Here is a 72089-nt window from a genome sequence, read left to right as displayed (position 1 = left end):
AGACTCATGGTACACAAGAGCAGAGCTGCCCTTCATCAGAGCCTCACCCTCCCAACAGGGTGCAAACCCCATGGAAAGCTTTGCCTGTGGCTGCCCTAAGCCAGGACCACACATGTTCCAGGGCTCCTCTGATACCTCATATGGAGTCACATCGTGGCCTGGTACAAACTGTAGCCCACCACTTACTGCCCTGAGCCCCAACTTGGCTAAACTCACATCAGGAATGAGTCCCTGCCACAACAAGGAACTGTTCCACTATGAGGATTTATAGATGACCTTGCCATCCAAATTGTTCCTGCTTTTACCAGCAAGACAGTGGCTAGAGACCAAACACCACTTTGGTACTGCTAGAGAGAGATTTCCCAGCAGGACGACCAGTTTATTCCATCAGGACACACAGCAGTAAGTGACAATTCAACTTTCAGACTATTGACATTTCCCGTTATAAACTCCTGCCCCCCATTACAGTAGAAATGTCACTCAGTGTGTGCTGGGATGACTATTGCACTTCTAAATGACACTGAGATGACACTTGTGGTTGATCTAGTCAGTATTCCATGATGAATCCTCGAGTAACTGTCAGGAAGACAAGTGTTACTAGATGGATTTCCCTCCCTGCACTGCACAGGACAGTATCCACCCTGATGGGCTCGCTCTGCTTCCATACAAGGAGGTGCTTTTCACTGCCAACAGCTAATTCCTAAGCAAATTCTTTTCAAATGTTAATTACAGTAGAACATCGTTGAATTTTACTGACCCCATCAAATCTGACAGGCAACTTCTCATCTTACCCAGAGTCACTTAAAAGGAAAAGAAAGTTGATTATATCTTCAGGCTAAAATATTTGTTAGTCTAAAAACCTGTAAGCTTCAACCATAACCTTGCAATTTCCCCTGTATGTATTTATGTTGATAACAGGTTCAGGACAGTAATTACTGGGCTTGTAAATACAAGCAAATATCAGGTCTCAGGGCCAAAGGCCAAAACAAGAGTGTGTCTGGTGTTCAGGAAGACTGGTAACTTTCTGTTACTCAATGACACATAGACAAAAGAGATTTTATTCCCAGATCAAGGCAAAGTACAAGACAAGTTGCTTGAAGATCAGGCAGTCATATTTAAGGGTGGGCTCTTAGAGTCGATCCCTCCTCTCTGCTCCTTTAGGAACAGGAGACCTGCAGGTTCTTCCTACCAGATAGCAGCAAGGACCTGTGATATTTATTCTTCCTGACCAGGTTCTTCGAAGCCTTGCCCATCCTGGTGTACCTCCCGCTGTTTGGGCATACAAGAAGGCCACCTTCCCCTTGAGGCACATTTCTTCTTCACGGATGATGGGCTGACCACAGCATGTGCCCAGGGCGTAGAAGGAACAAGTGATCACATGACTGACCCGCAGCAAGCACCAGACAGAGCATACTTTTGGTTTGTATTTTTGATGCAAACTTGCCCTCATCACCTGCCCATTTATCACCACCATCCCACTGGGCTGTGATACCTCAATGTGGTAAATCCTGCAAGAAACATGAGTGGGATAACTGGGAAGCAAATGCACTGGCTGAGAGATGGGTTGTGCAACTCTTCCGCATGGAAGTGCTGCTACAATGATTCACAGGGTCTCGCCACAGCTGAGACTTACAGAAGAGGCGAGATGGAGAAGTTCACTGCCACGAGGATGAAAGGGACATAACATCCCTTTTCTGGACACAGACATCACCTTCCTAATGAGCTCAAGAAGCTCCAATGCTTTTCCAATGTGTTACTTCAAAATGGGAAACTGCTGAGAGTCTCATGCCTTTGTCAGTCCATATTCAGCATAGGCATCCCACCACCACAGGGATGGGGTTTACCATATCCCCACCAGTAAGACCAGCCCAAAGCCAGTCACCCCAGGGACACCCTGGGGAAATGGGAGAGCAATTGTGGACACATCTAATGGCTTTTCCTGCCATTATGCCAGGGAAGCAGGAAAGTACTTTCCAGGAAGACCCAGAGAACAGGCAGTTTTTAGGCAGGACCCTATTAGCCAGACCCATATCTCCATCACCTCTAGAAGAAGCCAAATATTACTGCTCCATCCTGCATGCTGAGGACACACCAGCCCTCAGCCTTGTGGCTGTATGGTTCTCTCCTAACAGTTTCCCAGTCAAACCAGGGCAAATTCCTTGTGTTCTGAGCACTGAGGGAAAGCCCTCACCCCCCACTTGCATCCACGGCTCTGGAATCAGCACAGTGACACTATTTCCTCAACACATTTGTTCAGCTTCACATGTGGAACAAATTAGTGGCCACATCCACCACACACATGCTCTTTGCTCCTCTGGGTGTTCTCCACAAGCTCCTGATGGTTAGCAGCGGCTGGATGCAACTATTGTTCCCTCCGCTGTTATGCTACAAAACCTGAGCTACCCTTCAAATAAAGACAAGCAGGGATGCGCATTTCTATGTCCTTTTGTTGGCGTTAATGAGGATTTTCTCCCCAGGCTTCCTTTGATCCAAGTTGGGATCCAATCCCTCCAGCCGCAGCACACTGGTCCCGCAGTTTCTTTTTAGACAGTGACAAAGATCCAAACCTCAAACCCTGCATCAGCGCAGCACCCATCCCCTGAGTAAAGGATGAGCTCTGCTATGGGTCACGTCAACATACCCACCAGACCAAGGGGGAGAAAGCTGTCATGGTGAGGAAGCAAAGCTCCAAACCCATGGTTATGCCTCTGCCTACGGCCAGTTTATCCCTGGGTGTCATTTGGCATTTTGTATTAGCACAGAGGAAATAATGAACAACATAGAAAGGCAGGACTGAGGGAGAGCAATTAATGCAGCTTCCTGCACAAGTTAATCGAAGTCATAACTCCTCTTCTGTTTTGCATGCACAACAACTTTTCTTACTTCTCCCTTTTTGGCTGGGATTTAAGTTTTTGTCTTTACTATGCTTCAATTTCTTCTCATTTACCAGACCCTTGTATTAGCCTTTCCTCAGCTTTGGCTTCTCCCTTTGCTTCCCTAACTCTACGTTTCCATTTTTTGCCCCTTTTTATCCTTTGGAGTTTGTCATCTTTCCCATCTCTGCTGATGCACTTTCCCTCCTTGCCACAAGCTCTTTGAAGTGTCTTGTTCTTTCCCTGAAGCAGGAGAAATCTCACTCAGATTCCACACATTTCCACCTCCAGACAGAGCAAACTTGGGTAACACACTCCCACATCTATTTAAACCTCAGGGCTGGAGCAGTTCTGATGGCCATGCACAGCCCTGGGGGCTCCCAGATGCTTCAAGCCTTGACTGAGACAACCCTCCTTCTAGCCCTCAAAAATCAGGAGATGCGTTTGAAGTCTCAGCTTCCTGTAGAGAAGTAAACTCATTCTTGGTGGTATTAAAGAGCACAGAGCATCAAAGACAAATGCTCTCCAGGTATAACTATACCTTGGACAGAAAGGTCTGGCTCTCCTACTCCACAAGACACAGTTTTGGCCACACAGGGTACATTTTCAGCTTAATTCAATCTCTAGCCCAAGGCTACTGGAAACAAACCGGCAATAAGTGGTTTTTGCAAGAGCAGCCTAAAGCATCTGACAGACATTATCTTTCAGCCCAAATCTTAAGCTGCCATTATCTTTGTCAATCACATTTCTCCTGATGACCGGCAGAGTCTAAGCAAAGCTGCTGATCCTGCAGGTAAACCCAAAGCCCAGAAACATTCCTCTGTCAAAGGAAAGCTTTTGTGAGATGAAGATTTCCCCCAGCATATCACTGTTTTCAAGCACTAGTCCAAGCAGCTCTCCATTTCAAAGGCTGCTGTGCTGACAGCTGACACAGCTTATGGAATCCCACCGGCTCCCAGGGTCTGTGGCACAGCTACAATCAGGGTTTCCATCTCACACACTTCCCCCCCCCCCCCCCCCCCCCCAGTTTTATAAGGAATTTAAAACCTCCGCAAAGTTAACAACTGTGCACTAATGGCAAGTGGCAAAACAGGTTCCTGGTTTATCTCAAAGGCTTCTGGGCTCAGTGCAAGTCAGTGAAAGCATCACTGGAGCTTTGCACCAGCATGTGCAGGCAGAGTTTTAGACACAGACCCAAACTATGCTATTACAGACACTGATTTTCTTTCTAGACCTACTTCTTGCTTCCTGCACTGGATATCTCAGCACAGAAGAGGATGATACTCGCTTTTTCCACTGAAAAAAGTCCATGCAGCAACTCCTCTGCACATTCTCCTGCCACACACAGCCTCAGCTTTGCTGTTACCCCTCCATGGGAAATTCAAGCTGATGTTTGGAGGCATCAAGCAGCTGGTGACTTCTGATTCTCTGCAAAGCCTAGTTTTTGGGCAATCCCAGTCCATGCCCCTAACATCCAAGCTTCTTGCAGGGCCCACTGGACAACTGATGAAATCAGCAGCCATTCCTCTTCCCCTTCCCTCCTCTCCAGGCAGAGATCTCAATCGAATCATGCACATTAAGGGACAGGCCCGCTTAAATAACTTCCAAAGCTCTTAAATAAGTTATTACAACTTGCACAGGGATGTGGCCTGAAAATTGGACTTTTGGCTTTATGACAGGAAGAGGGAAGACCAAACTGACACACGTTTTTTTAATGCTTGATAGGATCAGATTTGGGAGTGGTTTCTCAGGCATGTGCACGGCACGTGGCCTCTCGGGTATGTACGTTCTTCTCATGGCTGAATCCTTTATTGAGGTTTGCAGTTTGGACTGTGCAGCCTTTGAAGCTGCCAGCTGAGGCTGCTCAGCAGGAGGATGTGCTCAGGACCCAGAACCTGGAGGAGCTGAACCCGCTTTGTCAGAGAAACCCACATCACACACATCCCAAATGCCACTTCCATCATCTCATAATCCTCCAGCGCAGGATGCCACAGCTATTAACACAGTGCGATAGTCCCGCTCATGCGGGAGGTTTATCTCCAGCTACTTTGTGTCTTTATCCAAGCCTCACCATAAGGAGATTTTCCTTGAGTTCCTTTCCAAAGGGTTTTTTGAACACTGACCACAACTGAAACAACAGGGCAATAACTGCCCAGAATTTATTCTAGCTGTTTCAAGTATTCCAGCTGCCATTTAAGATTCAAGCTAAAAATAGGAAAACCCCCAGAAATCTGTATTTCTAATAAATAATTCCACTCTGGAATTCTCTCCTCTGATTTAGCCTGTCTGGATTAGCACCCAGGAGGAGATATCTTCTGCATCAAACTGCAAGCTTGGTTGTTTGCATTCATGTGACCACAGATGCCAGCCTTCACCCCAGTATCTTTATTTCCATGAGGAATCATAACCTCCCTCAGAAAGCAGGGTTCATAGCTGCCACAAGCATAAGGAAAGGATGCTGCTGGGCTTTCAGTCCCAGACCCACTGCAAGTAGAGTTGGCTGCCTTCTTCCAGTCCTTTCTGTCAAAAGGTAACACTGCTTTTTGAAATCACAGCCTTTCTGTACGAATAAACCTTGCTTTAAACACTGCTGAAATGTTATGTAAGCAGATCCCCAGAGAAACAACATGTTTTTGCTGCTGATTGTATCTGAACTGCTCGTAAACATGAGCAAGTTCCAAAGAACTGCAGATATCTGCAGCCTTAAATAGCCTGCATTTTTTCTGTCAAGCCCACCAGCCTCAGTGAAGTTACTCCAGGGACAGCTTTTGTCCAAGAACAAACATTTTGGAAGGAATGTTTCACAGCAAGGCTTGGGTAAGGCTTTTGGGACACCACCAAGAGTAGGATTATCAAAGCAGAAATCAGTATTGGTTTAGCAGAGGTCTGTTTGGCCTGTCCTCATGTACAGACCAGCACTGATGTGCTGGTCACTTGGCTGTGTCTGAGCTTAGAGGGTTTCCCAGCAGTGCTGTGGACACACTCTGATCCCAATGCTGCTGGCTGTCATTCCAGTCTTGAGTGGGACATCGTTACCTTCTCCTTACAGAATTCACCCAGCCATTGCCTGGTTTGTGGTTCAGCTCTGGCTGAGTCTTCAACCCAGCTATCAAATACCTCCAGCTTCACCTCAAGCCGGCCCATGTCCCCAGGACAGCATCTGTCCCCTCTCCCTCACAGTTTGCACAGCTGCAACTTCCCTCAAGCTTTGTCAAATGTTTATCTTCCAGCATCTGGATGTGCTGATTACATGTATGTATAGTGATGCACATTACATCTTCACACCCTTCTGCTTCTCATGATGGGTGAGCCTGACCCATCTTCTGCCTTTCCTCTAACCCACCAAAGCCTGCATTAGAAATTATGGATACTTTTTCCTTAAAGAGGAGGATTTTTCAGTAGAAACAGCACAACTTTCCCCTCTGTATCAGCTGTTGAAAGGAACCAACCAGCACATAAGGTCAAACCCACAGCTAAGCATGCCAGATAAGTAGGCTCTCAAGCAGGGCTTTGGAAGCTCTTAGGAAACAGGAAGACTCTCCAGGTTCCAAGCTGTCCATATTTACCTAGTGAGCTAAATCACCATACCTTGTTTGCAAAGAAAAAGAACAACAGGATTTCAAGTCCAGCACTGACACAGCTTCAGGGCTATGATCCCACCTCTCCTTTGCACAGCCAAGTGCCCCAGCACTCCACCAAGCAGCCGAGCTGATTGGCATTAGCAATGGTGCTTCTCACCAATCTGCATCAATCTGGCATCCCGTTATCCTGTTATCTTCCATCCCATTTATTTTATCTGTCAGTCTGCAACACAACATCTTCAGACACTTGTGCTATTCAAGGGTTAAAATGCTTGCTGCTCACACACCTGATGAGGTTAAAACAGAGGCTTTGGTGCTGATTAATCATTAGCAGTAGTTTCCTCCACATTCCCTACAGAATAGTTCCTAAAAAAGGTCATGGTAGGAGCCTTGTGTGATGCTTCAAATACTTAAAATAGTACATCATTGCCAGTGCAAAAACACTTGCTTTTGGGCTAATTTAAAATGGATTAACCTCTATGCTGGGCCATATAAGGTGAGGCAAAGTTTGGGCAAGATAATGCACTTCGCAGAAAGCAACATACAAAAAGCTGGGTAGCACTGCAGAAGATACACTGAGTTGCAAAACCTCCTCATCAAATGCAATAGAGCATGGGAAAGAAAAGCCAGCCTTTGGTTTACAGAGCAGATGGGTGCACAGAAAAGGGGACAGGCTAGATTTTTGCCTCCTTCCAGGCCACCCCTCACTGTATCCTGGCAGGGGCTGTGGCACCAGGGGCCCAGTACTGGTGGCATTTATGAAAGGCAGCAGCTCTGTTATCTTCATGCTGTTTCAGAACTAATCTTGGGGAAAACAGGCACAACTTGTCCAGTGACATTTTTCTGTTGGGCACCTCTCCAGTAAATCCCAGCACAAATCTCTGGCTGGGGCTACGGGAGAGTGCCCAGCGTGGCACAGAGCCTGTGACCCTGCTTAGACCCATTTGCATCCCCTTACCTGCCTTGTCCTGGCTCTAATGCCCAAGCTGCACTGGGAGAGCAAGGACAGCAGCACCTCAGACACCTCTACAGCCACAGCAGTGCAGTAGAGGCTGGGTGTTGCAGGTGGGTACATGGGACAGGGATGCAGATGCTCTGGGCTGCTGCGTGGGCTGCATTCAAACGCCTTCAGCAACGGGGCCACAGGGGTTTCCTGTGCCACATGCTCAGATGCAACAGACATCTGGCAGGATTACTGCTAAACAGGCCATTAAAAGACATGTGGGGACTGATGAACCATTCCCTTCAAGAGGCACACACAACAAACCACTCTAACACCTGGTTCAAGGGACACCAGGGCTATTGCTCCTGCAGCAAACCCTGACAGCCAGAGCTTCGCCTCACCTTCCCCATAACATCCCACATGTGGGACCCTCTGGGGCAGCATCACCAGCAAAGTCACCACAACATATTTCTAAACAGCACCAAAAATAACAATGCTCGTATGTATCGATGGAAAGCTGTTGAAAACTCTCAGCCCACCAGTTTTGGGCCAGAAGATGAGGCTCACTGGCATCTTCTCTCCCATATTTGCATCTCTAGCTGGATGCTCTCCGGCCTTACACCCAGCATAGGGATGTACATATAGGGATGCATATACCTGAGACACAAACTTTGTAAACTTGAATACAACTCAGTGTTTTTGGAGTTAAAGTTGGGGTGAGCAAGGTCACAAGGACATATAGGCTCTGACACCAACACACAGCATGCGGCATTTGTCCTTCCAATGTCACAGAGTCCACACCAGGGCAGAGTTGTAATATTTACCTGTCCCTACGGGCACAGGGAAAACGAGTTAACTGATCTTATGAAATCCACTAATTAATGTTTATAAAGATTCAGACATCAGAGTCCCTCTATAATTATTTTATAGCACACCCAAGTCTTTATCAAGAGACCTGTTCGTAACCTCAGAGACCAGAGTGATGCTTTGGTTTAATCCAGCCCTTTCCCAGCCCAATTTGGCAGCAGCCAGGCTGGTGCAGTGCAGAACATGACTTGTCCAAGCCCTTGAAGGACAAGTTGAGGTTTCAGAACGCAACCTAACCAGGAAGATAAAGCTAATGTTACAATGCAAGAGATACTCTGCATGAACAGCGCTGGGACCATGTAACAGCACTGATACCATCTAAAACCACCAAACTCTTGCACAGTGCTTTTATTCTCAGCCAAGACAAGCCTGGCATGAACTGGAAGCAATTTCACTGCAGTGTCTGCAATGGCACCCCTGGAAGACCCAAAGAATGCTGATCCCAGCCATGCTGGAAGCTTGCAACACGTGCCCAACAGCAGCAGAGACTGGATCAACTCAGCACCAAAGTCTTACAGCAGGAACAAAGAACATCCTTGCTTGGAATCTGCTGAACTGCTGCTAAGCCAGGGAGGGCAGTGAGTATCAGAACAGATAAAATCATGCATGTGCTATCATCCTGGTCCACATTGTGGGGCCATGAGGGCTGGACACCCTAGAAACCATCAGTCCATGAGCAGGACATGGCTGGGATCACACATGACACCACGCAGCAAGGTTACTCTTGGGAGAAGGTGGTTTCTCAGGTTAAACTCTTAATACCCAATTAGGTTTTTTGCACATTGCTCCAAATGCCTCTCCCTTTGGATGTATGGTGGCATCAGATTTTCCAGCAGGAAAACTCTTCTCTGTAGCAAACGTTTTATTTCAGCAACGTGCTAAAGAAGTGCAAAGGGTCACGGGAGTGTTGAGATGACATCAGCCTCTTTACTATTAATCCTGTGTTGAATATTATCCAGGAGAGAGTAATTTTTAATGGGGCCCTGGTTCGTCTTGTTTAAACTTGCACATACCTGAGCTACTTTTAGGCCTAAACCCACAGAAAAGAAAATAATGCAGCTTGGCTTTAGTGCAAGCAAGAGAAGTGCTAATTCCACCTTCTTTTATCTCCACGTTTACTCAGTAGTACAGAGCAAATACACAAAAATGGAGATTGTTACATTAAGGCACACCTAATACTACTACACCATTCTTAATGCCAATTAACTCTGGGGCCTTTCAACACTGCAATCACTCAGAGCACGCTTCAGATAATACAGCTGATAAGGTAAAAAGAAAGTGGTGTGATCAGCAGCTATAGGTAAGGCTGAGCTTCAGCAAGTGGAACGAAAGCAGCACACAGCATCTTTGTTCTGCAGGTCTCCAGGGCTTTATTGATAACTAACCCAGCTCCAACATCCACATGCTGCTATTAAATCTGATGCTTTATATGTACAAGAGGCAAGCCCCAAGCAGTAGGAAAGAAATTCAGGAACTCAATTGCAGTGCTAAGGTTTCAGCTTATCCCAGGTTTACAAATAAAACCAAGTGTAAAAAACCAAGCAGCTGGGCCAGGCTTGCCGAGCAAGTCATGGTGAGAGGTTAAGGACAGAACCAGGCATCCTGCCCCGGCATAGCGTGGAGCTGGCTTGGGTCTTACTCCGTGTGAGAAGGAACTGCCAAAGGATTTAACCGTGTGAGCAAAGGACCAAAACCCAGCCCATGCAAAGGACACCTTTGCTGCCTGTAGACATGGGTTTTCTCTGCAGGATGCAGGTTACAGAGGTTTCCAGCCCACTTATTAGTAATGTAGAGACGTAACTCTGATGGTGACCCAGAAAAGCCTACAGAAAGTGTAAAGTTACATTAATATACCAAAAGATATATTAAAAGAATAGTTTCATAACTGTATGCCTGCTAGTAATGGCAAAGAGTCTCCCATGAAGTCCAGGTCTGGCACTGACGTCCAATTACACAATGGACACCAAAAGAAGCCAGTGCCAGCAGAGGAGACACTGGTCAACACGGTTCAGCTCACTCATGAGATGCCCAAAGCTGACAGAGAAACCTACACAGGCAAATGGGGGAACTCCATGGCTGATGAGCAAGCAAAAGGCTGCAGGAGCCTAAACTGCTCAGCAGCTTAAGCAGCTTAACCTTTTAATTTTCATGCTCTAAATTAAGTCATCAGGTTTGGTTATTTCTGAGATGGAAGGTATGATCTTCCTCTCTAAATATACGTGTGGAAGGCTGCCAGGGGGAATGTGGGCCTCCAAAACCAACAGGCAATTCAGCTTTCAGGAGAAGAGAAGCCCTTGGAGACCTCAGGAGCTGTTTGAAAGGTCTTTGTTCACGTCAGGGAGAGGAGACCTTGGTAGGCTTCACAGATCAGGAGAGCCTACATTTCTGATGCAAACTGCAAAGCGACAGAGCCTTCAAAGCAGAAAAGACGTGTGTAAGCAGAGCAGCCCTGCAGTTCAAAGCAGCCACAGAACTCTTGATCCAACAGCCTCCCGTTAATGAGCGGGACAGTGCCCCGAGGAGCTGGCGATACTCCCTGTGCCTTTGGATACTCTCGCACATTGGACTGAATTAGCTCAGCTCATTTTAAACCTGTTTATGGCAAGACCACAACACTGCTCATTGTCATTAGCTACCCTAGGGTATGGGACCTGTCTGACAGCTCCAGACTGCGACAAAAGCCGATGGGGCTTTGCTAGAGGAAGGCTCAGGCTCCTCACAAAGGTGGGATGCTTCAGGAGCCAGTGTGAAGACCAGGCTTTTCACTGGCATGGCATTGTCCACACCTGGGACCCACGATACGAGGGGCAAGGCATGATGTGGGTATTGTAAGAAGCCCTACAATGCAACCCCTAACTATTTCTTTCCCCCACCAACCCAAATATTAGTTAAGAGATGGTACACTAACACCACTTGGGCACCAGTACCACCCAGAACACCAGAATGCTCCAGGCTTCAATGCACCAGAGGTAGACAAAGCTAAAACCCTCAACAAGGAACCAGGCTCACACATATAAGTGTGGCATCAGCCCACGGGATGGGAGATTCCTCCCAAAGCACACCAGCAGCTCTGTCAAGCTCTTTTAAAGCTTGGCACACATTTCAACTTCCAAAAGCATTGCTTCTCTGCCTTTTTCCCTGAAAATCCAAGATTTCCAAATGTTAAATAGTTTAAATTTTCCACTGGGAATCAAAAAGCATTTAGAAGAAAATAAAAATGGGAAGGACTACTCAGAAAGCATTTTGATAGGGTGGGGGAAGTAACCTGCAGCACTTACGCCAGGCAGAGAACTGGCTCAATGTTCAAAACCAAGTTTAGGAGTTGCTAGATTCAAGAAAACACCTTGTTACAACTCATAAAGGCAATTGATGAAACTACAGAATCTGACACTACGGAAAAATAAGTTATTGCTTGAGGTGGAGGGGAAGAAGTAGGTTTTTTCAAATGCAAATGTAACTGGACTGATTTGTGCCAAAGAAATTTTGTTTCTATATTTCTAAACTGCACTGTTTGTTCTTTGGCATAGAGCAGGGAAACCCAGTTTCAGCTCAGAGCTCATGCTTACAGTGCAGTCACCAAGCCTCAAAAGGGAAGGTCTAGAGGCACGGGATGCCAACCTGCCAAGCACGATGCAAACTGGGGCTGTGTAACAAGAGCAGCCCAATGGCCTCAAAACAGTAAACCCATGCTTGGATTAGCGCTTCAGACTGGTTTAGCAAGCGCAATGACTTGGAATCAGTGTCTAGAAGTTTTCACTGGAGCCATAACAAAGTCAATCTAACTCATTTCAACAGGCTTTTCCCTGTTGCAAAGACAGGATCACCCGGGTTTTATAGGGGAAGGAGCCTATCAGGGGAAACGCAAGTTAAAAGAGCAATACCCGTGAATTTTAAAGTCATCTGCACTGCCTTTTATCTACGTGCTGCTGAAAACATGAGCAGGATCATGGCAAATCAGGTCATTTCACACCATGGGGCCATAAAAAGAGCTCTCTGGGTCTTGCTGATCTAGTTAAAGATGGCTCGGGCAGAGCAGTACTTGCAGACAGACTACCCACCAGCCTCCTTGTGCTAATCAGAAACAGCCCCATCTGACTTGGAGACTAAAACCAGTCCCCATTGCTGCTTTGCTGAATAAGCAGAACCCATTAGCAGGTTTCAAGTGAGTTTTTCTTCTTTTCTCTTGGGCTGGATCTAATTAGAAAAGGAACAGCACCACCAGAAAGTCTAAAATGAAACTGTCCCTTCAATTAGTGAAACATCACTGGCAGGAAAGCTGGACCTCTGGGCTGCTGGTGCGCTGTTTGTGTTTCTGACTTGGCTCTCCAGGAGCACCAGGCACTCCCCTGCCTTCAAATCCCACTTGGTAGCTGGATGCTAATTAAATCAAATCAGGGTTTCAGCAACAAAACATTTCTGGAACACATATTAGCAGGGACAGGCTGACTGGTACTGTGGTCACCACCCTAAAGTCAGAGCTGCTCCTTATCCAAGGGATGGAGAAGGGAGACAGAGGCAAAACAAGACTGCTGGCCATGCCAGTGCTCCCCAGTGTCCTAAAGTTCCATCAAGCGTGATGGAGGGAGAAGGGCCAGCCTGGACCCAAACTAACCTTTTCTGCCTTACCCCAGTAAAGGAACCTACCAACCAGGCATTAAACCAAAGAAGGGGTTTGGTTTAAACCAAACCCTCATGCTAAAATGCATTGAGATTTCACCCAAACTCACTACAATCATGACAACAAAATTAACATATTTAATTAGTAGCTCCTGTATTTAGCTGTTGCTGCAACTCTTCAGTGCAATACCACAGACATAAGTCCATTTCCAAGCACATACATGCTCATGAACATCAAAAGGCTTGGAGATGCCATTTGGGATCAGGAAACCAGGTACTCTGATGCAAATACATCCAGCCCTATTACCCTCAAAAGCAAGGCTCAACCAGAAATACAGCTTCTTCAGACTGGGATCCCTTGTGACATCCAGTCTTTCCTGCTTCTAGCAAGATCTGGAATTGTCCTGAAAGAGCCTTTCTTAAGATAGCTCAGAAGACCTGCTTTTAGACTTCACCTCCTCTGCACACACACCTCTGAAGGTCACACGACAGGAGGTGGTGGCAGTCCCATCACTGATCTCCCCTTCCCCAAGCAAGAATCACCTTCTGATGTCTCCTGCTCATGACAAGGATGTTATGGGAATCATACAGGTATCATTTTCCATTCCCTTGAAAAGAAGGGACTTGCCTGAAACCAGAAGTAGGATTAAGGCCCATAGCCCATTAATTCCCAGTTTACCAAAATGGGAAATGGCTAGCTCCAGGTTTCCCACTGCAAATCAGCAGCTCCCCCCAACCATGCTGCAAAATAAGTTTCTGCTCAATGTTTCAAACTGAGCAACTGTAATGAGGAACATGACCATTTTTCCACTTAATTCTCCCAAAAGACTGCAAGATTTACAAAAAGTGGATCCAAACAACGGTAAGAGAAGAGGCCATTCCTGTGCTCTGTTAATGGGGTGTTAAATTATCTCAATTACATGTGTTGTAATGTCACATATTTAGCTCTGTAACAAGCACTAAAATCTTGGCATTGCTTTTGGCCAAAGGCAATTGCTTATCAAATGCAGTGCCAAAGAAAAATGATAACTATTTCCTAATGCATTAGAGGAATTTTGTACTAGATACAGAGCTTCATTAGCGAAAGACAAATGCATTGTGATGGCATGGTTTTAATCTATGAGGGGTCTATGCCGGCACTGCGAGAGCATGTTGTGGCAGGGAGGTCTGTGGAAAGAGGCTCCTGTTGAAAAGGAGATGAGCAGAGCACAGCCAGAGACATGTGCACCGATGCGTGTTAATTTACTCATGCTGCTGTTTAATATTATTTAGAAAGCTTGTTGTCTACATTCAGTGAGGGAACATCAGCAGCACCAAAAGGATGTGTAAGCATTCATTACGCTATGTGAAGGATTTATAGATTCATAGAATCATTTAGGTTGGAAAAGACCCTTAAGAACACAGAATCATGGAATGGTTTGGGTTGGAAGGGACCTTAAAGCTCATCCAGTTCCAACCCCCTGCCATGGGCAGGGACACCTTCCACTAGAACAGGTTGCTCCAAGCCCTGTCCAAACTGGCCAATTAACCATTAACCTAATGCTACCAAGGTCCACCACTTCAGCAAGAAGACTGACTGCAGAAGCACCATCCTCACTAGTAAAAGGAGAAATAAAAATGATCTGCTACCCTGAACAACACCTAGATCTTTGCTGGATACACGACACAATTTATGCTGTTTGGAGAGCCTGGAGGACTGCTGTGTCAGGACTGCTCTAAGTCACACAGGCACTGTAGCATTTAGGTTACTGGCTTCTTTCAGCCTGGTTTGGAAATCGTGCAGCAACAGCTACAGCCTTCCCACCACTTGAGCACCTCCACATCCCAACCCTTCTGGAACCTGGATGAGAAGAGCCTGCACTGAAGGGAAAAACAACACGGGGGAAGGAAGAAAGTGAGCTGAACTTTCTTTTACCCCAAGAAGAGTGCAACGGGATTTCTTATTTTCTTCTCTCTGGTTTGTCCATCCCTAATTAGTATCTCAGAGAAAGTCATGCTGGTATTTCTTAACCCCTCTAGCACAGGAAGGCTCAACCAGCACTGCTTGGTGCTGCAGAGATTCACAGTTCATGCTTTGTCCTCCTAGCACTTCTCCCAAGCCAGACCAGGGGCTAAGTCAGACATAAAAGCACACTTTGGTCCAAAGAGTCCTAAAAAGGTGCCTGCAACAGCATCTTCCAGGAGCTGGAGCACCCTGGCCTGAAGCCAGCACTGGGAGTATACTGCATTGAGACTTTATGACTTTATCTGTGGGTCAACCTTTAGCAAAGTACAGCTATCGCTTGCAGCTCCCCATGGGGACAATTCCCTGAGATTTTGTCCATTTAAGCTCAAGGGTGAGGAGCTCAGCTTAGGAGGTTGCATCCACCCCAGGCACAGCTCCTAGAGATGCGAAATGCTGAGGTGGAGAAGGAAGGATGCATCCCACTCTCCCTCTCAATACTGCAGGGCTAGCAGCTGGTCTCAAGGAATGCAAATTCTTCTGCCATCAACTACTAGAAAGCAAGATTTCTGCTCAGAGGGGATATTTATAGGTGCTTCCTGGGAATGCTGTGGCAGGGAACTACACAGACACAGTCCATAACATTTGGGGAAGGCTGAAGTAAGTTTAGTTGCTGTCAGGCTTTGAGGACTACTTACTGGAAACGTTTGTCAGGATTATTCATTCACAACAACCAAAATGGCAAGAAATTCTGGACTTGCCACTAAATATTCATAACTGAACTCGGATCTAAGACATACATCAACCAGGCCAGGGAACAAAATCAGTGCTAAATTATCTGTTAATCAAGAGAGTCAAACAAAGAAGCAATGACTTACTAACAAGCCAAAATATGAGCTTGCTCATGCAGAAACCTTGCCGTTCTCTTGGATCAAAGCGCTTGAAAGGAATCTCATCAATTCACCAACCCCTCCCACTCACAGGCTACTGAGACCTGGCCAGTACATGCCTTTGAGGATGGCAGATGATTTTAGACCAGATGTTGTCAACCAACATAAGCTCATCTTCAGAGCGATGACACAACTTTACGACCCGTAGCATCTGGCTTGCCGGGACTTCCTACTGACCGGAAGGTTGTAAGAGGTGTCCTTAATATATATCACACCCCCCACAGTGTACCCACCACAACAGGACTCACAGATGACTTCTCCTGGAGAAGTGCACTCATTAACAGCTAGAGAAAGGGTCTCCATGGGAGGGATTTACTCCAAAGAAGACACATCCTTCCTGATAATGTGTTCCAGCTTCCTTTTCCCTATTAACATCTGGGGGATATTTATAGATAGCCAATTTAGCTCAGTGGTTCCACATATGGTTCTGCAGCAGCGCCTTTTTCAAGCCCTAGCGCTTGCTAGGTGCAAAGACTGCAGAGAAACCCTTTTTCTGGAAAGCAGTGAGAAACGATCCCCAGCACGTTATAAAGCTGAACAAGGAGTCACTAACATGTGAAGAAACAACAGGAAAAAGGAATTCAATGTTGAATAAGGTGGTGCAACAGCTCTGGAAAAAAACAAGTGAAGATTATCCAGTTTGTATAAGATATTCCGAAACCCAGTGTCAGTCCATCATGTTTTGTATTAAACCCAGATGTATATCATCTTCTCATCAAAGAGAAGTGGCTGTAGTTGTTACAGTCGGCCAGCTGGTTTTAAGCTCCCCTTTTCCCCGTAGTGTAATATATCCCGCACTCATTGGAGCTTACGTCCCATGGAATATCTTTGCAATTTGTAACCAGCACACAATGCGGCTCAGCTGTAATTCCATAAATCACCCTGGAGCCTCCGTTTAATAATAAATCTTCTGATAGCTCTGGACTGCAAGGGACCAAGTGAAGGGCTGAAAGGGGATTGGGGTTTTTTGCCTTTCAAAGAGAAAAAGAGGGATGCAAAGACATTTGGAAAAGCCACAAGGGGTCAGTGTCTTGGCAGAAATCCTTCTTCACCACTGAGGAGCACAAGCACAGTCTCAGCCCCAGGATGTTTTTAATACTCCAAGACAAGGGTTGGATTTGTGGGGGGCAGAGGGTTGATTTTGATGTTCCTCCCTCTCTTCTTTTAATGAAAAAGAGCAATTTAAGCAGCAATTCTGCTTTGCTGCGCTGTTTTTCTGCTTGCTTCAGCACAAGTGACCTCTCAGGAGTAGGCAGAGCCCTAAAGGGGGATGCTGACCTTGGTTGGACTCATGTTGCTCAACCAGGATGGATGTTGGGGCCATGCAGGGAGAGGGCTTAGCACCACCGGCTTTCCCAGAACAACCTCCCAGTGCTCAGAATTACCTTCCATGGTGGGAGAACAATGCCACAAAGAGACAATGGGATCACAGCCCCTTGGGTTCACCCAGTCCCTCTACACTGGTGCAACTCCACAGTGAGCTGAGGGTTCTCCTTGGGTGCTTCCTGGTTTGGTGGCATCATCCCCACCATGCCTGGGGACACCAGACCAGCCTGAGTGCGAGTCAGGATGTAGCAACATGAAGCTGCACAGTAAAGTGGCAGTGGATCAGCAACAACCCAACTATATCCAAACCTGCACTGGCCATGGTGCAGTGAACTTGTGTTCACACAGTGCCCTGCAGTATCATACAGCTCTTTAAATAAATATCAGCTTCTAAGTCTTTCCCTCTCTTTTACCCACCAAAGGGGTCCATTACCAACAGTAGGTCTAGAGAAGTAGGGACCAGAACATTTCCCAGCTCATCTCAAAACAATAATCCCAGAGTGTTTTTAAAACACAGGAACATCTTGTTTAATATTGGGATAGAAGTTCTCATTCACAGCTATGTAAGAAGTTGGCTGATTTTTCAAGGTTCATCTGCCACCTTTCCCTATGGCAGGAAGCCATGGAGGACTTCAGAACTGTTCTGAAGACGTTTTCCATCAAAAAGCACTGCTCCAAGAGGTGATGCCCAGAGGCCTTATGAGCCTTGACTTTGTTTCCCTCTCTCTGGTGCACTGTACTGGAATCAGATCAAACACAGAGGAGGGGTTTCTTATGGGGGCGTCTGGGTTGGTGAGAGAGGAATGATTGCCTAAGTCTTACTCAAGGAGCAGCTCTGACCTCCCACACCCCCTCTGCACACCACCACTTATCTTGAAGGCAACGTTTCACAACATCACATTAAATCACTACCTCAGAGCTTTCTTTTACATTTAATGAACCAAAGTTTAGGAATGTCGATAGCAAAAACCTTCTGGAAGTTTCATCTCAGCACGCCTAGTTTCAGAGTGAAAACAGAACCATTCCGGCCAGCTCCAAAATCATTGCATAGCCCCTTTCATCTTGCTTGATACCAACTCATCCACATATTTGGGTGAGATGTTAACTAATGCAAGAGTTCAAGGGCATGAATAAGTTTTTTTGTAAAGGAAAAGAAATACTGATGTCAGTTCCTATCAGGGCATCACACACTTGAAGTCACCTCAGATGCTGACAAGCTTCCTGCCCAAGTTACTACACAGAACCCACTGGAGGGGGAGCCCTTATGAAATACCAGAAGCAACTACCAGAGGGGAATCTTGTGCAGTTCACTGCATGCAGCAAATACAACCCAGCTGGGACCTTCCTGATGGGAGACACTGAACAAAGACGAACAGCTTTACTGACCATCTACACGCAACTGTTCCTTGAAGAGCTGCAAGCAAAACAACTAAAAACCACATGAGCAGAGAGAGAGAAGCATGAGGGATGTTTTAGGAAGGGAAGGCATCAAGCACCCAAGGTTAGAGCACTGAAGGCATTCCCATAAACTTAATTGTTTCACTAGAACTGAGGAAAAACATCTGTAGGGGGAAAAAGGAGTTTTTAAAGTGTCCTATGCCAAGGGTTCAGCTCCCAAAGAATGTCACTTCACAGGGAGCCTCCTCCAATCCACAGTGCAGGCAGGACTGGGGGAGCCCCAGGCTTGATGGGGCAGCTTGAAGAGCATTAGGACATGGGTCACCAAAGGTTTTCTGAAGTTTCACAGGCTTCAGTTTCCAGATTTATCTATTTCTGATACTTCAAAGACTTTAACTGGCAGAGAGTGAACTGAGCCCGAGACAAAACACGCACAGCAGACAAAACAGGGGCTGTTTAAATCAAACTGTTCAGAACAAGTCACCTTTAGAGACCAGTGTTATGGGCTACTTTTCACTGATACACCATTCACTTCCACCACCTTCACTATGAAATTTGGGACTGAAAATCTACTTGAAAGAGGCTAAACTTCAACCATGCACACATCAATCACAGTGTCTGCAGGGGTGGGGTAAACAGAAGCTCATGAGGCACCTTGACTGCTGTTTCTCCAGGCAGGCACAGACAGGTCAACATCCAGGAGACTGGACAAGGACCACACATGAGCTGAAGCAAACAGGAGGGTTCTGTAGAATTCAGATATTCAGCAGACAACCTAAGAAGTTTCTGCCAAACTCTAACGTGTTTTAACTTTTCTTGTGGTCTTCCAAGGCCAAAGAACAGCTCTGCCATAGGAAAACAACCCCCTTCCCTATGAACACTGCCCATACGTGGGCCTAAAGGGTACACAAAGACCTCTGCAAGGTGAGCAGACAGAAAGGCCACTGCAAGGTCCCAACAGCAGTGCCAAACACATCACAGAGCTTCTCCTATAGACCTAGCACCAAACCACCAGATCCAGGAACTCACACTCTCAGGAGCTAAGAAGCACCAATGAGTTAATTATTGACTCACCAAAGCTATTTCTAAACCCCTGCTGTGACAGAGAACTGCAGAAGCTGTTACAGCATCAGCTCCCCTTGGACTGATGGTCCCACTCAATCCCCATCGTGCGATCTGGACCACGGGCTGGCTTACAAAGCCCTCAGAAGAAAGAGGGAAAAACATGCTGAATTCCCCAGCATTTGAATCACAGACGTGTTTGCCAAGAACCGGCCTCCCCTGTTACGGTTTCATAATTCTTCAATCCTTTCAGCCTAACTCAGACACCATTTGGGTAATAATTAACCGTTCCCAGCGCTCGGCGCCTGCTCAGTCGAGCTCTGCATGTTCAAGCTTGGCATGCGAGGGCTTCAAAATTAACAGCACTGCAAGTTTATTTCTGTTAATTGTGCTATTTTGGAAGGAGAAGAGGAAGGAAAGCAATTTCCAGAACCTAGTGGAGGTTTTCTTCTCACCCTTCCCCCAGCATCCTTCGGGAGAAGGCACTTCCACACTCGTGGTGTCTCTTCCCCAGAAATGGGTTGTGGTTTCAATTCTGTGTTCCAAAAGTGAATGCAGTGGTGTGTCAAATATCCCTGCTGCCACGGGAGGAGGCACAGCACATGCTCCACACAAAGCCCTTCAGATGGTGGTGTTTAACAGCAGTCAGGGTTCCAGTCTACTCCCCAGAGCAGTTCATACTACCTGCCTGCAAAGCCTTGTGTCCCAGATGCCATCTACTGCATGGCACCACAACCTGACTCAGATCAGTCATGATGGAGAGCATCCTCCAGCTTAAAACACACAACCTGAGTTGGAAGATAAGAGAAGACATAGGTGTTGAATGCAAGAGACGACCAAGGATAAGGTGCAGAATCTTCTCCCTCCAAAACCCAAAACCAGGCTGCAAGGGATGCTCTGAGGACTCTTCCCTTTCTCTCCCATCACACATGCTCTCCCCTGTGATGACAGGCTAAGGGGCATGCTCTGGAGACAGAGCCAGGCTGCAAGCTCCTGCTACTGCAACTGACACAGCCCCCATCATCCTCTAACACTGTGGTCACATAAGCAGGACATTAAAAACATTCTGTGGCCATTTCATTTAGTTCCTGCCCCAACACAGGTCCCTGATACAGAAGCACTGTGAACTGAAAAAGAGCCAGTATCTCCTGCATTACTATCACATACTGCACAGCAGCAGAGATGGGCAACCCCATCCTGGCCATCCTGGGAAGCAGGAAACAGGTCAGAGATGCTTTCAATTTATTATTAACAAAAAATAAGTCAGTAAAGACATATCTGGGAGTCTTATGTGGAGGAAAAAATCCCATTCCCGCTTTCCACTGTGTCACAGGTCAATATGCACTCCCTACAGGAACTGTGGAGGACCCAGACAGTCCCATCACATATGCCACAAGGCCATCAGCTTGTCACCCAACCTAAGCTGGCGGCTGCAGGGTGGTGAGGTTGCCTGTGCCCAAAGGGCTGTCACACACCAAGGAGCTGGGAAGCACCAACACACAGATGAGGAACCTCAGAGCAAACACTTGGCAGCAGTTGTAAAGCAACAGGGAAATCGAGGATCCTTTATTGGGACTCCAGGATGACAGCAGGATGGGGACATGCCACCGGTCCATGGGTCCTGTGGTAGCAGACCCCAAATCTGGCATCCCCAAGACCAATTCCCACTGCCAGTGCTAACCCCCTCCTACAGATGTGATCATGCTAAACATAATCCCATAAACAGCATCCAGATGTGATTTGGGAGGCTAAATAATAGTTCTTGATCTTCTGACAATAGTGCCCAGAAGGATTTGGAAAACTGACAAAAAAGCTTTGAAGTTTTATGTAATGTGCTTAGGACTTCTACAGTGATAGCTCCATCATCTCTGTCCCCTCAGCCAAGGGGCTGAGCACCCTTCTCACACCCAGAGGTGCTGTTGTGACAGAAAACACCAGCCTAAGATCTGCAGAGGTCTTGTGCTGCATGTTCAGGAACAGGGAAGCTTGGATGCTGCTCTGCTGTGGATCTCCATCTCGGTGGTGTAAAAATCACCCTGATGTTACCCAAGGAATTCTGGGCTTTGGACATTTACTGTTTCCTGGTCCAGGCTGAAAATATTGTGGGAAAAATTATTCCCAGAATAAACCTGGTAGCTCTAATCCCAGCCTGACAGCAAGCGAAAAGCAAGAAGCAGGAAAAACAGTGGAGTAACGCTTCTGAGAAGCAGAGAGTAGCTGATGGGGTTTATTCTTTAACCAAGTTTCCTAAGGAAACGTGGGAGCGAGCCACCCTGTCTGTCCAGCCCTGCCATTTCCAAGCCATTTATTTCATTTTTAACAAAAGCTGCGTGAGGATGAGCAATTGCAAAAGACATTCCATGGGGTCTGGCACGCCGTCTCCACACCCCTTCTGTCCCTGTGCAGGAAGAGGCTGCAGCAGAAACAAGATGCTTATGAAATAAGGAGCTACAAGAGATGCCCCAGCCTTAAAACCTATGAGCAGAGTCTGCATCTTCTCAGACAAGCAGGAAAATCCAATCCTGCAGCATCTGGAGCTTCTCAAGCCTCCTCCTCCTCAAGAAACACCTTTATCCCCCCTAAAGCTTTGCCTCTCCACCAGCATCCACAAGAAGGATGCTCACCAACAGCTCCATCACACACACCACTGCTTCTTGGCCGTTCTTTTATATCTCTATCCCCCAATCCCATGTTCTCCCAAGCCAGGGCTGGAGGGCAGCTGCAAGACTCACATTTCCCCAAGAAATTCCGGGAAAGGCTCTCCTTTTAACGAGAAGGTTTTTTTTTTTTCCCTGCCGACTTCCATAGCCAAGCTAATAAAAATGGAAAGCAATAAGAAATTCCACAGAAGGGAGATGTGGGGGAGGAGGAAAGGGAAGATACTGCTCATTTGAGCCTATCCTAAATAGGAGGAGATAATTAGCCACATATATCCCAGGAAGAATAGCAACAGTCTATGCAATTATTGGGAATGCACACTTTAAGAGCATTGGCCAAAAACGCCTGCTTTTATTAAAAAGGAATGGTTTCACAAAGGCCCAACTGTAAGAAAGGTTGTAATTTGCCCAAATAAAACTTAATTTGATCCATGAAATAGCTGTGGTTTATTGTGTAATATATGTGCTATGTGTTTTAATTTAATAGAATCCAATATAATTGTAAGCCAGTCGAGTTTCTGAGCAATTTTGGGTTGTTCCCACAGTGTCTATAGTACAGATGCTACTTTGTGCATCACAGCAGTACATACATAAATCAGGGATAGAGAAAGGATTATCCACAAAGCAGCAAGCAATGCTCCATCACACACCAAACTGAAAATAAGACCTTTGAGGAAAGCACAAGTTATTTACAGGAAATAACTCTGCATGCTCCACAGTTAACCACTGCATCCCACTCCTGCACCCAGTCTTGGGTGCTGGGACAGTTGCCGCAGGGATCAGCCCTAGGATGCCACGCAGGACCAAGTGATGCTGTGGACCCCACTGCAATGCCGTGCCACCCCAGCACTCCTCTCTTCAGCCAGATCGAGCAGCCCATTCCACTTCCAGTGAGGGGAAAAGGAGAGTTTGCTTTCCAAGGAAGCTGTGGTCCATGCTTGCCAACGACTGTCAGACCAGATCCATGTTCACCCATGAGGCAGCTCCTGCTCCCAGACAGCTTGGACGAGAGACAGGAGGGATACAATGGAGTGGAGGCATCAGGATCTTGCCTCCCAGCACAGCTCCACAGCCAGTTTCTCAGAAAACTGAGGTTAAAACCAGCCCCACTCAACAAATGCAACAACTCAAATCCCAAAGCAGTATGCAGCCCCATCCTGCCGTTGGCTTGCTCCACAAGGCCATTTACCTGGGATGAAACATTTGATTTTTGTCCTGGCATCAGAACAAACCAACCACCCTCTGGCTCCTAACACTCATTTCACACCCCTGAAAGGCACAGGAGAGCAGCAGCTGACCACGCACTGCTTCATCCTGATCCAGGACCATGCTACATCCCAGAGCAGGCAGAAACCCTGAGCCTACAGGACCCACTGGAGTTTTGGCAAGTGCAGGTACCTGTATGAGCACTTCAGCAACTCTGCTGCTCTGTTAAAAACACTAATCCACAATCCAAAGACATAGAGATGTTCCATGACTTATAAAGACCATAAAGTCAGGGAGCATCACACCCCAAGACAAACCTCCAGCTCATTCCTCTGCACCAACAGTGATTTTTCTCTTTTTCCTTGCTAGCCCGTGCATGGGCAACACAATATTCAGCTTTTAACTACACACTGAACAAGTCCCCCGCACACCTACTGCAGAGAAAACCCTGATAAGGACTATTGGACTGACAGACCCTGTAGAACTGTAGCAAAACCTGTGCCACAAAGGGGTCTTAGCCTCTTGTTTTAAGAGGTGAATGTGGTTCTTTTTGGTATTCCTTTCGGTTCTGGCTGGTAAAAGGTATTTCTCAATCATAGTAGCAATGAATGCCAGGGACAAGGATGATGAACATCTCACAAGATAAGCAGCAGTCCCTGGGACCTACCAGCAACAACTGGCTGCTTCTCATCAGCCTATTGCTCAGGTTTAAAATACAACATTACCCAAATTAAGAGGATCTCATCAAATAAACACACTCCACAAATCAAAGCCCACACTCAGGTCCTACACTAGAATTATCAGTTCAGGACTTCCACTTGAGTGGAACTCAGGTGTATTTGGCATAGGGAGTCAGAATCAGACTATGCATTCTGATTTTATGAAGCCTTCAACCCCTTGGTTTCAGCCATAACACCAAGAGAACCAGCTGACGCCTCTGCCAGTGCTCCGGCACTCACAGATAAAGGTGTCCAGCGAGTTTTGCTGCCTGGGTAACACCTCGGAACACCTGTGTCCCACCACCTCCACAGATGAGCCATAAAGCAGCTGGGCTGAGTCAGACCATTAAACTCTTCTGCAGGATCAAGATCTCACCCCTCCTTAACATGGAGGCCTGAGGGCTGTGATAGCTCCACCTGAGCAGGAGTCACTGCCTTGGGGCGGGGGGGTGGGCAGGAGTCACTGCCTTGGGGCGGGGGGGTGGGCAGGAGTCACTGCCTTGGGGCGGGGGGGTGGGCAAGACTCACCAGCTTAAAATCAGCCAAGGCACCATCAGACAACGACCCCCCGACCTCCCTGTGCAAGTAACTGACAAGTGCGAGCAAACTCCAAGGCCAGAGCATTGCTGAAGCCCTTCAGCACAGGTGGAAAGTGGTGTTTACTGAGGGATTTGCTGCCCCTGTGTCTCCTCTGCCCATGCAAGGCTCCTGCCATGCTGCTCTTAGCTCCTTTACCTCAGCGCTTGAGCCTCTGTGGCAGCGCAATGGGTGTACAAGGGAAGTAAACCCTTCCCGCTGCACTGCCAACAACTCCCTCCAAAAAGGAACCCAGTGATAATGTAGCCACACAACCTCCCCTGAACAAAGCTAAATCAGCTCAAAAGCAATCACTCAAAACCTTACAGCACCTCAGTACTGGGGCACCCAGAACAGCATCGTGAGATCAGACTGAGAACAGACCGACTGGAAACATACCAGCACCCTCCTGCTTTCATTTCTAACCTTAGAACAGTTCAACCCCATACAGAACAAAAACAAACAACATGCCACTTACCTTGAGTGCTGGAAAGCCAGGAACGTTCCAGAAAAGAGAAGAAACCGCACTCGGAGGATCCCGGGAGCTGAGGGCGGCGGCCATCTTGTTTCTCTCTGAGGTGAGCAAACAGCCGCAGCTGAGGTTGGGCACAGGTGAGGCCCGTGAGGCCATCAGCAAACCGCGACCACCTGGGCAGGGACATGGGTGCCTCTCCCTCTGCACCCACCCTCCACGTCCAGCACTGCCCCCAGTGCAACTCACAGCCCCCAGCATCAACCCCGGCGTGTGGGCATCCCATGGGGAGGGCCTGAGCTGACCCTTCTGAGGGTCCGGTGTGGAGTGCAATAGCCCTGAAGCTTCTTCAGAGGGTCTGAAGTTTGCGTGGTTACAGTGAAGCGTTACAGATGGAAAACAGAATGGAAAAGAATACTTGATGTCTTATTTCATTGCCTCACCATAAAATCCGTCTTTTATTCCCTTTAAAGCCTTTCCTGTCAACTGAAATAAACCCAAGATTTATTCCTGGGGAAGGGCATGAGCAGTAAAGAAGAAAAATTAAGCACAATCAGTGGATTGCACAAGGGAAACCCCAAAGTTAACCTCTGAATTTCAACCCATGGAATGGCTGATGCTAACCTGGAATGAAACTGAATTCAAATGCAAAGTCAAGTTAGGGAAGGTCTATGGCATGTGAATGACAGCTTCTGGGGGTGATAGAGGTGAGTAACAACAGCCATCCTTGGTGCTGATTTGGTTTTGGCTTTGGAAGAAGCCCATAGAAAGTGGAAAAAGATGGCACTGCTGCATGTGTGTGAGCACGTAAGGACAGGGAGGAAGGCAGCAGCCAGCTTGGGATGTGAATGGAAAACCTTCTGGGTGGCGATAGGAAACACTGGGAAGGAGAAAAGGGAACAGGAGAAGCAACCTGCCTTTCGTCTGGTTCTTCCCAGTTAAAATGATCATGGTGTTAACAAAAACCTCCTTCAAAAAGACCAAACCATAGAAGAAGCCCCCTTGACCGACTGCGTGTGAGTGCCACAGTGAGTGGTGCAGGTGCTATGGCAGGACACACCAAAACCAAGCCAAAGGGGATAACAAACCCCTGCAAAGCTCTTGAAAGCTGGCTTTAAACGATACTGATATGTTTTGACACTGTTCCCTGACAACAATGGCTGTAACACAAACAACAAAGAATGATGTCAAGTATTAATACCGATGCTGCATGAATTCAGCCAATGTGGTCCCAATTAAACATCAAGTACGGCTGTCATTTGAAAAATGACATTGCGACATTCCCTGCTCCCAGTGCCCATCCCAGGTCTGCTCGTTTCCCTAGAGGGATGCAGCTCCCTTCCGTAAAGGGATGTGGTTCCCACTTTCCCCATCATGGCTGCTGTAGAAACACTCAAGTCCAGCTGCAAAATGCATGACCCAGACATGCATCAGGAGGGCTTTTTCACAGTAAGTTTATGTCCTGCTTTACCCTGAGTTTTGAGCCAGTGAGGAAGCCTCTGCATGTTTTTCTCTGCAAGAACATCCCCTGTAACACTGGAAGCTGAGGAGCTTCTGCAGTCACCAGGCTCCAAAGGCAGGGACTGTAGGAAAATCAATGCACAGGGATTTACTATCCAGTTCTAAGAACTGGCAACACTAGTCACTGGCAATAAATAACTGAAGCCAGACAATGTCCAACCTGCCCATGGGTGCTACAGTGCTGACAGCAGATGCTCATACAGAAGTCAGCAAAGTGCCTGATTTTATCCAGGATTTCCAGAGAGAGTAAATCAGCCCAGACAAGCTCGTTTGACCAGGACTTCTGGCTTCAACTGCTCCTCAGAGCAAGTATGTTCTTCCCAAACACTTCTATATCAGTTTATTGCCTGGAAGACAGACCAGGAGATCTACAGGACAAACCTGCACACACTCATCCAGCTCATCTCTGCCTTATTTCAAGTTACTGGAGAGGTTCCCAAAATTCAGGCCGCTCTGTGGTGTCTCCAACTGAGGATCCACCCAACCATGGGTTGTCCAAACCCACCATTTGTTTCTCAACCACCAAACATGGCTGGGAGATTCCAGACTCACAGACAATCCCTGTGCAAGGCTTATAGGACAAACTGGCCCTACTGGGCAGCTTTTGGTCTATTCTGTTCTGCCCACCAGTGCTGATAACCATTGATTTGCAGCGATAACCATTAATGTGAACAAACACAAACATGCATGCTTATCTTTGCGATGTTCCCATCAGGTTTTGTGTTATCAGAGAGATCACAGAGTCCTGAGCAAGAACAGCTAAGGGGGATTTTCCTCTCACCACCTCCATTTGCTCCCTGGCTCTCAAACTGTCCTCATTTACCCTCCTCTTGGAGACAACTGCAGCCTTCCAGCAACCCATGTAGTTTTCTAAGGGTGTTGGCTGAGATGGAAGACAGTGGTTGCCCCTCTGGAACCTCCCATTGACTGCAGAGTGCCTGAGCAGACACTGCTGCAGGCTTCAATTGAGGATGGATTGGGGGGGGGGGGGGGGCACAAAAAAAGACAATTAACCCCCCCCCATAACGCGAATACTTTATTATCAATGAGTGACTGGTATTAGCTTTTTTTGCCTGGGTATTAATAATATTTCAAAAAACCATACATCAAAATTAGGGCTTTCTCCTATTTTTGCTGTATAATTTTTCTCCTTTTTTTTTCTTTCTTTCTTAAAAAAAAAAAAAAAAAAAGTCTGTATTGAAAGAATTATATAAGCCAAAGTGCATTTTCTGGTTTTTGTCCATATACACATTGCACCATACATAAATAATTACATTGTAAAAATGACTCCATAATTACAAGTATAATATATATTTTCATATAATATATAAAACTTTATATTAAATCTAGGTAGATGATATTTGGGATAGTCTGTGTCTTTTTTTTTTCTCTCTAGTTTCCTTTCGTCAGAGGCTGACTGTTATCGATTGTTACTGAGTAAAATCTCCAGCCAACACGGACACGACGTGATGAACTGTCTGGAGTAACACGGCCCCCAGCCTTTGGCGAAGCTGATCCGCACGCTGTTGGGGTCGTAGGGCCCGTCCGTGTAATCCAGATCAGCCGTGTGCTGCAAGAGGCAGGACTTCTCGTAGTCAAACACCTTGATGGAGTAACCTGGCATCACCTTGCGCACAATCAAAGTCCTACAGTTGGGGATGTCCAGTGTCGGGGAGTTGACGAAGATGGGGTGCTCGCTGCGGTTGTAAGCCCACACACCGTCCGGTTCTTTGCTGAGTAAAATCCCGTAGCCGATTTTACTTCGAGTCCTTCTCACAGTCTCGCTCCTGTTTTCCAGGTTTAGCTGTCCGAGGCAGAAGCCGTTTCCTTGAGGTAGGTCATAAAATATACTGACAGACTGTTCATACACTGTGTAGAGGCGGCCGACGCGCGTCCGGTGCTCCCAATAGGCCACGTTGCACCAATGGCTCCTCTTCACGGCATCGGGCGACGTACTGGCATCTGTGAGGGAAAGGAGAGGAACAGTCAGGGCTTGCTGTGGCCTCCTGGGAGGAAACAAGTATGGAGGGGAAACAAATGGCTCTTCCCACCCGTCAGCTTTGCTCTCATGGGAACTAAACCTGCGTTCAACCCAAAGCCCATCTTCAACCCAAAGCTTGTCTTCAATTATGTTAAATGCCACCAAGAAACAAAGCTCAAGCCAAGGCTGGTGACCCAATGGGCCAGCTCCCACGGAGCTCAACCAATCTTTCTCTAACCTAATGTTCAATCCTGTGTCCAGCAGCTTGGACCCTGTGTACTCAAGATATGTGAATTCCTACCACCAAGAGCTGGCATGGATACTGTACCACTGCAACTCAGCCACCCCTGAGCTTGGCGGGTTCTCAAGCTCCTTCAGCATTGCTGTGGTGGTGTACCCCCATTCTCAAAGGCCATTGCATTGAGCTGAAACACAGAGGATGTCCATGAAGTGCTTGGATGACTGACCAGACACTTATCTCTACTATGTAATATTCTTTGACAGCGATGCTGATGTTCCCACAGGGAACATGAAATCTGAGGAAGCGTTTCATGCCAAGGGGGAATAGTTGATGCAAACTATGCATGTCCTACTACAAAGCCACTGGAAATCTTTCCGGAACAATGAGAAACATCTCTTCTCTGTAAGAATTACATTCAAGGAAGACAGGAGGGACAGAGACTGCCAGAAATCTGTTTTATTTATGATGCTTCCAGAATTTATGATGCCTCCAGAAGGGAGATGGGAACTCTCAGCCCTGAAAGAGCCCCAAAGAGGGTGAATTAACCTCTTACTGAACATCATTCCCTCCCTACTACACCAGTTAACCGAAAACCACCCTGGGATTTCAAGCAAGGAGCTCTGCTTCAAGCCAGCCCTGCTCCATGCCCAGCATTAAGCTCCCTGACAGCGTATCAGGCGCCCGCAGCTCGCTGACCCCTCTACCTTCGTGCCATCACGTCTGATTAACTCACACGCGGGGTGATGCCATTATTTTGCTTCACAGACCCTATTGACAACACCGGATTTCAAGCACTGCCCTACAGCCCCGGTTCTTTTCAGGCTCAAATTACTCCGAGGGGAATGGGTTCTCCTCCCCATTAACGACCTTTGAATCAAGCGGCTTTGTTAGAGTTTAACTTGAGTTGTAACTATACAAATTTAAGGGGAGGGAGATGGGGGGAAGGGAGGTAACTGGGCAAGCAGGGAGGCCCTTTGCCATGGGCAATGCTCATCATCTTGCACTGACCCCTTCACCCATCACAGGTCCAAACCACCCCGGACATCTCAGATTGGCCCCTTTCTCCTCCACCTTCTGTTTAAGGAATTTTAGGACCTAGCATGGCCATCAACAGCCTCTTTCCAGTTTGATGCACATTTTATCCAGAACTAGGAAAGAAACCCCACAGCAATCAGACACTTCAACCCTGCTGGGAAAAGAAACCCCATTTCCCTGCATTTATGGCAATCCTATATGAAGGAGTGAGCCAACAGCTCATGCCCCTTAATACTGGAGGTGATGTCCTGGGCTACCTAAAGGCAGGGGGAAAGCCCTGATGAGCACAACTGGGTGAGATGCACCCCTTAAATTCAGAGTTAGTGGCACTGCACAGCAGGGAAATAGGTGAATACCCTTGGTCAGAGCAGCATCTCAGAGCCAGTTTTGTGTTACCTTCCCCCAAGGACCAGGCCTTGTCTCCACCACAGCCCTTGCAGCAGGGTGGGATACTCCACCATGTCCCAGTGGCACCGAAGGGTCTTTGTGTCTCTGTGCTTCTGAGCCATCCCTGATGGAAGCTACTCAGAGTCACTGTAATAAGCGCATCCTAATGCTGCACTCAGCTAATGACAAAAATCAGCAAAACCAAATGTTTTTCCCCATTCTTGTTCTTGGGCCAATAACTGTATTTCCTTTGCCATCTCAAATGACCCTCTGGCATCTGGATAACCAGACGTTAAACAAACAACCCAAGCTGCTTCAAAAGGGTAATGACTTCATTGGCAAATGCATGATGGACATGCTGTACCCAAGCACATTATTAAATACTGACGACTGGACTTGACTCTTCCTGAAGTACCTCATGACGCCTTGCAAAACACCAGCCATGTGAACATCAAGTTTTAAGGAAGGAAAAGAAGATTCAAATGTAATTCTGGGTTAGAACCCCCTTCCCAGCTGCCTAGTGCTAATACGGTGCACTAAGATCTCCACCAAGAACAGCAACTTTGATGATATTAGTGATGAAAAGCTTCAGAACCTCTTTGCTCTTTAAAATGCCCTACAGCAAATAGCTCTGGATTTTTTTGAAGAGGTAAAACAAGACATAGTTCATCCATAACAGCATAAAGGAGAGGATCTGAGCGTCATCTGCAGATACATTCTCCACAGTGCCCACTTTCCACAGTCATCTTTCCCCTGCGACACCATACAGTTGAGATGCCCTCAGTGCCTTTCCATAACTCTTCTCAAACGCTAGATTTTGCTGTTGTCTCACTCGAGTGATGCTGGGGGGCTACAGACAAGCTCAAAGCTTTTCATCTCCCAGGCCTAGAGGCTGGTAGCAATTACTGAGCTCTGCATCTGTTTAACCTCCCAACCTCCACAAAGCCCTCCATGCCCATTAGGTGAGTTGGTTTTGTTATTACCCCTTTCAGAAACTACCACTCGGTCCCTGTGTTTCCCTCACAGACTAAGAATGGGACAACTTCAAAACTCCAGTTTGCCCATCAGCTGAATTCATCAGGGGAACAGTCAGCAATAAACATTTAAATAGGTGTTTCCTATGGTTTACTGCAAATTAAAGATACCTAGTGGGGGAAAGCAAAGCAGGGGAAAACCAGTGTCTATTCTACAAGAACATCTTGCTGTAGGTGCCACCATCTCTGATGCTATCTCTGCTTGCCAGGAACTGGGCAATACTTAGGCAAAATCATCAATCTACACACATGCTGCAAACAGCGGAAGGGTTTTTTTATACCTCCTGTTTTCATGCGCCTGAAATAGTCTTATTAAAATCATTTCCATGCACTTTATGGCAGGAGCTTCAGTGCACCCATCCATGCATGCATGCCGGGGAATGAAGTCCCCCCTGCCAATGTGCTTCTCATCTCTGTCACCCCATCACAGCTCCTGCCTGGCAGTGACAGCAATGCCAGCTCAAAGCATGCCTGGAGATGGCCTGTGCTCCTTCACACGGGTGAGGATGTGAGTGTTAGCTAACTGCACATCAAGCAGCTAGAAGTTTCCTTTCCACCCCTCTCTTCCTGGCCAGGGGTGAAGAAAGGCTTTAAAAGCCCTGCACCAGCTGCAAAAGCAACCTGCTCATGGCACGCAGGCAAATAAAACACCCTGAGAGGAGACGGTTAAAAGGCTCCTCTGAAAAGCCTATGGAGAGCTTGGGGCAGGGCCTTCTTCTCCCCAGCCCCATTCAGGCGCTCGCACTCCCTGCACTGCGGTGGGTTCTTTTGCTGTCTTTTATCTCCCAGCGCACTCAAGCAAATCCTGAGCAGATGAACTCATCTCACAGCCCTGACACAGAGCAAGCACTTCACCAAGGCCCTCATACAGGGGGGCCTGCGCTGTGTCTTATCCCCTGCCAAGTATTAGTTTCGCCTCCAGCTATTAGCCACTACCACTCAGCAGACAGCAGGGGCGGCCAGCAGAAAGGCATGTCCTCTGCCTTTTAAATAAATATTCCCTTTTTCCCCTCCTCTTTTTCCATGCTGCCCTTTATGCACAGACAAGAAAATCTGCCTTTTTCTTATTTCATCTTTCCTTTTTTCCCCCCTTTTTCTGCTGGAACAGAGGCAGCTCGCTAGCTTTCTGTTTGAAGAAAGCAAAATATTTGAGCCCTGCAGTGCCTCCCTCGATGCTATACCAGGCATTTTTAACAACTCTCATTGTAGGCAGCTACAACTTCTAACAGCTACATTTAGGCTGGCGTCAGGGCTATCTCTTCCATCAAAGCCACCTTTACTGATCAGATGGATGGGCTGAAACACTGGCTCTTGTTTACTCTCTCCTCCAAGTCTCCGTTTCCTTGCAGCAGACACATCCAAAAGGAAATTCAAACAGTTTAAGATAAAAAAACAAGATAGGAAGCAAGCCGGAGAATCAAACCCAGAACTTAGAGGGAAAAAGAGTCTTGCATGGCTCAGGCAAAAGGAATCCAGCTACGGGAATCAATGCAAAGAGCAAATACTGTAAACCCTCGCAGCGTTAGCAGCACTGCCGAGTGTGGAGGTAAAGAAAATAACTTGAGGTTTTCACTTCTTTGTGACTTGACAGCGTTTTGTGCCAATGAAGTTCAAAGCAGTGCATTAAAAGAGAAAAGAAAGATGCTTTTTTCCACAACAAAATGCTGCCCAGTCCCACTGCTTGATGTCGCACTTAAAAAAGCCAGGATGGAAAACATGGGCAGATCACAAAACCCATGAAATATCTCTGATTCATGCTTTGGCTCTTCAAAGCCACCAAACTCCTTCCCAGCAGGTCAAATGGCCCCCACAATATAGGGCTGCAAGTTAAGATCTTGCTGTGTAAAATGAGGGTGAGAAGGGATGTTTGCTGCAGTGCTTTGAGGAATAGTCCCATTTTTGCACAGATTCCTTAGGAAACAGTCATTAAGAGGCACAGTGCTGCTTTTCCAAGCAGAGCCTCCCATGAGGGACTGGTTATGCCAGCCCCCCTCAATCCCAAACCACACTCATGGGGTTTCAAAACACACTGAAGAGGCGCCCACAGGGGAGACCATGCATGCGAAATATCAAAATGCTCTCTCCAAATGTCATAGGGCCTCGAACGCACATCTGGGCACCTGAAGAGATGAAGTGGGATGTTCAAGGTGTCCTCACACCCCATTTTCATGTCCCACCCTCCTGTACTCCTGCGTCACAGGTCAGCCTAATGCTTCTCCAGCCCTGGAGCTCACTTACATCATTTCCCAATGACCAGCGTCTTTCCATTCAGTTTTATTCCACTTTAGACTCTACAGATCCACTGTCAACTCTTTTTTCTCCCCTCTGCCATAGCACAGATGCATGCTTACACTACCCAACACACAGAGCATGGAAGCAGGATGGTTATAGCCACACGCAGGCCACCATGAACAAGGTCCAGATAAAAAGCCCAGCACAAAGAACATGCAGATTTCCCCCAAATCTTTTACCAGCTCATGGGGGAGTCATCAGTTAAAATAATCCCCCATGAACACTCCTAGGAACAAGCTCCAGGGGAAGGAAGGGGTTAAAGCTTTCCACAGCAGAAATGGAATTTTTATGGCCCTGTAAGAAAGAAGAAATTAATTGTCAATCTGCCCCTGCAAAGCTCACAACCGTTTTCCTTAAGCCAATACACTTAAAATACCTCTGCTGTACAAGTTTCAGCTGGAATGCATCACTGCAGCCCCCCTGAGAGCCCCACGCTGCGACCAGCACCACAGCGTCCACCCCAACATGAGACCCTCTCCTTTCAGCCAGGGGAGAACCTGAACACTGCCCCTGAGATGTCCTGGGGACACATGGCCACAAACTGGGCACCGTTTGTCTGTCCATCTCCATTGGGAGCGGTGGGGTGGGACTTTGAAGGCATCTTCTCAGCCTTGGAAGAGCTGCAACCATTGGTGAGCCCCATCTTGGCCAGCAGCTGCTTTGTCAGCCCATGGTAACACGCCAGCAATGGCTCCACCATAGATACTTACGGTGACATCCCAAACCCACCAGCAAAGGAACACAGGAGGCCATCCTGTGGTGGCTCTGGAGATAACCAGATGGAGGCAGGAGGTTCTCCATGCCGTCCCCCAATGAAAGTCAGGGGAAAATCCTAATGAGGACAGACGGTTTAGTCCCCCTTCCCCCCTACTTCTTGGTGTAGACCTTCCCCATGCTGCACAGCATCAAACTCTCTCCCAGACTTTTGTTTTGCTCTACTGAGAGAGACATAAAGATTCATCCTTCAATGATAAAACAGGAGTGTGATTTCCTACTACAATTAACCTGGTGTTACCACTGTGGTGATGGGGTCCCAACTCCTCCAACCCCAGCACAGCTCCTGGCACGTTCCTCACACTGGATGTGGCTGTTGTGCAGCCATGAAGTTCAGCTCATTCATCTGGCAAGAACCAACACCAAAGCAAGCACCACAAAGAGCCAAAAAGAGTCCTCGCTGCCATGTATCCACTATGGAGGAGGCATCTTCCTCCTCCTCCAGCCTTAACCTTGGAGCAGAGCTCTGGAGGGCTCTGTGAGCCCATTCCATTTGTTAACCCAGTCGATGATTAACTCAGAAGAAAACTTGTGCTGGGTTAATTAATGAAATTAGCTCCAAAAACGGTCTGACGGGCAACAGAACCAGTGGACGAGGTGCGTGGAGAGGCCTGGGGGGGAAAGGGGGACATTTCCATGGCAGCCCAAGAAACAAAAGCAACACAGGACAGGAGCCAATGCCAAGAATTAGGATGAAAACAATTTTCTCTGCATAAAAGAAACCACTCTGCTAAATCATCAGCTCATGCTCATTTCTTTTATATCCTTCAAAGCAAAACACATGCCATGTTTAGTCCTGCCCGGAAATTTGTAAGTCATCAGCAGCAAGCTTATTTTCAAGCTAAACTCAAGGAGTTTGTTTCTAAAGTACTTTCCCTGGCCATTAAACACATAGACCAGAACAGGGGTTTAAGGTATTTTACCCTTTTTTAGCCCCAGCTCCCCTGCGTGCTTTACAAAGGTCTTTTCAGCCAAGGGTGAAAAGTCCTAGAGAGTAAAACACTGGAAAAGCTCAACTCAGGTTATTCCAAAGGCCGATGTTTTCAGAGGTTCAGGTGACTTTTTGGTTGGGTTTTCCTTGCGTTGAACAGTTTGCACGTAATCTCAGCTTCTCTCGCTTTCACAGGCACATTCATCACTTTAAAGTTCCTGGGCAGTGCATGCAACTGCTTTATGCCTGGCATGTAAAAGTTAACACAACAATGTAAATACAACTTCAAAAGGAGCCCAAAACGTAATCACCTCCCTTGGCTGCCAGCTCCGAAAGCACCAGACCTGTCATCAACCACAATTTGGCTGAGACTTCTCCACTGTTGGAAACCACCCCTGGGTAAGTCCAAACCCGGCAACATCCCAGGGTCTGCTTGGCGCCTCCAGGAGTGTCCCCAGCATCCCTGTTGTGCGGATGGGGGTGCCCCAACCAGCCCAAAAAATGGGGAGAGAAAGGAGGTGGTGGAAGACATGGGGGATAATGCGGTGGGACGGTCCCTGCTAACTGATTCTCTGTAAAATCAAGAGGTTTGCTGACAATAAGCGTTGTCCAGTTGGGGTTCCCTTATATCTCTGTCTCTCACTGCCAATTTGGCAAAGCACCGACGACATTTGGAGAGGAGAAGGCTCATTCCCCAAGTGTCCTCAGGAAGGCAGGACTGTGAGGTTAGGGGACGCAGGGACATGGAAAATAGGGAGAAAGAACCCTTTTTTCCATATTTAGGTTTAGAACTCGCATGTTTTCAGCTCCTCCAAACAACCACGCATGCAATCCCGTCCTTCCCCCTCCTAGAGCCTGAAAAACGTGGAGAATCCAGGAGAAATCACCCCATAAATCACTGCATGGCAGGCTTCCCTTTCAGCCAACGCTGCAACGTTCAACGCTCCCGCCTGGCGCCGCGCCAGCCCTCCCTATTAATTAATCCGGGGGCCTCCCGCTGCAATCCCAGCTACGCCAACCGCATCCCACTTGGGCTGGGCTGGGGGGCCAAATCCCAAGGGACCTCCTCAGCTCCCTTCTGCCTTTCCGAGTGTTTTGGCTTTGCAGAGCAGTCTTAGGTGCCCTTACAAATGCCCTCAGGGAGGAAACTAATCTGCTCCATGACCAGAGCTGTGGCATCTCTGGAGCATCCAGAGAGACTCTGGAAAATGGGATGAATTAATAATAGTTTTCACTCCTTGAGAAGTTTCGGCTGAGCGCTTCAAAGCATTTTAAAAGCAGAAACTAATTAGTAGGTCCCTCTGAAGAGAAACAGGAATAACACCACTTTCCACCTCCATCACGCCTCTTGGGCACAGCATGTTGGGTGCTGGACTTGGCTCTCAGCTAAGCCTGGGAATTGCGTTTACTGGGGGGTGATGGTACAAATGTGTGAGGCTCAGGCTGTAACCAAACCAATTCCCTGCCTGTTTCACACCAGCGTTAAATGCAGAGTTTTCTGTTGGAGTGATGGGAGCTCTTCTGGGAAGCCAAATCCTGAGTTGGTGAGGACACTGCCAAGGTGACTGTAAAGATGCTCCTGAGGATGCTTGTGCCTTCCTACTCCCACTAAAGATCACTCTCACTAAGGATCACTAACCCAGCACAGGATGCTCAACACTGACACCTGCTCTGGAGAAAAGCAGATTAACAAACAAAAAAAGGCCTTTTTTCCTCCCATTGTTAGAAGACACATGGGCACTGAGCACCTCCAAACAAAGAGGGCTGTCCTGCAAAGGCCACCCAGCCAGGCAGCACACCACCACTTACACTGCTCTCAGCACAGACCCAAGCCCAAATTACAGCTCAGCTTCCTCCAGAAACAACCAAATCTTGCCATTTCCAGAAGGCAAATGCTCAGTGGTTCCCCTACACGAGGCCTCCTTCAGATGTCCCAGGCTGGTCATGCAACACCCGCCTGCAGAGCTGGAAACTTTGGGTTTAAGAGCTCGCACAGGACATAGGAAACAAAGCGACTGCAGCAGCTTTGCTGTGCTTCTGCAGTTTTACTATCAGAAACTGAGCAGAGATGCTTCCCAGGGAGGAAAATCAAAGCAATGCCACATGAAACATCACCGCTGGATAGATTTTAAGAGCCTGCCACTGCGCTCCAGCCCAAGCCGTTCCCTCCGGAGTGAGCCTGAAGAAGCCAGCCTCACCCTGCTATCACACCTCGATGGATTTACGGCTGAGAACAAGCCGTGGGGTTTCAGAGCGGAGGAAGATGACGTGAGAAGTAGTGAGCAGGCTGAAAAAACCCAAGGCCACCGCGTAGCCACCAGCAGCATCCTTGAGAGGAAGAGAGCTGGAGGCAGATGTCTGTCGGCTCGATGCCAATACCACTGCATGTGTCAAGGACTGAGAAAGCTGTAGGAAACTATCACCAACCTGGAAAACAGGAGGAGTGCCAGGCTGGGGAGGCTCCCTGCAGGCCACGGGCAGGAGCCCATCAAATGTTTTTCTCCGTATGGGCTGGGAATGAGCTTTGCTCCTTCCTGGCCAGCTGGGTGCATAGTCCAGCACTGGGCAGCCATGAGACCCCAGCCTGGGACCTCTGGGAGAGCAAATATCATGGCCTTTCATCCCAAATCCCTGCTGGTTCCCACCCCAGCTGTGGGTCCCCCACCCCAACCCATCCTCTGACCCGCAATGATAGCTTCCCTTGCCCAGTGATTCTCCCCCAACATCCTTAACAAAGGCTTTTTTTCTAGCATGTTACCAGTGCCCACACATAGATGGGAGGCAGACAGGGGCTGAGAGTGAAATGGAAATTCAGCCTTTGTTCTTGCTGGCCAAAGCCCAAGATCCTTATCCTGATAAAGCTCTCTCCAGCCTCGATGCCTGAGCAAGCACCACAAGACAGGGAGCCACGGCTCCATGGCTGCCACTGCACGTCACAGTCTGCAGGTCCTTCAAGTCCTGAAGGAATCCAGCTTGTGCTGGATTACCTCAAGTTTTACAGGGAATTAAAGGATTTTGGGTGCCAGCGTGGCCTTTGCAAGCAAACAGTCCCTCTGGTGTGCAAGCCGATCTGGTCATGCTGAAAGGATAAACCTGGATGGGGAGGTCTTGGGGTTTCTGCTGGAGAGGAATTAAGCGCAATGGGGATGGAGTCTGTATGTGGTGTGAGCAGCCTGGGAAGGGAAGAGTCCAGTGAGGCAGAGGCAAGTCTTGGGTCCTGCAGCAAAGGGGGGATGAGGATGGATCCTGCTCTCCTCCCTCCTTGCCTGTCTGCACAGCAGGGTTGGGAGGGACGTGCAGAGGGGTGCGTGCACCCACACACGCCAGATTTCCCCATAGCTGCTTCATGTATTTACGTGTCAACATTTTCTGGGTCTATTCCAGCCCTTACTCCAAGCAAGCAGCTCACTCCACTGACAACTGCTTGTGGCCAGCATCCATGGGCTCTTACTCCCACTTAAAGCAAAGACTAAACAATGACTTAAGCAACTCAGGATTTAAGCTCTGTAGATGGTCCCTCATTCCCAGTCGAAGCAGTAAGGATGCTGTGCTGGTGGTTTCTGCTTTGGAGGACGACCTACACCATGAACACCAGGGATAATTACCCTCGTGTGCTATGGTATGTACCATGGATGTACCAGGAGGGGTCTCCTGGCCCTTTTCCTGTAAAATCCGCAAATGAGCAACCCAGAGGAGCAGATGTGGCACAGGGATGCATACCTGCCAGCCTGGGATACATCAACCCCAAAGACCACACATACCTCATGCTTTTACACTCCTTGGAATGGTGCTCGAAATCCAATGAAGTGCAGATAAGGAAATGTGTGCAAGGGCGAAGAGCAGGGGATGTGGGATGAAAAGGGATGTATTTGCATGAAATCTGTAACATTTGCAGGTATGACTGCAGCTGGGTCAGGCAACAACGTGCGGCCTAAGAAAGTGCCCAAAAGCATCGTCACAGTCATCTCCCGGATGACAGAATTCCTAACCCTGTATTTGCCTATGGAGAGTGGAGGTGACTCATGCTCATTATCCTTCCTGGCCAAGGAGGACTTGTTTTCATTTCTCAAACCCACAGTTTCTGTCAAAAAAAAAAAAAAAGGGGGTGGAAATAGGAAAATACCAAAACACACAGAGAACTCCATGGGATACATCCTGTCCTGCTGCTCTGATACGAATCCCAGACACCCCGATACTCCAGCTTCACTCGGGATGTTCAAAGAGAAAAGGATTAATGAGTTAGAGCATGGACACGGCACAGCAGAGGCGCTGCCAGCATTAGCTCTGTGTCTCCTGATTTCCAGTAATGCTCATTCAATAAATCCCAGCTAAAATAATCTGTGTGAGTGTGGGTGAGCCGAGCTCAAGAAGGGTCTTGGTCCAGCTTAAAAACCCTCCCACCTCCCCTGGAGAAGCTCTCATCTCTCTTGGAGGGCAGCTGCAATTTAAAGCTAAAAATAAGCTTTTCAGGACCGGCCTATGCAGGGTTCGTGGTTGCACCTCCTCCATGAGGCGTTTCAGGAGGGGAAAGCAGCTCTGAAGTGAAGCACCAAAGCAAACGACCTTCCCATGGAGAGGAAAAGGGGAAGGAGAGCAGGTCGGGCTCTTTGTACATCAAGGCCAGGGAGATTAAGGGAGCATGAGAACACTTCGTTATGGCTAACGAGTTCAAGACTGCACCCCCCCACCCGCACAGCCGGGCACTGCGAGAGGAATAACCAAATTCCTCCCCTCCCCTCAAGGAAAATTGATTTTAAGAACTAAATTAAAGCATATTGGGGGGAAGTACGCCTGGTATTTGACATTAAAGACAGCCTGTCAGCAGCCTGAAACAGACCCGTTTCTCCTCTCCGTATCTATATATATCGTATCTAAAATATCCACATGGATGCGAAGAACCCCCCTGCACAAAAAGAGTAACTGAGCGTAAGATCCAAGTCAGGTATTTTGCTGAAACACCTTCACAAAGCTGCAACAAGCAACACCAAGTTCCCACTTTGGACAATTTTTGTTCATTATTGCAACATTTCTGATGGGGCTCTTCATTTGGACTACAGTGACAGGACATGGGGTAATGGGTTCAAACTGAAACAGGCGAGATTTAAGTTGGAAATCCAGCAGAAGCTCTTCCTTGTGAGGGTGCTGAGGCGCTGGCACAGGGTGCCCAGAGAAGCTGTGGCTGCCCCATCCCTGGCAGTGTACAAGGCCAGGTTGGACACAGGGGCTTGGAGCAACCTGCTCTAGTGTAAGGGGTCCCTGCCCATGGCAGGGGGTTAGGACTGAATGAGCTTTAAGGTCCCTTCCAACCTGAACCAGTCTGGGATTCAACGATGCGGAAGCCTCATCATCCAACCCCAGTGTGTGCATGGCACAAACCAATGCTATCAATGTTATAAACTCTGTCAAGTTTCTACACTAGAATCCTTAAATTGTTAAAATAGGAAAGAAACTGCACAGTTCACATATTTTATAAAGCTGGGTTAAATCAACATCTGCAAAAAATATCCCTGTTAAACGAAATAGCAGGATTTCATTAAGTAAATTGCAAGTTGGCAAAAATTCCGAAAGAAAGGGAAAAAGCCACAGCCAGCCCTGTAATTTAAACCTTATTTTAACTGTGACAGCAGGACGGTGAGAGGCTGCATTTCCATACGAAAATAATGCTGAAAATAAAGTACCTGTTCCCCACCTCAGTGTCTGCAGTCATTATGCTAAGGGGCTGTTCCCTATGGAGAAGGAGTGGGAGCTGCTCCTGGCCCTGCATCCTTCATACTGAACCCACCCAACCTGCAAAATCCAGGATTTTCCACCACTGCAGCACCCAGCTCCCTGCGGGGTGGTGGGGAGTGATGGGAGACAGTGTCTGTGAAGCCATGGGAGCTTAGGTACCCCCCTGTAGATCTGCATCCTGCGGTTCCAAGCAAGGAAAAGGGAGCAAGCCCTTTTGCCTGAAGGTTGAGCAGCCAAAAGCTGGGATTAAGATGGCTGCGGGTCTGAGAAACAGCTCAGTCTGGGCAACACTTCATCACTGTCCACATTTCAAACCCATCCTGCTCCCCTGCACACCACCAGTAGCCAGCCAGGGCTGCTGGCACCTACCCCATCCCATGCAGGCAGCGTGGTCCTCCATGGGTGCCCATTGGGTCTGTGTGGCAGCAGTTGGGCTCCTTGCTTGGGTATCTCACAGAATCCTCAGATAGTTTGTATTGGAAGGGACCTGAAAGCTCATCCAATTCCAACCCCTGCCATGGGCAGGGACACCTTCCACTAGAGCAGAAGTCCCTGAAGGGATGGAACGTGTCCTGCTCACCTGCAGGGAGCTGGTTTTGAGGTCTCCTGTGGGACTTCGGTGTTTTAGGGCGGTTGCGGCACCACGAGCACAAGCTCAGGGTGCAACAACACCTCCTCAGCCTGGAGGCACAACCACCCTGGGCATCGCCTGGGGCAGGCAGGGCACAGGCAGGGAGCAGGCAGGGCATCGCCTGCCCTTTCAAACCTGCGGAGCTCCTTCCCTTTCCTGCCTGGGGTGACTCAGGCAGGCAGGGCTGGGCTGGGCTGCGTGGGGAGGACTTGCTCTTCCCACAGCACCAGCCAAAAGCCTCTGCAGGAGCCATCCCCGCAGGGGACAAGGACAGGGACAGGCGGGGTGGGCTCCTGCTGCGGGGACACCCCAAAGGGCACTGTCCTCTGGGGCCGCCTCCTCCAGCACTGGGCACTTGGGGTCCAAATATATATATATATATGTATGTATATAGATAGACAGATATAGATATATACTTGCGCTCCAGAACTACAGCAATTAAGATTTCTCATGGAAAGCCCTGCTGTCGCAGGGAAATCACCTGGAAGCAGCGCTCTGGGATCACACTCGATCTGTTTGCTTTGAAAATACTCACAAAACCTCCAAACAAAACCTAAACTGGGCCGGTCCAACAGGCAAACTCGGAGCTGAGGAAGAGACCTTTAACAAAAAGACCGATTATTTGCTTACAACATTTTGCCTTCGCTATTTTTCCTGGCATTTACGACACTGGAGTTATTTTGAAGGGCTGTTTGCTCCATGAGGAGCCAAGAAAACAGCAATCCCATTTCCTTTCTGATCTAAACATCCGTTTGCCGTGCGAGCAGGAGGAAAAAATCCCAAACCAAACCAAAACACCCCCCCTCGTGCACCTCAGGAAGAGCAAAGAAAGGGGTGGTGGGTGCCAGTGGGGAGGAGAGCACCCCCCTTGCTGCTCCCTGCTCAAAGAAGATTTCACCTATTGCCATCCAAGGGGGCATCCATCCCAAACCAGCCCTAAATGAAAGGGAATGCTCTTCCCAAGAGGGTTGGGTTGCCCTCCTTGAAGAATACCAAGCAATGGACCCATGGGTGGAAGTCAGCATGTTCCTCAACACATGTGCCCAGCTCATCGCCACCAGTGGCTGTACTCTCTTGCAGCAGGATTGAGAAGCTCCGAAGGCTGGAAAAACAGGCAGGCTCACAGCCTTGTGTTGGATGAAGCAAGAGATAAAAGCTGCATGAGCACCTCATAGGCATGTTAGAAATAGAGCACCACTGGAGCCTTGCAAAATCAAACACGGGAGCAAAGGAAAGTGGCTGTCCTGGGGCAAGTGCAAGGCAAAGCAGGGAAATCCCTGCCTGCTGCCGAAGCTCATTCCAAGCCACGTGCGCTGTGTGGCACAAGTCATCTCAGCACCCAGAAGCGATCAGGATGCTTTAGGGATTCAGGACTGGATAACTAGAGTCATTGCAAGGGCAGGACGAAAGTGCTGGAGATGCTCATGCCTCCCCAAACCCCACTGTGTGCTAATGACTACTTGTGTCTTGGAGGCCCCCTATGCCAGAAAGAGCACCTGTATCAAACCAGCCACCTACAGACCACAGTGTCACCACCACTGGAACCCCCAAACCTCACATCAGGAACCCCCAAGGCTGCAAGTCCTGGACCAAACCCTGCACACAGAGGTGAGATCTTGCACGGGCAATTACTGCACAAACCTCTGGAAGGTGCCTCCTGCCAGGGCTCTGTGGTCATTGAGCCTCCCCTGTGCGGGGACACACACGTGCCATCCCAGGACCCGGGCTGTCCTTGCCACCATCATCTCCTCCCAGCTACGCCCTTCACCTTCAGTGAGCAAATGGCCAGCTCGCCATCACGTCCCTAAATTTCCTGGCTTTTGAGGATCCAAGGCAGGTCATTAACATTATTTATAGGTTCCTGTGTACGAGTTCCCATTTGTTTGTCTGCTTAAAAACATGTAGGTGAAAAAAAGGAATTCCTGGAGGTTAGGCAGTGAAAAAACCTCCCCGTGTCTATGGTCTCGTGAACCCAAAGGATCAGCAGCTCCTTTAGAGACAGAACTGTTTCCTTAAATGCTTATTGTGTAAATATTTAAGCTACTTTATAAAACTTTTACAATGTACTTAGGAAGCATAAACCTCCCCATCAGAGCCAGCGCAGCAGTGCACGCTCAGCCGGTTTAGAGAACACAAACAGGGACATTTCTAATGCTAATACTGGACCCAAGGGGCCCTAAGGTCACAATCTTATGGAGATAATCACTCAGCTGATCGCGTTCCCTCACCCCAGAATGCAGCGTGGTGGTTATGTGACATGAGCGCTGCAAGAAGGGTAACTCCAGTGCCACTGTGCCTACAAGAATCTGCCTACAGTTACTGCTTAGTGGATGGCATTATGGATAGAAGCCCTGAGATCTTCTCTTTGAAATGCAGCACCAGATTTATGTCAGATTAGGGGCAAATCTCAAAGGCCAAACCCATCCACTAATACACAGCCATTTTAAGAATTAAATCTTTTTATTCCCAAATGCCATGTGGCAGCTTCGAAACAAAAACAGGCACCATCTGCATCCCTCACCAGTGCAGGTAACTGCAAGCAAACCAATGCCAACCACCCACCACAGCTGCTCTCACGGGTGCTTACTGGAGGGATGGACTTCTCAGAGGTGAGTAGCTGCTTGCATTACAAGAAAAAGATGTTGTGCTGCCTGACACATCTGTATTCAGGGTGGTTTCCATATGGAAAGCCATGCAGCTTTATGAGATTTGCTTGACACGGCCTTTCCCAGCTCAAATTCTTCAAGTACATGCAGGTCTTCTTATCGACTGCAGGAAATAAGATGTTGAGCAGTTTTTCCCCCCAAGAACAGTTTCTTTACTGTAATTTAGGTGTGTTTGAGGCCACAACAACAAATGGAAATGGGGAACTGCAAGTTTATTCACTTTGCAAAGCAAAGCTTTCTCTTGGATATGATGAAGTGCATAGAAAGTCCAGAAAAACACTTGGATGGGAGTTCAAACACTGCTGTTGGAAAGATGAAAGCGCGCTCTTCCATTAACTGTTTAGATGAAGTTCCTCATCCTGAATCATTTAAACATTTCCACATTCCCCACATTTCTAGAAGCGCTGTTCACTTCTATTTACTGTCCTAACCCAGTGCCCTCAGCAAGAGACCGCGGCTGTTTGAGGCAACCTGTTTCCTAAGGGGAAAGTTCTTGCAGGTCAGTAAAGGCTCACGATGAGCAGAGCAGCCTGACTCTTATTCTCCAACCCCCATTTACTTTCCAACCACCATCATATTTTCCTCTTTTTCTTACAGATGAATTCTTCCATGCTGCACATGGGGACAGCCAGGTTCTGCTCCAAATATTGACCAGAAACTCAAAGTAACTCAACTGACTTCACCGTGGTTGTATTTAGACAGCTGTAACTCAGAGCACAAATTGGCCTGGGCCTTCAAATTGTCTCTTTTAGAGACGCTCGGGCTGCTCTCTGCCGTCAGTGATGAAGTCAGCCTTACTCATCTGAGCATGGAGCACGGCTCTGCCATCAGCACCATGAAACAGCTCCAACAAGCTTGAGTGTGATTCTTTCTTCCAACAATGCAATTGTAGCCAATGGAAGGGTCTGCCCACAGGTATTTTGGCCATCCCCTGCTTCCCAGCATCCCATCAAGGTCATTTTAATGCTCACAGTTTACAGTTATGGCAAAGAAACCAGTGCCTTGCCACTACTGTGACATGAGATCCTGGGAAAGCTTTACAACTATTGAGCTATTAAAGCCTATGTGATAATGAAGCCATACTCAGACCACACAGACCTAGGACATCTCATTCCTTGAGGTGCCCACCTAAACTCCTAGAGTTTGTTGAGAAGGTCTAACATGGAGCACAATGCTCAAAGCTCTAACCTACCCTCTCCCAGCCAATGCTACAAAGCTTAAAGGAATGAGGAACTACAGAAAGATACAGAATAAATGGGGATAACCTTGCCAGGAGTCAATTTAGAGTAGAAACATTGGAAAGGTTTTTATCACAGGACAACACAGCAAAGAAATGAAAAACTGAATTTAAGACAAAGCTTGATAAACACAATGCGCTTCTCAAAGGCAGAAGGTAACTGGTTTAAGGCACCCCACGTGCACTTATGTTCTTACTTCCCTGTAAATCCACCACTAAATTACACAAACAACCCAGCCCCAAGGGGACATTTGTCTTCATGAATCCCGAGCCCCGCTCAACGCTCTGGGTACCCTGATGGCTCCATCCCTGCTGCACTCCACTGAACCTCACCCCACGAGCTTGCTGTGCTGTTTAGTTAGCGTGTCCCAGTATAAAACTCCGTTTATTTTGGCACTATTCACACAGAGAACCCAAATAAAGTCCATTCCCCTTTCTGTGCATCTCCAGCTATTGACACTGCTCAGGACCAATCTGCAAAACCAAACAAACGCGCGTTGTGTAATGGAGCTGGAAAAACAATCAGGAAGGGGCTGGAGATGTGCTCGCAGGTTCCCGCGGGGAGGGCTGGAAGGGGCGGCAGCCCAGGGGAGGATTACAAGAAACTCAACTTTTACTCTGAAACAACAGCCGCTATTTTCTGCCCCTGACATCGTGCTCCCGACCGCTATTACACAAAGGAGATAGTCCAGCGCTGGTTGAAGTCACAGAGAACTTCCCTGCTTCAGTGGCCAGTGTGGCACACTTCCCTCTTCAAAATAGCTCTCTTTTGGCTTTCACATGCCTTGCAACCAACCAGAGCCTCTCCGCTGCCTCAGCTGACACAAGGATAAATCACAGCATCCTGGGGCCATGTGAGCAAGGCCAGATCTTCACGGCAGCACACCCCAGCAGGGAATGATGCAACCTGTTGGGTCACAACTCATCTGATCTATTTTAGACTTCTTTTGAGAGAAGGTGAAATGTGCCCTACAAGTGGCTCCTTCTCCCTGTTGACTGCAGTTAGGTTTCTAGAACAGCTCAGAGATGGGTATCTGTATTAATCTAAGTGTGGGGACTGCTACCCAGACAGCGTCAAAATGGCCTAAGAAATTATCAGCTCTTTATTACACACAAAAGCAACATCTCACTAAGAGAATTTAAATCTTATGGGTTTCAAATCTTATGTCACCCTCCTAGATGACTCTAGCAATGAAATCAAGCTGGAAATGAACTGTGAATATAAATACATCCGTGGATCCTTCCACCTGCAGACACAAAACTGAAGTGTAATTGGTGGCAGTCAGCTACACCTCCGTAACTAAAGGAGGTCTTGAGTATTTTCCAGTGTTGCTAAACACAAAGTACACCCCCATGCTTTGAAGAAGGTAAATGAGATCTCCCAATGGCTCTTACAGCCACCATCTGCATGCTGCAGCTCTGCAAAAATCAAAGAGGCTGATATAAGATTAAATGGACTATTTAATCCCTGGAGGAAGTAGGGGCTGAAGAAGTGCACTACTGTGGTGTGCAGGAGATGGTGAAGTTACAGCTCAATTCATACCACCTCTCTCAAAATCAATACTTAAAAGCAAGAGCTGCCACTACCTTCTCTTGCAGTTTGAAGGACCTCGTGATGGCCAAACCCAGGCTGCTGCTGAACAGGCCCATCCCAGCCACAGAAGAGTCTCTGCACCAACAGAAAGAGTCTTCTCTGATGGGCAATGTAAAAGGCAGAGCATTGATTCATTTTAGCCCTGTTGCTAAGAAAGACATCTACAAAAATAAGTCCTGCTTGTACCATCCCTTTGGCACATCCTTGTTCCACTCCTCTTCATGGCATGGATACGTGGTAGAGGATGGGGTGAGCAGTGCCCATCTCCATGCACCCATCCCAGTTAAAGCCAGACTCACCTGGCTTCAGGTTGCCTTACAATTCCCAAAACATGAATGCATCCCTAACTCTGCAGGTGAAGCTGAGCCAAGTTTCTGGCAAGGGCTGTGCTTGGGATTGAAACAAGGGGGAAAAAACCCACAGTGGTTTTGATCCAAACCCAAGATCCCCTCCTCCCCCTCCACCCCCCCAAAACTTGGCAGTTCCCGATGCCTTTTGTCTCAAAACTCAGGGCTCAAACACTCTCCTTGGGGAATGGGGGGGATTTTCAGAGCCCTGTGAGACACCCAGCTCCATGCCTGCCATTGGACATCCCGATGGACGCGTGCTGCAACAGCCACCATGAGGCAAACACGGCTTTTAATGCATCAGAAACCCAAAAAGATGGGAGCCCGTTCCTAAGCCCTCACTGCAAATCCCAAATCCTGTCCGTGCCCGGAGACGAGCGCTCAGCAGAGCAGTCAGAGGCTGCACACAAATATAGCTGCAGGCATCTTTCCGACTGCTGCAAAGTCAAGTTTAAAAGCAGGATGTTTGGCTGAGCTGCTCTTCCCTCAAATAAACACCCACAACCTTCCTCAAAACAGAGAGGCACCGCGCTGGGAGCACTCGCATTGCTGGGCTTCCAAAATCCCAGGCTTCGTTCCCCCCCCCCCACTGCAGGAACACCCCCAGGCTGGGCAGAACCTTGGGAATGGCCAGAGCACTCTTAGGGACACGCAGGCATCCAAGATAAGCCTGAGCTGTTTCCTTCACATGAATGCACTCACCCAGGTGCTGAAGAAATGCCCTTTCCCTCTGTCAAGGCAATAAACCATGGCTGGTAACTGCATCCACCCTCACCTACTGCAGATGGGCTTCTTTTTTTCATCAGTTCTAGAGGGAAAACCACATCTGTGGTTCCCTTCCCATTCACGAGACTTGACAGAAGCCAACACAGGTCCCTGCCTAGGTGAGGAGCCCAAGCAGAGACATTAATCCTGGTGTATGTTTTAGCTACAGCACCCAGTTTTCCAGCCTGTGGTGCCTGCATCATTCTGAGCCACTGAAGGCTGGACATGAGCAGGGGTGTTGGTACTTAATGAAGCAGACAAGTGTTAGTTGTTAATGCTTTAAACCAGTTTCACTTGCAGTTAAACCCTCAGTTTGCCTGCCTGCCTCCAAAGCATCCCCTGAATGCCCAAAACCTTCCCGGATGTTTGAACAGGGTGGAAATCACGGCCTGAAATCCCACTGGATGCTTCCCTTGCTCAACACGCCATCAACACTCAAATCCCCATGGGTCTACACCAAGGCAGCCTGATCCACAGAAGAGCTGGAGAAAAAAATAAGCACCATGTCTTAACAAACCTCTAATCAAAGCAAGCTTGTGCTGAGATGGCTGGAAAGCCATGCAGAGCATCCTTCATCCCAGTCTTCCCTCTGCACAGCCCACACAGGCACTCAGGTGATGCTCCAACACGGGACGGCTCAGGAACCGACCCCAAACTCCAAGTGTAAAAGCACCCTGTGTTTCAAAGAGGACAGAGCCAGGAGAAAAAGCCTTCTGGAGGCTGAGGGAGAGCCAGAAGCAGTGAGAAGCACGGGCTGAGCAGTGCCAGCTTCACCCTCACCAGGCCCCTGCACGCAGCTTGCTCCTGCCTCTGAGGGGAAATTCGCTTTGTGAGCCAGCTGCTTCTCATTGTGTGCCTCTCGCAGCCTGCATGGGGGGAAGAGAGCCTGCAGGGAAGGGGAGAGGGAAAAGGAGGGGCCAGAGCATGGGATTAAAATAATATTGTGTAGAAATCTCAATGAGAGGGAGAAAAAGGGGGGGAGAGGAGAGAAACAAACATCTTCTGCAAGGCAGCGATGGGGGGATTTGAGCTGTGGCTGATCTGAGATTATCTTCTGGCTCTCAGAAATGTTCTGGTGTTGGTTAGTTTGTCCTCATTTAAACCCTGATTGATCACATCACACACATCCAACCAGGGCAGCCCCTTCCTGTCGGCGAGGTAAGGCAGCCAAGAGCATCACCATGCATTGAACATGGACAATGCACTCCCTGCTCACATAAACCTACACTAGGCTCCCAAAGCAACTCTCTTGAGCAGCCAAGTCTTGGGGAAGTGACTACCCTCCCATTAGCATCCTTTTCACTTCCCTTTTTTCTGCTGCTTTTGCATTTTAAAATGAACAATTACATTTGCAGCACACTGGGATGCACACAGATACATCAGGCTGGATGGGAAAGGGCTTCCTGCCCCACCATGCCCAAAACCTGTTTAGTGACAGATGTGACAGAAACATGCAAAAGGCCACAGTGTTAAACAGGTTCTTGCATGTTTGCTTTGGAGATTCAATTCCTTTGGGAAAAAACAGGTTTTGAGCCAAGAATCAGGAAACTTTGCAATATTATTTTTACTGTTTACCATTTTTATACAATGGCTATGGCCTGACTGCATCGCTTGAGGTTGGCCTCTGACTGCAAGAGCTCAAGCTGAATTTTCAGGGCCCAAGTATCCCTAAGTCTGGTTTTGCCTGCAAGCCTCATTCAGAATCATTCAAAAGCCAGCTAGACTCCCACTGCACCTACACCTACATACGTATCTGCTTGCATCCATGCAGCCAGCGTATGGGAAGGCTTAAGTGCATCCTCATGTGAGCATTACAGGATAGGGGGTGGGTTGTACGCCAGTCCCTGATGGAGCTCCAGCACTGGTTTCCTCTGAGGAATGAGCCCTGAGCACCCAGTTTCCTTGATGGCCTTGAACAGCTACGCTCGGCTTTTCCTTCCTGCAGGTTTTAAGGCAGTCATTAGCTGATGCTTCCCCACGAAGCAGCGCAGCTCAGCATATAAAATACCAAGTGTGAGCAGCCTTTGAAGCGAAGCCCTTCAAAGCCAGACACATACCAAATCCACTGAGGTTTTTTTACACAAACAAATTCAGCATGGCAAGAGCAAAACTAATTTGCAAAGATCTTTAATGTGAAAAGTCTCAAATGACCGACCCTTTCAAGCACAGCTGAATTCAATCTGCCTCTAAAGGTCCATATTGATGATTCAACATGGAAAAGACCATGGATATTTCCAAATATGTGGCTATAATCACCTGGAAATCAAGCCCAACCCTAATTTTCTTGTTGCAGCGGCCCAGAGCTCTCCTATTCTAAACCCAGTGATGCCCGAGTGACATTTTTTTTCTAAACATACTTTTGCTGACATTTCCCTTCCATTAAAATAGCTCAACAATGGGGGGAAGAGCAACTCACCATGCACATAGGATCTTTACCTTACTTTGTACTCGCAAAGGAATTTCCTTGCTCTGCTCTGAGGTGGAAGTTTCCAGTCACACATGAGTGGCTTTAGCAGAGCATCACTGGGAAACAACTTTGGGTGCTGGGGCCGACATGTCCCCATCAGAGCCATGGGCTCGGGAAGCAAAGCACACAGCATAACAATCAGCTTACTGAGAGACATGAAATAGCCTGAAAGTCTCCTCTTTCTGACCCCTTGTCCCAGGATCACCCCATCCCATTGTAGGAACACTGATGGGTTTGGCTGAATTACAAGGAGAGGGACCAACAAATGCCAGACTAGTCCTATCCTGTGAGGGGGACCCAGAACTGGAGCAGCCCTGTGGTTTGGTCCTCTCAGGGGCTGTGTGAATGCTTCACATTGGCCATGCCACCACAGGGATCTGATGGGCTCAATCATAGCACATTAATCAATCACCATTGATGGCTATAGACTGATGCAGGTCTACAATGTAGCTACAACTATAATTTGAACTGACCAACCTATTCACTTTCGTGTAGCGTTTGCCTAAACTCCCTGCAGGAAAAGTGAACAAAAAGGGCAGAAAACACGACATGAGCAGACATGTCCTGGGCACCAATGTCAAAGCTTTGGCCAAGTGCTGTTGAGCTACTGAACACAGAATCGTTACAGTTGGAAAGGACCTTAAGATCATCCAGTTCCAACCTCCCTGCCATGGGCAGGAACACCTCACACTAAACCATGTCACCCAAGGCCTCATCCAACCTGGCGTTGAACACCGCCAGGGATAGAGCATTCACAACCTCCCTGGGCAACCCATTCCAGTGCCTCAGCACCCTCACAGTAAAGAATTTCTTCCTTATATCCAATTTAAACTTCTCCTGTTTAAGTTTTAACCCATTATCCCTTGTTCTATCACTACAGCCCCTAGTGAAGAGTCCCTCTCCAGTATCCTTGTAGGCCCCCTTCAGATATTCAGAACATATGGCACCTAACAGCATCCAATGCTCCCTGCACTGGCTTGGTCACCCTAACCCAGTTCTTCTCCTTGCCATGGATCCAGTGGGCAGACTGAGCATGCCAGGCATGCAACACTCATCCAGTATCCTTACCTACACTGAGGGAATCCAACAGAAACCCAGCTGGGATGGAAGAGAAAGTCCCCACTGAGATTCTGCAGGCTCCAGAGCTGTCACCCTCACCCAGCTCAGGCCCCAACCATAAACCAAGCTTCACAATAGAGTTATTTGTTTTTTTTAAGTCACAAATTATTTCCAGCAGCAGGAAAGTGGAAGGATGCAGCGCGCTGGACCCTGCTCGCCGGCACCCAGCCAGTCTCATAAATGGTTGGCAGCCAGCAGAGCAGCAAACCCATTCCTATTGAAATGAGCTTGTTACTACTAATTTTTACTGGCTTCCCGGTTGATTCATAAAGTTTTGTTGGGTTTTTTGTTTGGTTGGGGGTGTTCTTGCACATCTCTGAGCAATTCCTGACACACTCAGGGGAAAAACAAGCCCTCAGCCTGCCCACGAAGGGCTGCTCCTTGCACCCTGGCACAGGCGCCTAGGGCCCCCTCAAAACCACGTCATCTTGTTTTCAGGGCTTCATAAAATCTTATTAGAAAGAGTTCTCTTGTATTGAATAGGCCAAAATCAAAACCTCATGGATTCAGTTTTAGCATTATCAGCCGTGGCAAACGGCTTGAGACCTCAATGGCAGCTGCAGACACACGTTTTATAGGGACAGTTTGGGTCCGAGACATTAAACTCCCTGTTTTCCCATTTGCTCCCTGTCTCCACAGCTGGATGCACCAAGTTGTTGCACTAGACAAAAACAACCAGATCTAATCTCAGAGCCCGAGCTTTTTGTAAGTACCAGCAACTATTAGCTGTGAGACTGAGCACAACTTTGCTCACTGATCTCAACCTACATGGATGAGATCCCCTTTTTGGACAGGCAAGGGTAGCCAAAGCAATATACCCTGCAAATACCAGAATCATAGAATCCTAGAATGGTTTGGGTTGGAAAGGACCTTAAAGCTCATCCACTTCCAACTCCCTGCCATCAGGGAGGACACCTTCCACCAGACCAGGCTACCCAAGGTCCAGGGCCCCAACAGTTTCACTCCATCAAAAACCCCAACGCAGAGATTGTAGAACACAACATCCATGCACTTAGCACCATGATGGGCCCCTGAACATGAGCTGAGAGCACCATCAGCCAAGTCAAGCGCAGGAGTAAAATGCTACAGGAACAAGCCCATAGAGCGGCACCTCCCTCAGCATCATTTATGTCTGTGTGGTACTGCAAAGTGTCTCTAACACTTCCGTAGGGCACTTCCCACACGCGTTGCTTACTGCTTAGATTTTATTAGTGTAAAGACCTTCCCCTACACATTTGTTTCCCTTTTCGAAGTGTTGACCCCTAAGGAAACCTGCAGCACAGAGCATAAAGCAAGGGGCCACTCAGTGTAATGTCACAGTTCCCTTTTAGCAAAAAGCCAGATTATGCCATGGCTTCTCTGGATCTTAAGGAAAAGAATGGGAAAACCCCCGCAAACACATAGCTCATTTCCACAGACACTTTGGGGTTGAACAAGCAGCCACAGGAAGAGCTCAGGGCACAAGGACTGTGTTTGCTACAGAGCCCTGGTGCTCCCGAAGGCACCACTGGGCACCAGCCACACCATCATTTACTCAGCCATGAGAGAAAGCAGAGCCAGGGGAGCTCCCAGCCACCACTGCCCATGTTTGCCTTCCCTGCTGCCAGTGTGGGACAGGGGCAGGGATGCTCCCAGATCCCACAGCCCTTCCACAGGGGGAGATGAATCAACTGCCTCATTCTTCCCAGTGGACAAACTTGTGTTTTGCTGGCGCAGGATCTCACAAACCGAGCTTTGTCCCAGTGCAGTGCCAGGCGCTCGCCCCCGGAATGGCCAGGCTTTGTAACAGCCAGAAGAGGGCAAAAAAGGGAATAAAGGAAAGAAAAGCAGAAAACCAGCACATCCATCGCTCCAGGACCCTCCGGAGACAGGTGGGATAAACCTAAAGACAACAGTGTTATCACTACCCACCAACCAAACCAAGTGCTACACCTCTGTGGGGGTATCTACAGGGCTTTTGTTCCTCTATTAAACAGACAACAGAGCTTTGCATCACTACGTGCAAAAGCATAAAGCAGCTAGCACTTTTTTTTTACAAGTCTTTAACATTCTTTGGCTCCTCAAACGGAAAAATCTTAGCAAAAGAGACCTTAATAAATGGAAAGAGCTGAAAAACAGCCTTTCTGCTGGTGTGTTCCGCTCCAGCTAACGGAGTAGGTAGATGAAACTGACACAGTTGTGTCTCGTACCCTGCCGTAGCGCTGCTGCTGAGGGAAATCCTGCTCAGGTATCCCTGGTGTGGTCCCTCCATGCATCCTCCCTGCAGGAGGATGAAGCCTCCAACTCATCTGCCAGCCTCTAAAACAGCCAAGTGCAGGGCTTTTATACCCCGAGACGCAAAATGCCAAGCGGACAGAGAAGCATTACAGCCTGTATGCTCCCAGCCAAGGCTTGTATTCCTATGGAGAGGCAGGAACAGGTTGTATTGTGTGAGGAAGTTTGGGTCTGGTCAAAGTTAATTCTTACACAGTAAAAAACCCAATCATAATAAAAAGACGCTGCTGGTATCTTCTCATAGCCAAAGCCTGGGATAAGGAATCCAAGTGATGCTCAGCTTCTCCCCATAGGGTAAGCACCTCCAGGAAGAGTGCATGCAGCAGGGCAGCAACACGTTCCAGCACTGCAATGCTGGAGACTGTTTAATCCCTGCTCTAACCCCAGGAGCTGCAAAGGCCATTACAAGTCAGCGTACAGCAACTCTGGAAGAGGTCAGCCAAGACAGGCACTTCCATGTGGAATGGCTTTGTTCTTAAGGAAAAAAAAACACCAACAGAACAACAAACAGGAATTCAACAGTTCCCAGTATCCGAAGCCCATTCCCCAGCACTGGCAGCGCATTGCACAACGTCTCCTCAACCTCCCCTTTCTGAGCACTCAGCTCCTTGTACCAATGCTTTTTAAACACCCACTTTCTGGAGCAATCAACTAAGGGAAAGGCTTAAAACAGGAGGGAGCGCAAGTGGAGCCCGCTGCTGGGACAAGCACCATCCAGATCCCATGTCTCACAAGCAAGGTGGGACTTTATGAGCTAATATCCCTCCTCATCCTCAGTTACTCCCGGGCACCCTGATCCCTGCACAGGACAGGGAGGCAGCCTGCTCTGCTCCTCCCCTCCCTCCCAGACCCCAGGACACACAGCACTGCTCGGCAGGGCTGGAAATCACAGCAGCCGCGTGCCTAATCCCCTCCGATCCCAAGCACTTGGGAAGGACAAAGAGCCGAGTCTCCTTTGCCAGTAAATTGAACCTGCGGTTCCAGGGGCTCGAGGCACTTCAAAGCCCGCAGCAGCCCGGCCAGCAGCAGGAAAGGGATGTACTTTTCGGCTGTGGAGCAGCAAAGTAAAATCCACACAAACAAGCAGTGTTCCAGAAAACCAGGTTTAACCATCAGCGGCTCCCAACGACGGGGGATGTTTTTCCTGAAGGATTTTTTTTCCCCCTTCCCAGTTTGTCTTGAGGTTTTTTTCCCTTGATTTCTTACTAAAACACGTTGTGAGCTCCCACACCACACAGCCCTTCTGGGGCTGAGCATCCTCCAGAGGTAAGATGCTGAGTTAGGTATTGGAGTCTGGGAAAGGAGGTGCCTTTGATGAAGAGCTAATCTACAGACTTCAATCGTTTCAGTGAGCGCCACAGGTTTAATAAGTTATTTCCGTGGAAAACCTTAGTAACTCGGGTATGAATCAAGCCTATAAACACCTCTCACCCATCAAAGTGCCATAAGAAGAAAAAGTTCTATTACTGTAACTGGGAGTATAAGCCTCTCTCTACAGGTCCCTATAAGAAGCCAAAATTCCTCCCTCAGAACAGTCATCATTTTCAAAGGTAAATACACTCTGTCCAGTATTCAGCAAATCCCTTTGAAAAGTAAAACACAGGCACAGAGAAAAAGTTGAAACAAAGCCGTAGCATCAGATACACACTGTTTAAAAGACAACCCCAGTTACATCAAAAGAACTTTTACTACCTAGAAAGCCATATCCAACTCCTAATAGGGTGCAAGAATGTAATGTTTTGGCTACAAAGATTAAACTAATTTACTTTTAAGTAACTTGCTTACTTCCTGATGTTTCTTTTTTAAAGTGTGATGCTTAGCTGCTTGGAGACACGATTATTCTGTGATTCGAAGCCAAACATCATAACTGCTCAATGAACCACAGACAAAAACATATTTTATCGGGGTGTTGTACTTACTCCAAGAACTTCTAGGCTGAACACTTCCCAGCTAGCTGTGAAAACCCATCCTGGTTCCAGGTAAGGGAGGGAAAGAAAAGGCAATTCTTCTCTGCAGAAGCATACTGAGAAATTCAGTGTATTGCCTACAAGGAAATGGTGCTCCCAATACTAGTACATCCATTTCAGAGCATCATCCTGCTGGCTCCATCACCACGAATTCTCCCTCAGAGCCAGGATGCTGCATGTGCACACATCAAGGCAGAGGTATCATCTGCAGCTTTAATCCCTGCATTAGGCACAGAACCAAATGTTGGTAAGACAACCTTCTTCCACCCCTTGTGCAACAGGCGGTCTGTGCTACTCCAAACAGCTGCACCCTTCTCCAGCTGCACAGCCACTGCCAGAATTCCACCCTCCTTCTGGATGGGATCACCAGCACCTCTCTTCCTTTGCCAGATGGGATGTTGGGTACAGGTGGCAACATCAAGGTGCATCATCACCCAAGCATGCTCACCCACAAGCTCTAAGGAGCTCCTGCAGAACTCAACACTATGGCTGTTGAGTTTGGTGGCCCAACTTAAGTTACTCTGTACGGTTTTCACGGAGAAACAACCACATGCAGGGAATACCTTCCCCAGCCTTGATCCAAGGTGCTTCTCCTTCGGTTAGTAAGCAAGGATGTACTTGCTCAGTCTCAATGTTCTGGACAACATCTTCAGCTGCACATTAACAACCCAAGTGGAGTACTCTGCTGGGGTACACCGCTTGTGGATAAAGTGCTGCCATCAACAGGTTTTGGACACAAGAAGGATTCTGCACACCCAGCTGCAGAATCAATGACTGCTTCCCTTTTCCTCTTCCAAAGAAAGGGATCTTTGAACTCCAGGAGCTGCCAACAAAGCCACCCAGAGTGGCAAACACAAACACAATGCAGAGAAACCCACGGTCCTCCTGTAAATCTATGGGGGCTCCAGTGGCTTCATCAACCCGGAAAGACATTGGTTGTACAATAAAACAGCACACCTGCATCTCTCTGAAAGGGACCGGCCCTGACGCCACCTCAAGAGCTTCCCCACCTTCCCTTTCAGGGATTAATTCCATGATTCACCCCATAGTTTGCAAAGTTGCCTTTGATGTCAACCAGGGGCCAGACGCTGCGTGTGAACAAACCCAAAGCAACCATGGGTCATGGTTCTGAAGCTCTCCCAACCACAGGGAAGGATGCTGCTCCGCGGTCAGCTCTCCAACAGGGATTCCAACATTCACAGCTGACCATGGCCACGTGGGGAAAAACCTTCACACCGAGCAAAGAATTCCTCTCTGAAGCACACTGGAAAATAGATGCACTTTATTTCCCATTGGCAAACTAAAGTGATGGAGGAAAACGGTTTAATATAAAAACATCTGACAAAGCACCTCCAGGATGTATTTTTTTGCATCAAAGCAGCAGCTTTTGGCAATAGGCTCGTTCCTCCAACAAGAGCAGTTCTTAGCCAAACCCTGATTGTTATAGACTGTGCAGAGGAGGGCACGCCAGCAAACCTAAAGTTAAATATGAAAGAAAAAGGAAACCAAAACCATTACTGGCCCAAATAAACATCTGCCTGTGATGAAACAGGATGCACAGACACGCTCTGCAACAGGACAGGGGGAAAAAAGGACAAAAAGGCTCCATGATGCTGCTGCTGGGTCAGACCCCCAGGGCTGCTACCCTGAGCCCAGCACTGAGACACTCCAAAGCCAAAGGAGAGCATCAGCAATGTGCAAAACCAACATTTCACCCCCAGAAGGAATGGCTGCCCCATTAATGAGAAAAATCACTTCTTTTTTTCCCCTATTAACAGGTAATTTCACAATCTCTCCCCCAATCTGGAAAGGGCAAATGTTTGCCCAGTTTCCACACAGATCCGCCTTACATATTTAATAGGCTTCCTCTTTTTTTTTCCTACTCCTAACACACAGGATCTTCATAAATTTCCTTGTTAGCATAAATCCTTGCAGGCTGTTATTTCTGGGGGGAGAGGAAGGGAGACGTTCACTTTCTCCATTCAGTGGGTTTGAAAATATGCTTCCTGAAGTTCATCCTAAATACTGCTGGAAGCAGAAGAAACCCTCAGGCTCTCTCTTCGGAGCTGTGGCATTGCTTCAGCAGGGCTGAGTCATCAGCTGGGATGGATGGGCAGGGTCCTGCCTTCCTCCTCCCTTCAGGGGTACAGGGACCCTGCTCCCCAAACCCAACATCCCCCAGTCTCACCTCTGCCCTGTAAGCAACTCCATCTTCCAAAGCCTTGGAAGAAGTCCAGGATCACTTAAATAACCTCCAGCCCATTCAGTCTCTTTGCTTCTCTTTCTGTTCATTCACAATTACCCTCCAACAACTTTGGTGGGGATAACACAGAGTAAGTCACTGAGCAGAGCTCCTCTCTACATGGAGCCCCCCATCTCCTAGACTTGAGCAGGGCTGCCTGGAGCAGGCTCCCGCGTGCACTTCCACTTTCAGGTACTGCTCCCCACTGCACCCGAGTGTGGAGAGGAATTACTCTCCCCTCCAACAAACCACCAGCTCACAATTCCTTCTTTCAGACGCACATTCCCCGCTCCAAATGGGTTCACCAGAGCTGAAAGTCTTGAAGAGTTTATCACATGGGAACTGAATTGATTTCAAAGTAAAAACTACATAGTATTCCAAGGAAAATCTAAAGCAGCATCTTCCCTCGCCTCCTGCAAAGCCTCTTGCTGCTGGTACAACATCCCCTTCACCAGCCCCTGCTGTCCCCATTCTCCTCAGCTCTCACTCATCCCCTCCTAGCACTTCTCTCTGCTTGGGTGCATCACCTAGCATCAAGTCACTCTCATTTCTCCCGTCTGAATCCACCCAGGGCTGAGCATCCCCTATCTCCAGGCACCAGCTCAGCTGGTCCATGCAGAAGGACCAAGCGCAGGACACAGAACCAGACAGACACAAGGAACCTCTTCCCTTTGGAAAACCCAGCCACACACAGGGCTCGAGCCTCACAGGCACTATCCCTTCACAAAGGCATTTCCATATGAACAATAGGATTTTCCATGCAAACACTGGTTTAATTCCAAATCAAGCCTGAAGTATCGAGCAGGCATGTAGGGACACATGAGACAGGCTCTAGTGATGAGTGGCTCATTTTGAGGAAAAATAGCTATCGTAAGAGCTTAGCACTGACTGCTCCAGGCATAGTCTTCATTAAGTATCTTCTGTGGAGACACCCAGCCCGTGTGGGACCTCTGCATGGCGGCTGGGGAGGTGAGCAATGAGCTGCACCCATCACTACCCATCCACTCCTACAGCTAGAGACTCACCCTTAATGATTTTTGCTCCAAAGAAAACTGATGCCCCAGTATCTGTGCCCTCCCTAGAGGATGGACAAGCTGCTCCAGACCTGCAGTGACTATGAGCCATGATCAAGTCAACATGGACACCTGCAGGAGGCTTCCAAGCAGCACCACCACCTTCCACCCTTCTACCTGCACTCAAGCCTTCCCCTCCTGCACAGTCCTTAGGACCTCCAGAATTTCATACCACCACTATCAAGAACTCTGCCTCCTGTTTCATGGGCTTGTAAACAGAGCAGGGCAGCATGCTGTGCAAAGGGAACTCTGGAAATGGGGCTATTCCAGGCTCCTTCCCAAGGAAGACAAGGGGTAGCCCTGTGGGGTTTAGGGGAAGGCAGGCAGCCCCAAAGCCTGTGGCCCACAGCATCTGCTCCAGCACGTCCCCACCGTCCTGAACCAGTTCCTGCAGCAGCAGCAGCGCAGGCCTCTCTCTACAAGCCTGGCAAGTCTAACGGGTACAGCAGCTTCTTGGCACGCACCAGAGGAGCCAAGGCTGAGGGGAAGGGAAAGAAAGTTACTACAAATGTTCCACCAATTGTGAGTCACGGGGCTGAGCTTTTGTTTCTGCCCTGCTGGATTCTGCCCTTTCCCTGGTATTTCCCCAGCTCCAGGTGGCAGGAATCGCAGGGACATCGGCTCCGGCCAAGGCTCTGCCAGCACCTAGGGACTGGCACAACCCCGGCTCTGGGAATGCATAGGCTCAAAGTACAACTCCCACCACAGCAGGTTTTCCTCACCTCTGCTCCCCAGGCATACATGGCTGCAGGAATATGTCATGAGGAAGATACTGAGCTCCTCTTTGGACTCCTGCAAGCCTCAATGTGACATTGCCTGAGCTTGGAAGAGGGGAACTCCGGGATCGAACACCTTCAAGTGCTTCTCCCACCCACCCAGACCTTCCCAAGCCATTGCACATCACTGGGAAATGAGGAGCATCCCCAATCTGAGAGAAATGCTGTGGCTGGACACTGATCCTTGGACAGCCAGCCTCATTCATGACCCAAATCCTTTGAACCTCAGATGAAGAGGACTCTGGGGTATCATCCATCAATCCAGTTCATGACACCGAAGGTTGCATCTGCACAACTATTCACAGTGTGTGCTCCCAGTTAACACTGACTGCTACTCCAAATCTCACAGAGAGCATGCCAGCTCATGGAAGACTTCTTCCTATTTAGGAGCAGTATTACAGCCATGAAAAGGTCAACTTCAGAAAGAGGGCTTTTCTTTTTAATTCATCCATACGACAGAGGTGATATTTCGACTTCATGCTTAAACTTCCTGTTTAGAAGTTCATCAAGTAAACAAGTAACAGTAGAATAATGGTTCTCTTTGTTATCCCAAATTGAATTTTGTGGTTTTAGTAGGAAAAGCCTTTTTGATGATCAAAGCCGAAGCAATAAATAGCAGTGGCTTGATGCTAGATCCAAAACGTACTTATTTTTGGAACGGGAGTTAAATGCACATTGAGTGCTCACAAGAAGAGGTTGGGAAGACCACGTGCTTTGGGTATCATTTATGCAGGCCTACATTTCAAACAGACCTATTAAATAAGGTGAACTGGAGAATAAACAAGCTGAAATGTGGCAGATAGACTGGAGCCTGAGTGGGTTTTTTCCTCTTAGCTCCTTGTGATGACAAGTATGGGTTAACTGCAGCAAAGCTCTTATCCTCTTTCAGCAATCATGAGCACTGGGGAAAAATAAATCACAGAGCCCCAGACTCTTATTAAAAGTTACACCATTGGAAACTACACAGGGGGAGAGGGGTATCCGATTTCAGCCCAATCTCAGTCACGTGTTATCATTATATTGTTCAAGTAAAAGTTAAAATCCCTCTTCTATTCCAGAAAACCCACCAGATGTCCCATAAAGGACTCGGCTGCAAGAGAAGCGAACCCATTACATCCTCAGGAACCCCAGTTTTCCATCTCAGCCGCTATAATTAATGGCAATTATCAAGTTACACTAAAAGCCATGGGCATGGGGAGCTTTAAGGACGTGTATCCAGCCCGAGGAACATTTGTTAGGAATTGCGAACACTTATTTATTATAGCACAATCCTGAATGATCCAACTCCTGGCTATCAATTGTTCCCCCGCTATGGACACTTGACAGCACCACAAAAGCAAGGCGGGTCGGCATGCTGGATTCAGCACGTGGCAGCAGTGCTGAAGGAAAAGAAGGAAAGCTAAAGGAGAAGAAGGAAAAATCCCTAGAGGAAGCACCACCATGCCATGACACTGCAGTGCCATGCCGTTTAAACGCTCTTTAAAGTGCTGTGGAGTTGGGATCAGCTTAAACATCCCAAGGAAGCCACAGGTCTCACCAAACCAGCCATAAACTCTCGCAGGCAGGTAATGAGAAGGGATAATGATAACGAAGCCATGGCTAACGGATCAGTACCCCAAGGGTCCCCTTCACCATCATCAACTTGTAACATCCCCCAGAGAGCAGCAAATCCCATCCTTGGGCTCAGCACTCCAGCAGCTCAGCACTGACAGGTCCAACCCCTACCCCACCACAAAGCCCAAGCCAACCACTGAAGGAGGCACATGGGGCTTCACTGGGATGTGCATCTCCATCTTAGCTCTCAGACCATTAACCAGGTCATTTCTTACATAGAAATTAAACCTCATCCTAGAGACAGGTCCCTCCTGCCCCCCATGCAGCCAGCCCGGGATGAGACCCCAGGAGAGAAAGAAGTGAAAGGATCAGCACAGCCACAGCTCAAAACCAAACAAATGAAAGTCCCAACTCTATCTCTGTTCAGAGGTAAAACCATCCCAAGCCTCACAGAGCACCATTATATGAACGAAAGGTTGCAGGGGTGGGGCAGAGCAAAAACCAGGACCTAATTAAGCAAAGCTTTGTTCAGGAGCTTCAATGGCACTGTAGCTGGGAGCCCTGCTCATGAAAGCAGGGCCAGGACCCAACAGGTAATGCAAGAACCACCACAAAGCAGCATCACTTGGACACAGCCTCACTGCTCCTGCCATGCAGTCAGTGACAGGGTACAGCCCAGCTCCACACCACCACACATCTAAGCGGCTTCCACAAGGGACAAACGTGCCTCAACGGCCACCTCCCAGGTGTCCCAGCACACTCATACCATGAGCAGCATCTTATCACAACCCCCAGAGCGCAGATGTCTCTGAAGGATCAACTCAAATCACTGCTATTTCTTTCCCTTCTTTTCACACCAAGAATATAAACCAACAGCAGCACCTCTACCCCCATCTTGTCCCCTGATCCAGCCCCAGCCACGAGCTCCCCAGTGCAGACCACGCATGCCAACCTGAGAAGTCTCCAGGCGTGACGTTGGGTGAGTTTGTAGCCTCTGTTTCAGTGTAAGACAACGTGGAATCTGATAGATCTGGGAGGAAAAGGGAAAAAAATAAAGGCACTTTTAGTCCTCCTGCGTTTCCAAGCTCTATGTGAGCACCCGGGGCTCTTCAGCTTCCCGCTACCTCCCCACGAGGAATTCTCCACCGGGCCAGAAAGCAGTGATTAACTTTGTACCTCTATCACGCAAATGCAAACTTCGAGTTGCTTCGACCACAAAAATAACTGCAGTTAAGTTGATCAAACAAGTAGGAACTTGGTGCTTACTGGGTAAAGTTACATTAAGCCTCTAAACAACTCCTAGTTACTATACTTAATTATCACCATTAAAATTCTTGAAGCTGTTTATTCTTGCTTCCTTCCTTCCTTCCTCTTTGCTGAAGCGAAGGAAACTTTGTTTTAACAAGTTAAGTCTTTGTTATTCTCTCTTGCTTACACCCCTCTAATTAAGTGCTCAACTGTTTGCTCACAGATTAACTATTATTTTTCCAATCAAACAAGCCAATGAAGCAAATTTCAATCCCTGGCTGTTTTAAGAATGTCACATGTCACTCGCTATCACCTCTCCCTGCAGCACAAGCAGTTTCTACAGGGAATTAACCTGGAAGGGGGAGCACAGGGAGGGACAATCTCTTTTTTTTTGCCTTCACACTGAACAAAATACCCAAAGAAAACTTTGCTCTGCAGGACACTGTGGTCCCTGCCCTATCCCACAGACTGGCTGCGCTGGTGAAAGAGCTGGTCCCTTGCAATAGGAGTGTGCACAGTGGGTGTATGAGTGGCTGCAGGCAGCTCCAGGCCAGGCAGGGAAGGGACTCACCTTTGGCATTGGGCAGCTCCTGCCCTCCCTAAGGGCTGGGTGGGACAAACAGGCACTGTGCTGTGCTGTCCTGTTCCTATCTCCCTGGCAAATCCTGCCTGTCTCCTCTCTGTCCCTGCCTGATGGTGAGCGAAAGTGGCTCACCTCGGTCATTACCTGCCGTGTAAATCACAGCCACTGGCTATGGGATGAAGGGATGTGGCCATCGCTGTGCCAGCCCTGGCAAGAAACCCAAAAGGGATGTGGGATTCCTCCCTTCTCTCCCTCATCTTCCCATTTACTTGGGCAAGAAGTGGGTGCTGAGAAGGGATGGTCAGGATGCATTGATGCCAATTCACAACACGCGCACCACATAGGACCAGGATCCAAGGCTGATTTGCCATGCTCTCTGGGAGCCTTCCCTTCATGCCTACCCAAGCAAGCCACTTTCCCTAGCTTTAATTTTAAGTAACACTTATAATTCCCCATGAAAAGTGAAACACCACTCGGAAATTATACAGCACCGAGTTTCAAAGAGTTTACGTCTCATTTTAATAAGCAGAGGAAGGGTAATAGCTGGTTCCTCCAGGGTGCAGCCAAGGCTGTATGGAAATGGCACCCAGGAGCTCCCACTCCCCCTGCACTCAGTCATCCCGCAGATTACCCACGCAGACAAAACATCATGTCTGCAAACCTTTCATTACAGCTTCATTAAAAATAGAGCTTCGTGTTATTTTGGAAGATCTGCATGTGTCTGCATGGCAATTTGAGCTGATAAACCCACATCCATTTACTCCTTAAACCCGTCAGCTGATGCTTGCTCACAAATAATGAGCAGCCATAAAACCCCGACTTGTTGGCTTCTGCCTGCCATGCCACGTAGGGATGGCTTAGGAGCAACACCACGACTACACCATGAAAGAGGTGCCGGGAGATCAAAAGAGAGAAAACACATACCCAGTGGCTTTTGCTCATCATTAGGAGACAGCCGAGAGTAGGGAGGTGGTGGAGACTCTGGAAAACAAAACTTAATATTAGTGCTGTGCTCAGTTTGTCAATGAAACCCTGGCACTTTCTCTGTCAGGGTAAGAGCTCTTCCGAGGTTGTAAACACTCAATGGAAGGAAATCCACTTGGAAGCAACTCAAGGCCAAGAATTCTCCAAATCTTCGAAGAATGGGGGCTCCACCTTGACCTTTCAAACGGGTTTTTACTACTGGAAGTGCTGTAGTTCCCCCCTACACCCCCTACCCTGTCTCCCTGCATGGGCACCCACAACCTGAAGCACACAAAATGGCACGTGGCTCCCGAAGAATGACGCTTACATCATCTGCACTGGGAGCTGACCCTCCAACCACAGCTTAAACACACACAGGCTTCACAAAAGCTCCCCAAACACATTACAAGGACTGAAATAAGGTGTTGGGTGGTAAAAAGTTGTTTCTCTCTTGGCACATAAAGCCTGACACAAAGGACCAGACTGACTTCAGGCAATCCAAGTAACGTGGGTCCATCCTAAGGAACCCCTTAGACGCAAGAGGCTCAGCAGCAGAGGCCAGGCCCCCCATGACCCTGCTCCCCCTGACACCCACCCAGCAAAGCTGCCAAGCACACACTCAGCTTTAAGCAGCAGTACATCAGCAGTCATGGACTTAAAAGTTAAGCAAGCCCTTAAAAGTGTTCTGGTCATCTAACAAGCCCTTGCTGCTCTTATAAAGAGTCAAGGCCATACAAAAGGCTGACTAAGGTCCTTCATCAACTTCAGACTCTGGTCAGAGGTTTTTTCCTTCTGAATTATGGTGGTGACGCGTTTCTCTAATTACAACCTGCTAAAATTGAGGACTGTGCAGCCGGCTGGGCTGTCCTATGGCACCAGCACTGAGCACACACTGACTTCACTGAGCAGTCAATGGCATCACCTTGACCCCAGCCTACTGGAACAAGGGTGTGCTCCTCAGTTCTCACACACCACAAGCACTCAGCCCAACTCAGGTTAGCTCACCAAAAACCACTTCAGCATCGCCCATGTGATGGCCTGTGGTCATTTATGGCTTCCAAGAACAGGTTCCTCATCTCCCCTAACCAAGCAAGCTGCCCAGCATCAAGATGCTCTTCTCACAGGGCCCTTAAGAGCTTCCCAATAGAAAAAAAAATAATGGTGCCAATGTCCCAAGCCGGCTATAACAATCCAACCTGTGCCATGCACGGTGGGTCAGTGCCATGCTACAGCCAGACCCGCTGCCATAGGGAACCAATCCCGAGCACCGAGGCATTTCCACACCTTTCAGCTGCATCACCTGCACGAACACGGATGGTTTCCAAAGGGAGGCACACAAACACTTGTGGAAAAGAGCATCAAGGGCTTTCCCGGGCTCCCGCCATCATTCCCACCGCCCGGCAGGCGCGGACGAGACCCTGGCACCGGCACCCGCTATCAAGTCGATAAGGAGCCACTCGATAAAGCTCTGCTCCTACTACCCCCTGCCCAGAGCAGCTCTGCACCGCTCGGAAAACAACCACGGCCGCAGGAAAGGAGCTGGGAAAACTCTGCCCCTCTGTCAAACACACGCAGGGCTCTCCAAACGCTCATCTACACCAACCGGAGCAAAAAAAAAGCTGCTTCCAGCCTCAAGCGAGATTCGGGAGAAGCACGCCCAGCATGGAAGTTTCTTCGAGAGAAGCTATGCAAAACAAGGCAGGAGCTCGGATTGCAAAACAAGTAATAGTAATCAATAATCATCAATCCGAGGTTTTGCCAAGAAAGGGACAGTCAGCAGGACGCTGCTGTAAAGCACTGCCCAAGGAACGCGTGTGCTCCGAGTCCCGGCTCTTCCACGCTAGTTCGGGGCATTCCCCGCGGCCACTCCGGCCCCGTTCCGAGCGGCAGCAGCCAGGCTGGCGCCGGCAGGATGCGAACGGCCCGTTATGGCCCCTCCTGCACCTCAACAGTAGAGGAACCTCCGCGGGAAGGGGAAGAAAAGGGGCTTTTTAAGCAGAACTAGGGAGGGGGAGAATGCCATCCCGGAGCCAGGAGCACCCCCAGGGTTCAAGTAAGGCGAGGAAGGGGCAGATGCCCCAAATCATGGGGGAAGAAAGGTCCCCGATTCCGGTCCCTCCTCACCTGGCCCACAGAGGCGGCTGAAGTGGTAAGGGTTGCAGCAGACGGTGGGTCCGTCGGCAACGCCGAAGCTCTGGCACTCGCAGAGGGGTTTCAGCTCGGCGGGGTGCTGCAGGTCGGGCCATCGGAAGAGTTTCCCCAGAAGGAGGTGGGGGGGAGCCGCCTGGCCCCCCAGGCGCAGCTCCGTGCGGGCCACCAGCACGCAGCCGCTGGGCATGCCCCCGCGGGACTCCACCGCCTCCAGCAGGCTGTCCAGCGAGCGCTCCTTCAGCCGCTTCAGCAGCGAGTAGGTGACGGCCTTCAGCTCCTGCTCCAGCAGCACCAGCCGCGACCGCGCCTCCCGGCCCCGCCGCTCCGGAGAGCCGCCGTCGGCCGCGCCGTCGGGGCTGGGGGGGCCGCCGGCCGTGTCTGTGTCCGGGGACTGGGGGCCGCCCGGCTCCCGCTCCTTGAAGAGGCAGCAGGTCACGGTCCGACCGTCGCTCTCCGGCGCCCGCCGCGGGCTCGCCCCGCCGGCGCCGTCCCGCCGCGGTGGGGAGCGGAGTCGGGCCCCGCGCCGCTCCGCCATGGGGTCCCCGCGGGGCGCCGCCTCGCCCCGCCGCTCCTCCGCCTCCCGCAGCAGGCTGCGCGCTACCGCGCGGATCTCCGACGAAGGGTTTTTCTCCGGGATTTTACAGCTACCGGTGGCTCCGAGGTCGTGGCCGCTCCTGGCGCTCCCATCTCCGCCGTCCCTGTCCGGAATGACGCGGCTCCTCCAAAGTCGCCGCACCAGCCCTGAGCGTTTGGACCTGAACATACGACACGCGGGCGGCCGGGGGTCGCGTCGCTCTCCGCCGCTTCCCCCCCCCCCCCTCCGCGGGGCTCCTCGCTCCGCCGCCGGCTCTATCTCATCTCAGACCCGCCGCCCTCGCAGCCTGCCCGCACCTCTCGGCGCCGCCGTTTCCCCGCGGCCCTTCCCAGCGAATCGCCGACGGCCCGCGGCGGGGGCCGCACCATGGGGGAAGGCGCCGGGGGAGGGAGCGCAGCGCGGGCATAGACGGTGCCGCGGGGGTTGCGCCGATGCCCGCGGGCGGTGCGGGGCCGCTCCCGTGGCGGCGCTGGGGCTCGGGCGCGCCGCGCCGTGCCCTACATCGGCTGCCAACGCGGGGACGGGGCCGGGGGGGAGCCCGGGGCAGCGCTCGGCTGCGCCCCGCGGCTGCTCCACCGTACAAGGTGGGAGCTGGGAGAAGATGGGTGGAAGCGGCGCCGGCTCCGCGCTCGGAGCTGCCGGTTCCGTTCGCCAAAAATCGTTCAAAAACCAGAAAAAATATTAAAAAAAAAGGTAAAAAGCGATCAAAAGCAGCAAAAGGGCGAGACCCGCGCGCGGCCGCTGCCCGCGCACACGCGGTGTCCGTCTGTCCGCTCCCGGTCCAGCTCCGCTCCCGCCGGGTCCCTGCGCACGGCTCCCGCCGGCGCGCCCGCTCGCGCCCGCCCCCCCGCCCTCCGCTGGCTTTTGTGTGGCTGACGGGGGGGGGGGTAGGGGGGTGAAAGAGGGGGGGGGGAAGAGGGAGGGAGGAGGTTACGCGCGCGCGCGCGCGCGGGGCCCCTTCTCGAGCGGCGGCGCGATTGGCTGCCGCCCATCATGTGCCAGTCTAGACACTTTGGCGGCTCCGCGCGGCACCGGGCGTTGCGCAAACACCGCATCGGGTTTCCGAGCTCTTAAAGGGACACGAGCCCCGCTGCACGAACACACACACACACACACAACCCAAAACCAACCGCCCTCCCCGCACCGAGGAGCCTTCTCTTTCTCCCTCCCTTCTTCCCTCCCTCCCATCAGCGGGAACCGGGGATGGCAGGAGGAGCAAGTGGGGGGGCTGTGTCCCGCCGCGGCCCCCCGCCCCGAGAAAGTAGGTCACGGCGGCGCGGCGGCAGCGCAGGGGTTAAAGCCGCTTTCCCCCCCCCCCCCTTTCTCCCCCCCGCCGGAGCCGCCGCGGCGGGACACACCCCCGCGATGTATCAACTTGTCCGCCGTGGCAAAAGTTCAGGCCCGGCGGGCACCCATTGGCCCGCCGCAGCGTGACGCCATGGCAGCGCCACAGCCTATTGGTCCGGACGCCGCGCCGGCACCGCCCATCACCTCAGCGCCTCCCGGCGCGGCGTGCCCGTGAATGAAAGACATTCCGCGGGCCGCGCCGCGCAGGGTCCTTGTGCCCGCCCTGTGCCCCGGCCGCGGCCTCGGGGGATGGCGGGGGGGCAGGATGGACGGGTGGCGGCAGCGGCGGGGCAAGGCCGCCAGCAGCGGGAGGGTGGAAGCGGGGGCCCCGGGGGTAGGGCAGGGCCGTCGGGGAGGCACGGCGCCGTGTCTCGCCCCACGCGGCCGGGTGGGAACGGTGGTGGCGCAGACGGAGGAAAGAGAGTGCCCCGGTGGGAGGTGCAGGTGGGGATGGGACACCCCCCCCTTAATTAAAAACTGAATTAAATACCTTAAAAAGGCGATTTTTCTTGCGGGGTTCAGGCGAGGAGGTCCTACGGGCACAGCAGCATTTGGCCGTGGCAGGCACACGCTCCGGAGGAACCGGCCGCCGGGCTCGATCCTGTGGGGTCGGGGGGGACATTGCCCTCGCCCGTGGGAAGCAGCGTGGTGTGGATCAATGGGAACCTGGAATAGCAAGTGATGAAGCTTTGTCTGAGGGCTCAGCCCGGGAACCCATGGGGGAATGTCAATGATGAGTGAAAATGAATCTCAGCAATTATTTCCCTGCAGTTGATCAGCAGGGAAAAGCCACCCCAAAAATAAACCAATAAAAGTATTTCAACCAAGAAACTGCGGTCAAACCTGGATGTTCATCGTTTTCCTCATAGTATCTTTGCATAGCTCTTGCCATAACCAAAGGCTGATGTCCACATTTCCCGAGACCTGCAGGAAAACACCCAAGAACATCATTTAAACACAGTTGGTTAAGTTAGTACAGTTTTGTTTTTTACAGCCAACTTGACATAAGGGATTCCAAAATACCCCATTTAAAACCCATATGTGGCACCCAGTGGTGTTTGCACCAACATAAAGATAACACATCCATAGGTCTTTGACTTCAGAATTACTTCTGCCCTTACTGGCCAAAGCTCTTTTTCCCCTGCCCTTTCTGCAGTAAAACCGGGTGATGTTATTTGGGCACTGGCTCACTTTGGGTGGAAACTATGTCCACGATGGCCCCCCTGCTCTCACTGACGTGCAGAGCAGCTACAGTTTGCACCTACATCACCATTATCACCATTTAGAGCTATTTACAAAAGTCAACCAATGTCTCACTGTGTTAGGAAAATCCTAATAGCTTCTTTTTGCATTAGGGAATGAACACAAGTTAAGTTAAAAGTCATGGAAGGGCTGAAAACAAAGATTCAGCCTCAGATATGGAAGCAGGAATTGGGATTTCCTGGATCTTGGACCTAGGCAGGATCCCTGCCCATCCCTAGGGTGCTCCAGAGAGGTTCCAAAGCTTGTTTAATATCCACATTGATCAATATGCCCTGCATGACGCCAGGATTTACCTCCTTAAATGCAGCTGATGCTTTTCTTTCCAATATCATATTTACAGACTGCCATCCAAATTACAGTATGTCACAAATGTGCAATTACCCACATTTAAATATATATAAATCTTAAATATAGCACTGTTTAAACTAAGGATAGGTTATTATTTCAACGTCTTACTGCTTATCCAACACTAATCATAGTGCGTGTAGCATGGCATGAAGAACAATGGAGCTTTCACGGAATGCCGACCGTCTCTGCGGGCACAGGTATGTGATGGAGAAGCCCTGATTTCCCCCTCCAGTGCCACCCATTCCAGCTCCTGCAACAAGAGCACATTGTTCCTTGCACTAACGTGGGCAAGAAAAACAAAACACTCAATTGTACTTGTCATAATGCACATATAATTTATAGTAATGTTGGTTATTAAAGGATTTCTAGTAATTAACAGCAATGCGCTCTTTCACTGCCTCTTTTTTCCCCCACCTCTTTTTCTTTGCTTGTCGTAATAACAAACATTCCTGGGAGATGCTCTGGAACACATCCTATAGGACTTGGCACAAAAGCTAGGGAGAAGCTTTTGAAAGCCTGCCAGGCTTATCTGACATGGATCTCCCAGGTACTGTATAAAGCCAAACCCTCTTGGGTCTGTGAGAATGGTGGGTGGCCGAAAGGGCATCAGCACCAGTCTCATCCCAGAGCCAATCTATGGCTGGGGCTGCCACTGTGTCCATGCCAGCGGGGTCAGAGGCATCAGCAGGCACTGGGTTTTCAGTAAGGAAAACTAATCTTATAATAATTTTCAGCTTTATTTTATCTCTAGTATTTTATACATTTCCGGTCAAAGAGAAGGATGCAGAGGTTAAAACCCAAGGTAAATAATTGCCATTTAAATAATGCTTTAATGGCTTGATTTGTATATTATTTAAATGCTTTGAAAATGGGGTTGAGATGGGGACCCCACTGTGGGGCAGTGAGGGCTGGGGACACACTGCTCCCCCATGTCACAGCCTGGGGACAGGGACATGGAGTGTATGAGCCCCGCCAGAGAAACCACCACGGAACTGCTGCGCCAGAGCGAGGGGCTCTGCCAAGAACTAAACCGCCTCATAAAATCAGGCTGGTTTTGCTGGAAGCTGATTTTGAAAGGAACCAGAGAAAAAAGGTTTTGACAACATCAGAATGTCCCATTTCCTTTGTTTTAATGACATGGCCGTGATTTTCCAGTTCAAACCGACTTTTCATTTTACCCTTGCAAATGTTATATTCTGTGTGGTAACACACTGTGATAGGACCTTGGACTGTCTTCAAAATGGAAAGAGCTAAAATCAGAACAAGGCATTCTGATAAATCCAAAGTTGTTAAAAAAAGAGATGTTTGAAGAATTTTCCTTCATGGGGAATTTCACAACCGCTGGGCTCCGTGCTCCCAGAGCTTGGCACCACGAAACCCTTGATGCAGAGGATGTGATCCACCCCACCACCTCAGTGTGTGCCTCCATCCCGGGTGGGCTGCAGCTACAGCAAAGCCCATCCCAGCTCCTCAGGGCTCCAGCTGTAGCCATCCTTTGCCACCACTCCTGGGACATGTGTCAGGGGAACACACCATGGGTTGTTTCACTTCACCGTACACTGGGTTAAGACCTGGGATTTGCTACCTCCATGTGTTTTCCAGTTGGCAATAAATGCAGTTTGTAGATGGCTCCGAGATAGCCTGAGGTCAGTGGTTTGCACAGACTGTTCTGAGTTGTGTGCGTGCTCCCATGCGGCTTTTGCCTGCATTCCAATGGGGAGCAGAGCAGCCCCACATCTCCTGGTCTCCTGGGACACCTCTATA

The 72089-nt window shown here is 49.0% G+C and overlaps 1 protein-coding gene across 1 annotated transcript; it reads right to left on the bottom strand.

Annotated features, from left to right (window-relative positions):
* Positions 1-28130: 28130 nt before the first annotated feature.
* SMAD6 (SMAD family member 6) lies at positions 28131-67647 on the bottom strand (the record flags this gene model as incomplete). Its single annotated transcript, XM_080626673.1, has 4 exons — positions 66746-67647; positions 64583-64639; positions 62780-62857; positions 28131-28672 (listed from the first exon to the last, which is right to left on the bottom strand). The coding sequence occupies exons 1-4, from the start codon at positions 67533-67535 to the stop codon at positions 28131-28133; spliced, it is 1467 nt and encodes a 488-aa protein (XP_080482799.1). The 5' UTR covers positions 67536-67647.
* Between the last annotated feature and the right edge of the window lie 4442 nt (positions 67648-72089).

This window comes from Psittacula echo (assembly GCF_963264785.1).
Source record: "Psittacula echo genome assembly, chromosome: 10".
Taxonomy (NCBI): domain Eukaryota; kingdom Metazoa; phylum Chordata; class Aves; order Psittaciformes; family Psittacidae; genus Psittacula; species Psittacula echo.
Note: the sequence above shows the minus strand (reverse complement) of the source record. Positions and strands in the feature narration are given on the sequence as shown.